The following is a 71,045-nucleotide window of genomic DNA, read 5'->3' on the forward strand; positions in this document are numbered from 1 at the left end:
CCTATGATCGTGGCTTTACATCGAAGCATCATCACAAACTTTCCCAAAACACTCTAATTCAGGCCTTCGATAGATGGTTACCTAGCTTTGTGCGGATCCTGTACAGGTGTGCGCATTGTTCCGATGGGTTCAGAATAAAGGTTAACCCAGAACCAAACCTTTAACCAACTTTATCTGGTTCTCGATCTCCGGAATCAAAATTGAAGCACTTGATGAAGGAAATAAACCCGACCAAGATCAAATTAGTTTGGGTCAATTTTTTCAAAAGCATAACGACTTAATTCTATTCAAACAATCCCACATGGAACATATGATGGATAATGTAAACCCACAAATTATCTATTCAACGATATCATTAGACAAAAAGGTTAAAGAAATGTAAATTTTGGACACCAGCATGTCACACCAATCATTCCACCCCAATTCCTGTACCAACCAGCACGGCAGAACCACAGCACAAAAAAGTAGAATAGGATAGGGGAGCAGAAGGAAATAGACCCAGAAGCAAGTGGAGCACGCCTGAACTTGGGCCCGACCTGTTTCTGTAGGTTTGATGCGTCCTGGAGCATGGGTCATGCACATTTATCGGCCTGGAAGGGCTGCACCAGAAGATCAACAAGCTCATATGTTCCTGGCCATGCATACAACTGAAAAGGGTGTTGTTGCGACTTCCGGGAAAAGAAAAAAAAAAAAATGCTGAAAATGGAATGAGCAATTGAAATCATGCGCAGAGAATAGGCCAGCATGTTGCACACATGCTTAATTAGTTTCCAATGATCCTGACGATTCAGAAATCGAATGAAATAATGATGATAATATGATCAAGCATGTGCCCCTGATTTTTGATTGGTAACAAGAAAAGAAGATCAGGATCAGAGACCAGAAAAGGGGGAAACAATAAGCGAATGCTTTGCATGAGCGATGATCCCAACAACCATACAGCGATTGAGCATGAGGTATGCACGCACAAGCGAGCCAAGAGAGCTGCTATTTATACAACCAAGGCATGAGAATAGCAGTTAGACATGAATGGCAATCTGTCTTTGGACCTAATCATTCCTGCTGATTTCCAGCATGCTTGCATGCTTTGTTGATGATTTGGTCAAGCTAGTGGATCTGGAATCTACAAGACAGAAAGAAGAGGCACGTTGCATGTAACATAAGATTGATGATTTTAGATGATTGTTGGATGGTTGATGTTTAGCGGCGAATAATTTTATATTACATGAACATCTGAACAGACATCTATATACGCCACTCGGAAGGTTTGGCAGTTGAAAACGATTCGAGGCAGAAAAATATTGATGCATTTAAAGAAGTTTATCAGCGTTTTATAGTTTCTATGATGTGAAATCAATGCCATTGGTGTCATATATGAGAACAAAATGGATCAAAACAGTGTCTGTGACGTGTCCCTTCCTAAAAATGAAAATGGTAAAATATAGCACAGGGCAGTACTGCAAGTCTAGCAGCCATGAAAGCCGAAAGAAAATTGTGGACGGCAAAGTTACGTGCAAGAATGACAGTTTGGGATGGTGTTGAGAGGTTCAAATTGTGGTTTTCCAGAAACAAGATTGAAAACTCGATAGACCTACGTACCCGATCAGGAAATAGCCCGACGTTACATGTTATCTGTAATCAATGTTGTTTGATTGCTAAACTTTTTTAACAAATAAAGGAGTTGGAGACGGCCGTTACAACCTTTCAGGGCAATGGAGTGTGGTTTTCAAGTTCAGTGAGAACGCTAGAAAAGAGGAGCGATTAGTTAGAATTTTTTATGGCGAAGGGATGCTGATAGAAGCACGACTAACATATCCAACAATCTGTGTAAGGTGAACTAAAGTAGAAATCTAGAAGCAGATTTACGCCGTTGGGGGGCTTGAAAAAAAAATGGAAACATTAGGCATGAAGCAAGATGCTAAGAACATGTCCAACCAGCATGGATAGGCGAATTACAATAGAGATGTAGTGCTACAGGACTGCATGAATGATGCAGCCATGTTTTCAAGAAAATCTTAGACAATAACTGTAAAATCTGCCATTTCTAAAGTTGCTATAAATAGGCAAAAATGATATTAATCCAGCAAAAAACCAATTGTAACACAAAATATCCAAAATTGTGAAACACGTAGTGTGATACCTCTTTTTACAGTTATCCTGTGCATTTGAAAAATCAAATTATTGAAAATATCCCCTGACAGCTACGAACTCAACAAGGTTCCCATCAGTTTTTACCGATCAGTTTTAGCTGTTGAGGATGATCTACCTAACCGGCTCATTCTTTGAACCTTACTGGCTATGAACCTTCTAAAATCCGCAAAAATTAGACCCATCTGGAATCTCTTAATCACCAAGCCAAGAAACACAAACAACGTCTGACTTCAGAGTAGCCTACATGCTGAAGCACCACAACGGTATGCCCATATGGCGGACAATATGCCTTCAAGGTTTCTTCTTCGACTTTCTAGACCTGAAAGAGAGTGCCAAAAAACAACACGTGAGAAGCATCATACTCCTTGATGCGGTTACAACTTCTAAAAACAATACCATCTCTTGCAATCTGAGAAATCATAGTTAAATGCAGTAAATCTTTCTAATTTTGAGAAACACTTTTACCATCTCGAATTTTAACTAGAAAGCATGTCAGCTACTATTAATCATACATAAATCAGGCACTTGTCTCACCCATTGGTCGACATGTTTCACTTTTAGAATCCAACATATCACATTTTAAAGTGTGACTGCTCATAATATAGTTGTCAGAAATTGCAGTATAACTTAAAACAAGACTTTGCCATGATATTCAAGTCGGGAGCATAGAGTGCATATATGAAGTATCATATGCTATCAATACCTTTGAAAAGAACTGGAGCGTGAGGCCTGAAGAGCTTTGCCCTTCTTATCATCGTCATGAGGTTTTTCATCTTTCTTGTCATCATCATCTTTCTTGGCATCATTGTTATTGTCATCATCGTCATCTTCCTCAGAACTGAGCTCTGCAGATGGCAATCTGCTCTGGCTGCTCATCCGCCTTGGAATAAAGACATTGAAGTAGTACCTCACTAAATCTTGTCTGCTCTTGGAGGTGAAACATTTCTCGGCAAGTTTCCAGAAAGTCTTGCATTCTGACTCAGGATTCAGTCTTTCAAGAGGGTCAATCGTCATCTGCTCCTCATGCGTCCACAACGTGGAAATGTCTTCACCCATTCCATCAAATTCCCAACTGAAGAAAGCTTGACCTAGGTCAGACTGGAGTCGAAGTCTTGCTGCACTTACATGAGACCTAATGCAGGCTAATGATCCCGGAGAGGCACAGGCACATGAGTCTGTCCTGCCTTTCCCAATCATCACCTCACTAGTTCTTCTATCATCACCTTCTAATGGCCAGACTCTGGTACCCAACCACTTTGAATCATCCAAATCTTTGTCCTCGGAATGTTCTTCCACATTGGGTAGGCCTGTCCACTCTAAAACATCAGCCTGAAAGGAGGGACCAACTCCAATTCGTTTCCTAAGGGTAACAAGATGACGTGCATTAACATTCAGCTTTTGAGCTATTCTTGGAGATCTCCGTTGTGGCCGAGTTACAGTTCCTCCCCGTTTCTTCCATGCTTTTACTGAAGACTGCTCATCATTTTTCTGATTCATCTGAAACATGCAATTTTTCATTTCAGTGGCACCAAAACAATAATCATGTCAAGATTGCAAAACGGATAATTTCAATAAAAGCATAAATTCAGAAAGATAACTTCCCACCATCAAGAGAAAATGTATGGGTCAATCAAGTAGCTGAAAGCTCGTGAAAAGACAGCAAAAATGTTGCTGCAGAAGACATCCAAATGAATACAAATTTCAATCCAGTTAAATCCAGTTACAATCAAAAGATCCTAATGAACATATTTGAACAAGTTAGCAGGAACTTCATCCCAACAATAGGAGATCCAAGAGTTCATGAAGGAGATGATTTCTATAACTATGATTCCTCAAATCTATGGGAACATCCTGAGAAAAGCCAACAATAGGCACAATGATTTTACATGCACGCAAGCATGCCTGTACACAAGCTAGGCCTACTGCAAGAAAAGTGTACTGATATATGATAAATTCCTTCCGATGTTTATAAGTTTGACTTGTCTTTTTCAAAACATATTTATGCACAAAAAGTGGATCTCCTTGCTAATGCATGCTCAGAGCAGCACTTTCACACATACAAAAAAATTTAAAAACTGTTCATTTGAGATAACACAGCATGCCACAAGTCCCTGTTCATCATTTCATCCATATTCTGACAGATACCTCTGCAGGTGAAGTGCACATGCACATGGTGTTTGCTTTCTTGTACAAACATCAATTTTCATAAAACAAGTCATTTTCCAGGAGTCACCGGAGCAATCTCAATTATCCCAAGGGCATTTGATCCTAACAGAGGAACAGATGTTTCTTATTACAAAGAATGTTAAAAAGGTTTCAGAACTGGCAGAAATATTGTGCTAAACTAAAAATCGATAGATTTGAACAGATGATGGCATGAATATATAGAATAGTACGTATACACACACATCAAAAAGTATAAAACAAAACCAATATAAGTAAAATATGCTACATGATTTTTTTTTTCAGTGAATTGATGGACACCAGTGCCCTTAAGAAATGTGTAAGTTGTGAACTACTAGACCCCTCCTGTTTTCCCATGATGATGAAAAAGCCAGTTCTTCTATCACAGTACAACCAAATGGATGTTGTTCCGCTTGTTCTTGCGACTAAAAATGCATGAGAAAGAAAATTTTCTCAAATCACCGCTATTGATAATTTATCTTTGTCAAGCTCATACATGCAGTTTGATGCTCAAAGTTATACAGGCAAATAAAACAAAATAAATGTCAGTACAATTTATCAGGTTAAATTTTCAATTAATCATCCAATCAACAAGTCAAAAGAACATCATATAATAACGACAAGATGATGAACTCACAGAGGCACTGTTACAAATCCTAATATAATCAAGGGTTTATAATCTATATTTTAGCATGAAAATGAACTGCTTTATTTGTGAATGAGCTAAATTTAAAGTCAAGAAACATGGCATGAAAATGAACTGCTTTATTTGTGAATGAGCTAAATTTAAAGTCAAGAACCATGGCATGAGCGTTTCAACAAAAACTTGACAGTTTAAGTATAAAAATTTAAAGAATAAATCTGGAGATTTTATAACACCACGCGGACATTCTGATGCATCAACTGAATATCTATTTACCATTACTCTTGCCGGTGCAAATTGCTTTGCTGGCATGCAGTCGAAGCAAGTCTCACATCAGCCAAATGATGTGAAGAAGGAGACTCAAGTATTGTCACAACTATGTTTCTACTAATGCCAGTTATGCAAAGACATCAAAATGTCTATTGATTGTTAGATGCCATAAATGAAAACTTACAAAAAAATTATTTTATGTATCGCTTTGATTATGGTGATATAGCAGTCCTTATTAAATTTTATAATAGGAATAATAGGTAATTGCAGCATCTGAGATTGTAATCTAACCTTATAACCATGCACGGATTTGTTTTCATCTGATATATAAATAAACTTGTTGAGATATTAATATAAAAAAAAAAACTTAAAAAAAAAAAAATCTTCCCTGATAATGGTCATGATGTGGTTATGATGGCCAATGTTTTATTTTGGAATTTAGATGAATGTATAATAATATAACAGAAGCACCTGAATTTTATGATGGTTGTTGTAATGTTATAATGGAATCTTTTTGAAGAACATGGTCACAACTCACAACAGGTCAGCACTAGTACAGTTCTATTGATAGTTCTTTAGGTTCTTCTCCATATCATCATCTTTGTCAAGTTACACCTGGAAAAGCTTCTCTCTCCCTTCTTTTTTTTCCCCCAAAATTTCACTTTCCCTTCCCATCCTATCTTATGTTTGCGCTCATACAGTTTCTATTCAACACAGACAAACTCAAATGACAAGGATAACCTTACATGTCTACATCCCCCATGCACTACTAACTAGTATCACAATGGGATAGGATCTACCATTAGAATCAAGACCTTAGAATTTCCATATACACAATATCTCCTTTGCAAACCTTCATATATCACTTCCAGATCAGCAAAAACTAAAATCCATATGATAAAATCAAAACCCGAGAGATATTGTAATGGCCTAGGCCCACAGTCCAACCGACCATATGGTGCCACCTTTAATGTGATATTGTAATGGCCTAGGCCCACAGCCCAAACCATTTTTTCATTACGGGCATGCACGATATGTGCATTTCTTGCCCTCACCGCCGTCCACTGTCTCTCTCACACTCTCTCTCATCTCTCTCTTTCTCTAATCTCTCTTTATCTTTCTTTCCTTCTCCTATCTCTCACCTTCTCACTCCCTCTCTCTCTCACACACACACAAACACACTCTTTTTCTCTCTCCCTCTCATTTCCTTTTCTCTCGGTCTCTCTGTCCCTCACTAACTTGCTGTCTTTCTCAATGCTGATCTGAAACTAGTATTTTTGAAAAGAAAAACAAGAGGGAAAAACCAAGCAATTTAAGCCATCATCATGGTAAGATCCCAATCTTTTCTCTCAGTCAAATTTTTGGTGTTATAGGATAAATCTCGGTGGGTTTAGGGTAAGATTTAATTTCTAAAACTGCAAAGATAATGGATAGAAATGAACTATGGGAGAGTATGTGTTTTTTGATGGTGATTGCAGAGCAGATAGGTACAAGCCCTATTTCAATCCGAAAATTATAACTTAAACTTCGGTGAGTATCTCAATCTGAAATACTGAGTGACAGTTGTTAATTGATGAACCAATAAACCCGCTAAATTAAGAATTTTTGGAGGATGTTTGCTTGCTCAATTAAATCATTAACATGGCTTGGCATGCAAGGAAGGGCAGAACGGAGCACTAACATTGCATTTTATTAAAACCTTAATTAGACATAGCATTTTAGTATGATTTTTAGTGAGATTGTAATAATATTCTTTTTGTTTTGGACCTGGAAATTTTCAAGCATTGATTCAGAAGGGAAGTATGCCAAATAGCTAGACTATTGCAGTTGTCCATAGAATAGGGCAGATTATGAAGCCCTAATTTTGGGCTAATTATTGCACTACTTAGATGTAGAATTAATTCCTAAAAATGTTTTTTTTTTTTTTTAAAGTGGGATGAGTACACTTAACTGCAAAATTTGCTGATTTCATGATTCTCTCATAGGAAGAAATGAATTTTCATTTGGATCAGCCAGCAGATGTATAGACTTACGAATTGGAAATATTTAGAACCAGTCATATATAAAAGGGATGGATAATTAGAAAGCAAGTATTTTTAACCCTCAATTACCTTGTTTTAGATAAATGTCTAAGGTGTACGAAAAATTTGCAAGGTGTTTGATTAGCACGTCCTTGCATGGACCCTTTTTCTCTATGAAGGCATAGGTACCTTATTATATACAATTCTATCTTATGAGATCTGATTATTATAATGAAAAAGTTTTTATAATTTTGCAGTAGAATTTATTGTTGTACAAAATGAAATGGAACCTTCATTTCTAAAACTAACATTTTAAATGAATTATTAATTCTATCTCTACAACAGTAGCAAATTGATTGTGGTTATGTTGGGTGTATTGATGGCATGCACATAAATGTGTTGTTGTCCTGTCACATGTTGCAAAATTGACATGAGATTGCTGTCCTGTCATAGCCAGAAACGTGACATGTAATTGATGCCTAGTCACCAGGAGTGGGCATGATTGGGGCTAAGTTACCAAAAAGGTTATTCTATATTCTGGATTGTCAGTATGGGTGATTTGGACTTGGTGAAATTGCATGAATTTTTAGTTATCTACAGTTGAATTGGTAATTCAATTATATATTACTATATTTCTTAAGTACTTTGTGAAAATTTTCCTCATATATATTCGGTCTAAATTAAATTATAGTAATGCATGTGGGATACCTACTGGGTTATCATGCTCGCTACATTGTTTTTCTTTCGTTGTATAGATACCATAGGCTAGTTGGGTATCATTTGGGGAGTGACTAGGAGCAAGGCTAGTTGTTTTGTAATGTAAACCTCATCTTTTGGATAGGAGGCTAATAGATTAGTCTAATTTTGTTACTAGTAATAGGTATTTTCATGTAAAATTAGGGTTTGTGGTAACTCAAACGTTATTTGGATACTTGTATGTTTGAACCCTTGCATGATAAAATGTTTGGCATTCTGATTTCTAATAAATTATTTCAAATCCAAGTTAGTCGTTGCTTTGGTGAAAGCCACAGTTTGTTAATTATGAGATGGATATTTGGTTCTATAACTTTTGTTATCCATATGAATTGACCACGGAATTTTAAAACTCCTTGCATATTTCAAGAGGTTAATTCTTAAGGAATATGCAGCCATGTCACATGCCTGGTTTTCATGTGAATGGGGTTTGGGGTGTGACACATATAATTTAGATTTATAGTATTTAACAAGAAAGATTGAAGGATATCGACTAAAACAATAATCTACAACAAGGCTGTAACAGAAATCATCCAGAGCCAGGTGAGACCCGCCAATATGGATCCCACAATACTCGCATAAAGCAGTCACAGTCAGGATGACACCTATGCAAGAAAATTCCAAAAGATGCCCATCATGTTCAGTTTCTTGAATATGCCATGTCTACAGTTCATCATATTTATTTGTGGATAGATCGATTATCAAAAGACAGATGCGAAATCTTGAACAGAGCGACCTAATTTCTTGTTATCATTACCAGTAGTTCTATTACCCTAACCTATCATGTACAGAAAAAAGAACACGCGAGCGCGAGCAAAGATGGAATCAAAACTATAGCAAAACCACTGGAATTTCATAGCAAACAGAGCACAAGAACATCAAAGAAGTACTTATGTTTCTTGAAAGATCACCTGAGGATACTTTAGCGAAAAAGAGGAGGAGTACCTGAGGATACGAAGGAAAATCCTCGATATTAGCGAACTCGGCCGTGCTCAGGTACAGAGTACGCCGCGCATCCAGCACCTGCTTCCCCCATTCCTCTCCTCCTCCCTCTCCTCCACCGCTTCCTCCAGTCGTTCCACTGCGGGGGTCGACGGCGAAGGCTCTCACCTGCCTCAGCATGTCCTCCAAGTACCTCTTCCTCTTCCTCGAACCCGACGAACCCGGCGAAAGACCCAGACGTCCCGCCTCCTTCGACCCGTCCATTCTCTCGCTCAAACGTTCGCGGATAAGCGCTTCGATCCTCCGCCTAAGATCCGGGCACAAAGAAAACCTCCGATCGCACGGACTCCCTTCACCGCCCTCGCCCACGAACCTCTGGACCCAGCGCTCGACGAGATCGGAGCGGAGCGATTCGAACCCTGGGCTCTCCGGCCAGGAATCTCCGGCAAGAGTGGCGGAGATCTGGTCGAAGAGAAGCCGGAGCTCGGCGTCGGTGTCGGCGAAGTCGGGGGAGAGAGAAGGGCCGTTGCAGGGGTTCAAGAGGGGGGCATCCAGAGGGACCCCGTCAAGATAAAAGGATAGGCCGGCCATCGGAGTCCGGTATTCCGCGGGGGTATAAGAGGGAGGAGGAAGGGGGGATTCCTCAGGCGAGAGGGAAGGCAATATTGGCGCTCGTTCGGGTTCCGGTGACCGCCGAGGGAGGAGGGGTTTTGGCGCCTATTTTACTCTTTTTGGAGGACGCTTCGTGCTCCCTGTGCTTACTGAGAGGGGGAAGTTAGTTTTGCCCCAAACACTGCGATCATAAATAACACCCAGAGATGATGACCAGCATTAGTGAATGGAATAAGATCTAAAATCACACTATGTTACCTTTTCGCTTCGGATGACCAATCATAGCCGTTTGATCAAGATCGGAGAACGTCCCATACGTGCGTCGTTTCCATTTTGCTTTCGAGGGGAAGGGGGGCTAGGATTTAGGCCAAGACACGGTTGCAGAATTCGAATTGTAGTACCCAGGAGAGGTCTTCAAAAGATTCACGTCCTTCACAAGGAACAGCCCTGGTATCCGGAGTAACAACTTCTAGACAAGTAGAAATCAGTGCCTGCAAAACATGAGAAATTGGGAGAACAGACTTTTAAGTTTCCTTTTAGGGAGAATATTTCTTAATCTGCACACCTTAGACCATAGTGGTACGAAGGATACCAGATTGTTCATCGAATAGGAAAGGGGCGATAAGTCGGAAATGGTCAGACGATTGATTCCTTACATTCAGCGAGAGACACACGTGGAAATAAGACCCTAAAAACACCTTCCCTTTTTAATGTGGGTGAACCTGAGCTTTTTTTTGTTTAAAAAAATATACCCAATGGTCAATCATTCATCCAGAGTTATAGAAGCAAGATCGTTCACCCATAGAAGCAAGCTAACTTAGATGGAGCCTATGTAGGATCAGGACTGATCCATGATTGGAGCCAGACGATATAAGATAAGGTCTGAGGTTTTTATAAAACGTTGGCTTTTATCTTTATTGTGATTGAAACCAAAACATCTGGAAACATTGTCTAGTTGCGAGCAAGAATGCAGCACATCCAAGAGAAAATGACCCGGTTTAGCTGAGCGTTTTATCAGACTGAAGATTCACTGTTTTATCCATCCAATATCTTACATATAAGCAAACAACAGTTCGAAGCTTTTGACGCATTTTAAATAAAAAGCAGCAAGGGAAAAAACTCCCACTCCAAAAATCTCCAGGTATTAGGATACAATATATCATCTTTAAAACGGACCGACTTATCTTTCACACGGACGGGATCAAAATAGAGACCATCAACTCCAATTGAATATCCGAATTCATAAAACATCCAGCAAAACGTTCCGATTGCATTTCCCATACATTAGAGGAACATTGTATTCGAAGAACCCTCGTCAACTTAAATCCCAGGAAAAAATGAGTACATGATATAATAATAGCTTCCAATCCACTCGATTGTCACAAGCCGGAGAATATAATCAACAATCAAGCGGATCGTCCGCTATAGTCGTATGCAACATGATCCTTTTTTGGTTGGAACAGGAGGCCCCCGTCCACCGGTATGCATTGTAACATTGGCATTTTAACAGAGCATGACATGACGTCACATGAAGGGGGGGGGGGGGAAAAAAAAATCAGATAAAAATAAAAATATTTTATAATTATAACTAATGATTATGTTATTTCGAAAAGAAGACCGTCTTAGAAAGCTGCAGCAAAGAATGATGTCAATTTGGAGGCAGGGATGAGTTACCGTAACCTAGGGCCAGCCTAGAAGGGGTGCAGGGGGTTGGGTTAGACCATGCTTTCTTGTCTGAAGAGAGGACGAGAATGGAGACGAAAAGGGCAAGGGGAAGAAATACTCACAGCGCGACCCAGAGACTTCTCACCAGGCACCACCGCATCTCTTCCCTTCGGATCGGGTGAGCCCAACAAATGGTTGTGAGAGAAGAAAAAGACTCCCACCGCTCCTGAGGTATCAAAACCCGCAGGTTGGTTGTACCCGAGAAACAAAAAACCCACAGGTTGGAAATGTCCCAAATGACCCTGCAATGGCTCTGTGTAGAGCAATAATGACTCGAACTGTGAGATGCACATGAGAAAGAACAAAGTATTTAAAGAAAAAGAAGGGGAGATAAATGAGATTTGAGGGTTTGAATTTGGACGGTTGTGAAAAACCTTTGCTTGTTGATGAGGTGGTAAACAAATAATAAAAAAATAAATAGAAAATGAAACTTTAGGGCAAGGATTTGGTGTTTCGAATGTTAAAAGGACAACCATACCCTAGTGTTGTTATGATTGTTTCTTCCAAATATAATAGACATGTTGGACCCAAAGGCCAGAAAGTATCAGCCTTATCATCAAGCATGCTATTGGTAATTTTACTCAATTGACCTCTCCCGCCATCATAAAATATAGTTATTAGGTATTTTTACTTTGTTCTCGTTAAAAATGGGGTTCTATTATATATGTTTAGAAATTTCTAGCCGGATAATTTAGCTGCTATTTTTGATGACTTATATGAGATAATCCCATGTGCTCTTGAATGTCTTTTTCTTTTTTCCTTTCTTCTGTCCACGGGAGATGGCCAATGGTAAGATGCAGATCTTCACCTCCTATCGGGTTTATTGGATGAAGGTTTGTATCAAACCTAGGTCACTAGTGTTGATAATGAAGATCTTACTAGCTATATCACTAATACCTTCCATTTGCGCTTGAATATTTTTATACTCAGTAGGTGGTTTACCTCAGTGCCACACATATATGTAAGAGGATATAGATGTTAGGAGGACATTGTTAGTGGCTGATCAAGCTCTTACACAGATTTACTACTTCCTTGCTTTCCGGCGCAGACATAGCCAAAAGACTCCATTGCACATGAAAGGTATTGCATAACAATTTTGATTGGAAGATGAAACTCTTTTCTATTGTATAGTTTAGAACCACAGTTGCTACAATAGTGTTAATGCATCTTCATCCTGACACAGACACATGTAATCAATCATGAATAGTGGCAATTATATATGCATTATAAGTATCATAAAAAGCTTTGCATGGCTACAAAACTTGCTCTTTTTTCTAACTACTATTACAGAGTTGCATTTTTGTATATTTATTATTCTTTAAACATGATCAGTCATGGATTTATATAACTTTCAAATGACCTAAATGTTCAATGATGCTAGGCGCATGCAATAAATGTGACGTAAAGAATGGCAGTCTTGAAAATTTTAATTTTTATCTAATTTGTCAAAATATCCTATCAATTTTGACAAGTGTAAATTTCTTTATTTCTTTTTTTAAAAAAAAGCTACTTATATACGATGTAAAATACTTTTCTCTAATGCATAGAGTAGAATCGTATGGTAGCTATGTGGGGCTCCAAATAGAAACATGTATCATAGAAGTAGAGTTCATGGCATGTAAAATGAGATGTTCAAAAACTCTAAAAATTTGTATATGATACCAAATCCTATAGGAGGTACATGTAAAATTATGTTAATTAGTTTTGATTAGCAAAATTAGTTTGACTTAAAATGCTTTATTCCTATGATAATTTATTTAGTGTCTGATAGAGATACAATCTTTTGAAGGACATTATTATAATATTTATGTTGTGCAAAGAGTTATATGTGAATTTGTTCATATTTTTGTTCCGATTCTAATGAGGGTTAGTTCATTAGATCAAGCTCAATTCAAGCTTACTTTGATACATAGTTTGAACTTGACCTAATAATAGAATATCATATAACTGAAGCAGCTATTTGAAATAGATTCAATAATGAATTATATGCCAGCTAAAATATATTGTCATTAACTTTGTTGGTTGCATACTTTACCAAGCTCATTATCAAGCCAGGTTGTTTTGGCCATGATTTGATTTTTTCTCCTCCCTTTTGAGAAAATGAACCAGGTTCACTTAGGTTGAACTTGTTTCATATTGGGCTCCTAGGTTTTGGAATCAAAAATACTAGGAACTAATTTTGCAGATAAATCACTATCCAATTTTAAAATTCTATCTCATATGTTTTTGTTATATATTATTACTAGTTTTGAGCCTATGCATTGCACACGGATTCTAGGTCTGATCATATTGAAAAAAATTATATATAAATAATAAAATAATATTCATTCAAATTTTTAGTATCATTTTATATTCTCAATTATCTATATAAATAGATTTTAATTGTAAGAATGTAATAATACTATACATTAATAATATAATTTAATTTATATAAATAAGATTTAATATAGTTTTTTATTAATCCAAGGTTTGAATTTAATGCTTGAAAGATTGTTAAGTAGGAGGACATATGACATACAAAAAATTGCTTAAGTGGACAATCTCAAATGCTAAGAAGTTTTCTTTCAATTTTTGCTTTATAATATATATATATTAGATTAGATGTATGCTAATGGCATGCAGCTGGCACGTAGCTGATTGTGGGCTTTATTTTCTTCTTCTTCTGCATCAAATTGTGGCAGAATGGACATTGTTCCTTGGTTATGGAGCTCTGCTATTCAATTCTGTCACTATCCTTCTATGCATTATATCTCTAGCAGTGGGACTTTTCAGAGGCATTTTATCATGCTGATGCGATTACAATATCAGCTCTTATTGCATTCGGTATTCAGCTTTGCTGGAATTTTCTTATACTTGCTGACCTATCTTGCTTCTACCTTGCTTTTTTTTCATTGGTCTACTTTCTATTATGCAAGCTGCTGTCTCATGTGCTGCACTGTCATGGCATTTTACAACTCTACTTCAATGTTCGGGTACTTTCAAGTACATCATCTCAGTGTTATGCGGCTCCGCATCATACAATCCAACTTCTCCTGTGGCATGTTGGCTTGTGTGCCGATTCTGTTAGTCTTTATGGTCCACCGATCAATGCCTTCGTATCATATTCTTGATTGCTACTTATCTACCTTACAATACCGGAATGCCCTCAACTTGCGTTGTATTCAAGTTTCTACCTTGTAATGCTGTTGTTCTATTGTATCTTCCTTTCTTAATGTCTCTTTGGTTTCAGTGGGATATTTGCAATAAATCCTTCTGTCTATGGGCCATATATATTTGTTTTGGGCCTGCTCTGGTTTCGGCTTCACTGTTTACTCTGTAACGTTATGATTATCTTCTCATTAACATAGCATTTGCCCTCGTGTTGTCACGAGAAAAAAAAAGAGTATGCAAATTCTTATGCTTAAAAGTTAGGACGTCACCCCCTTCGGCTTACGAGGCACAACGAACGTCGCAGCACCATGCAAAGTCTTCCGCCTTCCTCATTTAAACAAACGTTAAAGATGTCGGCAGAAGAAAGGCATCCCTGCTCCACATTCTGCTCAACCTCATCCAAGACGAGAAGGATCCCATCACCGCCTCTCCCAGCTCGACTCCCTTGCCGCCCGCCTTCTGCGCCTCCCCTTCGCTCCTCTTCCTCCTCCTCCGCCGCCTCTCCTCGTCCGCCCCCCGCCCCTCCTCCCCCGGCTTCTCCGCTTCCACACCCGCCACCGCTTCTCCGAGACCGACCTCTCGTCTTCCTCAAGGCCTTCTCCGCGTCCTCATGCCCGACCACGCCCTCGTCCCTTTCTGGTCACCTTCCTTCATCTTCCGCTGCAAGCCTGGCGTTCGCTCCCACAACGCCCTCCTCGACGCCTTCGTCCACGGACGCCACTGGGATCAGGCCGGGTCCTTCTTCGCCTTCTTCCATAGCTACGCGCGCGTCTCTCCAACCTCCAAAGCTACAACATTCTCATCCGAGGCCTCTGCTAACGGAGGCAGCTCGATCCAGTGGTCGGATTCTTGGAAGCCATCCAAAGTCGCGGCCTTGAGCCTGATTGCATCACCTGCGGTACTGCTTAGAAACAGCGACCTGGACAATGCCCTCAAATTGTTCGACGAAATGTGCGATAAAAATGTGACGCCTGGTGTGTTGAGCTATAATGTTCTGATTGTTGAGGGTTTTGAAGAAAAGCGAGTTCTTGAAGGGAATGGAGATCCTGGAGAGGCTGGTGAGGGACAGCACAGTCAGTTCAAATGTCGCCACAAATGCTATCATGCTGAATGGTTTGTGCAAGATTGGCATGTTTCTAGAGGTGATGGAGATGTGGAGTTGGATGGTGAGGAATGGCCATTGGAAGGGCTCGTTCACTTATTCATGGCCTGTGTAAGTTAGCGAATGTGGAGGGGCCTCACCCTTCTATGCAGAGATGATCAAGCTAGGATTTGTCATTAAGGCTGTCACATGTTACTCTCTGCTAAATGGGTTCCACAAAGCAGGGAGGCTGCAGGAGTTGTTGAAGCTCTGGGAATTGATGGGAAAGCATAGAATTGCAACATTGTCAGTTACAACACACTGATCAGGGGACTGCATGAGAATGACAAAGCAGATGGAGAAGTTTCTCTTTGGGAAAGCTTGCAAGGGGATCATGCATGCCGTCCAGGCCCGGGGACTTACAGTGTTTTGATTCCTGAATTGTGCAAAAAGGGTTATACCAAAAAAGCATTGTGGATTTTGGAGGCATGATAACATGGAGAGAAGAACTTAGATATCTTTGCATATTCCACCATGATTAACAGATTGTGCAAAGATGGGGGATTGGATGAAGCAATTTGCATTTGTCATCAAATGGCTAAGCATGGCTGCCAACCAAATTCACATACATAAAATGCACCGATCAGTGGTTTCCATCAAGCATCTAAGATTTCTGACACCATCCAGGTTTTCAAGAGATGGTCAACAGTTGTTGCAGTCCTACTATTATAACATACTTTGCACATATAGATGGATAGTGTAAAGTGGTGAGGTTCCAGGAGGCTTCTAGCTTTGCAAAAGAAATGATAGAAAAAGTTTTCAAACCTGACATGGTGACATACGGCTCTTTAATGGACAGCCTTGCTCAAGATAACAAGATTGATGTTGCTCTTGACATTTGGAGCCAAGTTCTTGACAGTGGCTTCCAACTTCCAAGCTGGTGTCATCATGCACAACATTCTCATCAATGCCCTTTGCTTTGTGGGGAAGTGGAAGAAGCCCTGCATGTTTGCTTGGAGATGAAACAGAAAAAGGTGCACTCAAAATCTAGTGAGATGCAACATGCTTATGGATGGACTTATTGGAACCAAATATCATTTCTTATGACATAATGTTTGAAGCTCTTTGCTCTTATAATAAGATATCCGAAACAGTCAAGTTATTGGATGATGCCTTGCGTTGTGGCATTATTCCAACTGCCACTACCTTTGTATACTAGTTAAGGCATTCATCAGCAGCTGCCCTGTTCCAACATGATCGCTACGAATATCTATTGCAAGGTTATATTTCTCTCTTTCTATCCATTAACTTGGTATTACCCTTATTTGATTGGTCACCTTCCTTTACATGTATTATCATGCAGAAACATTTTATTGTGGCATTATGTTCTTTGCATGCATGTTGTGCTAGAATACTCTGGGATTCATGATAGAAAATTGCTGATAATGTGATCCAGGAAGATAACTTATTATTTGAAGGGCATTATATCCTTTTAAGCACCTATGGTATGTTTACTTTGCAATCTTATATGTCATTTTGTGGAGTTATTTTGCAAAATCGCCCATCAAAATGGGCTCATATTGAAGGCTTTGCTTGTTAACTTGCTGTCCATTTTTTGTGGAACATAGCAATTTCTCATGTTATGAGTTTGCTGCACAAATTGATGTTCGTCCTTAAGTTTGTTGATGCTACTTGGTCATATTGTTCTTGGGCTTATTTTCATCTGTTTTGTTCCTTAGGATGTATTATCTAGCTTTTACTAGTGATATGAGTACTATTTTGCTGCGTGTGTGGGAAGGAGCGTAGAGGTGCTGGTATGTGTTGTATGCTTGTGTGCATGTGTATATGCCTGTGTGCTTGCTGGCTGGATGATACAATAAGTCTTGAAAAAGCTAGATTAAAATGAAAGGACAAAATAAGTAACATTACGCTTCTCTCTCTCTAGTACAAGGTATTCCTATCATTTCATTTGCTGTGGAGATCTTTGTTGTCATCAGTAGGCCTGTAGGGAATTTGACCTGCTCAGAATCTCAGAGTTGGTATCGTCGTAAAAGAACCAAGTAGTTGAATGATAGGCTGACCACAGGTAAATGGCATGGGGACTCTGGATGATTCACTGGTTTCAGTTAAGAGCTTAGGACTATTCTTTTGGTAGGGTTCTTATACATCTCCTTCATGTCAACAAATAACACAGTAGACATGCTAGTTAAAATTGAGGTGTGAAGCACTTCTTTGTGGAGCTCATTGTCAGATCTTTAATGCCCATGTGTGTTTTTTTTTTTTGGTAAACTTTATCATCCCTTTAATTTGTCAGAAGCAATCAAACTCAGCCATCATAAACTAAAGGACATAAGCTTAAGCAGCAGAAATAATCTATAATTTGCATCTTAACCTCTGTTTGAAACATAGCATGCAACATCTAAAAGCAGAATCTTAAAAAGGCCTAATCATGTTTGATGCAGCATGTAACTCTTAAGAAGTGCCTGTTCTTTGTGCATTTGCTGGCTTGAACTGTTATGTTGCACATTCAGTCTCCGTTGAACACTGTGTTCGACGGTCTACAGGGCTGCAAGAATTTGCTAAAGGGCTGATTATCTCTGGTTGTCTGGGGTCTTGAAGTAGCTCGATACGCAATTCTATCCTTGCACCATATCCTCCACTACTATAAGTAAATTTTGCACATATTTTACTTGACACTCTTTGTTAGCTATTTCATATTTGACTTTTATGAGGTGAAGATGAGAATAAAGAATACAAAATGTACAGCATCAGGTATCTTAGTTACTCAATTCCGGCAATGGAGAATATTGCCAAAATTGTATCTTGAAGCAAAAGCAAGGCTAGCTTGCGTGCATCAAACCCCAGTTGCAAGAATTGGCAGTGGTTATTTGTCTTTTTCCTTCTTAGGACTGTTTGATTATAGAATTTAGGGGATTTTGCAAAAACAGGCTGCGTTATTTTTTCTATTTGCAGTTCGGGACCGGTACAGTTTTTATTTATTTATTTTTTTCTTTCGTTCTATTCATTTCTTTTCCTTCCTTTTTTCCCTAATTTTCAGGAAGGACCCAATTCTAAAAACGTTGGATGCTTTTGCCCCTGGACCAGTGGATACAGTTGAGTTGCATGTTTAAGCAGATCTGGATGCACGTAGGTTTTATAGCCAGTGCATATATTTTGACGAAGGCACACATTTTTAATATTGAATGGAAATATCCGTTGGGCTCGAAGTACACATCTATAAGCTGTATTATATACCTGGCGGGTTAGGAGCAAATCCAACTGAAATTTTTAAGCTAGTGCACCATTTGTGGGAGAAAAAATAAAAGTGGAGAGGATTTCTAAAACTTTTATTTACAAAGACAGAAAAAAAAAAATTCCTGAGAATATACAGAACGGATGGCACTCAGTAAGACTTTTATTTGCCAAAAAGGGGAGGGGAATTCTACTATTATATGCCTTACTCATTTTTCTTATCTGTTTTCTCCGTTGTTGACGACAGGCTCTGCTCGTAAATAAACTGAGCGAGCAGGCCAAAAAATATCAAGCCCAATGCTGCAATTTTCCTCCATTCCACCTCAGGAGTAGTGAGAATAGCATTTCCTATGGTGACAAGCAGCAATGACATGAGCACAAGGTAAACATTCCTCCGAATCTTTGATCCTGCACTCTCCTTTGTGACTTCTCTGATCTTTTGTCGTTCCGACATAGCTTCTGCTTTCCCTCGAGGTGCCTTTTCCCTCAGGTTCTTGAAGAATAGGCCTTCATTTCGGTCCCGCTCGATCTTGTCCTCAAATTCCTCCAAGATCCTCTCATTCTTTTCAATCTCCTGCCTGCTATTTTCTGCAGTTTCTTCAAAAGCCTGCATCCGATTCTCCAGGTTCTCCATGATCTGCTACATCAGAAAAACCATTGTTGTTTGGAGTCATGTGCTTTGGAAGGAAAAAGCTTCAGATTAAGTTATGAGCATACCCTGGCACTGGCTTCGTCGAGTTCTTTCAGTGCATTCTCGCCGATTTTGTCCAACTCGGCATTGGCATCCTCTGCGAACTGAGTCAGAAATGCAGAACGCTCATCGAGGAAGTCGGTGAGGCGAACCTTTTGGGCTTGGAGCATGGCAATTCGTGCAAGCAATTCCTGCTTTCGCTTGTCTCCTTCAGATGGGGAAGAGGAGCCAGATCCAGCTTCTTTGGAGCTGCAGAGACAGAGGATCAATCTCTGCCTGCTGGCTGTTTTTTTCCCATGAGCAAAAGATTGGTTTGGTAGAGGGAAGGATGTTTGGATGGCCTTAAGAGTGTTCATATCTTCTATGTGCTGCAGAGGAGGAAATTCTTTTGCTCTCTGTATAATTCTGTGGACACGACTGTGCTGCGGAGGAGGGAGAAGAGGTGGCGAGAGGAAGATATTTCACTCCATAACAGTGGGGATCTCGACCTCTCATGTCTGGATGTCAAACGTTATCCGTTGCCTTTTAGTTTTATTTAAAAAGAGTGGAGTGTAACTTCACGTTACCATTTTGCCCCGTTGTTTAAATAAATCTTGGGCATCGAAAATGGGAAAATAATGTTTGCATGTCAAATCCTTGACTTTTTTTGGCCATTGTTTTGTTTTGTCTACTGGATGATGTTCCCATAGTATTGTCCTCATCCATGGGCTCCTCAAAAACCACTTGATGCGCTGGGAGGTCTTACTATAGCGGAATCTGCTCGCTAAATGAAATGAATATTCACTCATTTTTGGACGCCCAACATCCAAATTTCGGTGTAAGCTTTGCACGGAGTTCTCCGCATTTGCAAGTTTTTTTTTTTTTTTTTGTTGTAAAATTGAGTGAACCAGAATGTTTGTAATTTCCTGCACATTAAGACCATTCTGTTTCCTCGTCTATTAAAGTTTTCTAGTCAATATCACAGTATCTGTCATTCTGGGCTGGAATCATCCAACTGATGCTGAGTCATTGATGTAGCCACAGCCGAGTAGTTGTTTATCAAGTAATCCAGCACCGTGTCTATCAAGAACATCACATTAGGCCACTCTCGAAAAATACATTTCACCAGGCAACAAATAAGGAATCTAGTAATGGGCCCTTTGAATTAGAAGATAAATAACCATGGAGTTATTTCAATCATATCATTGATTGCTTCAAAGCACACAGGCCTTTTTTTCCGATCAATTCTGACATGTACATATTATTATGACAAACCAATGAGGATAATCCATATCAAGAGAGTTGCACATAAAGATATAACTAACTGCAAGCAGCTTTCTTGACCAATTTACAAGCACATGGAACATCGAATCCAAAGAACTAAATGCAACTAGAAATGAAGCAGAGACCTCTTTACCACACATTAGCCCAAATTTGCATGTCTCCTAAGGCCAATTAATGTGCATAAATCTTCAATAATTACTGTGATTCAAAGTCAGTATCTGCTGTCTTCTTATAAGTGTACCACTTGGCGATCCAAAGGTAGACCACAAAGTTCAGAAGGCTGAGCCCCGCCAGCAGCCAGAAGAAGTAATCAAGGTGGCCCCGGTTAAGATTATCAGGAATCCATCCAAGCTTCCCATTCTTGGTGGTAACGTGTGTGACGATCGTAACAAGCAGGGTGCTCAAGTAGTTACCAAGAGCCACAGTGGTAAGCGAGAGTGCAGATAACAAGCTCCTCATGGCATCAGGTGCCTGATCATAGAAGAACTCCAACTGTCCGATAAAGGTGAACACCTCCGCTGCCCCAATGATGAAGTACTGAGGGACCTGCCAGAATATAGACATGGGCAAAGAACCATCATAGTCATATAAATTATTCCTTGCTATAATGCGGAGTCTGACCACCTCTAGAATCCCAGCAGCCAACATGGAAAATATGGAGATGACCAGGCCAATGCCCATCCGTGTCAGCTGAGTAAAGCCCCGATCATGACCGGTGAGCTTGCGAGCCACTGGGACTATAATGCGATCATAGATTGGAACCCATACGATAACACTAATGGTGTCAAAGATGGAGAGTGAAGCAGGTGGGATCTTGAAATGGGGACCCATGTGGGGATCTAGAGTATCGCCTTGGAGAACAAACATGGTGCTCATCTGGCTATAGACCGTAGAAAAAATGATGCCACTGGCCCATATAGGAAGAATTCGCACTACGCTCTTGAGCTCCTCCACCTGAGTGACCGTGCAGAGCCTCCATGGGTCCACTGGATCCTTCATCTTGTCATCTTGAGTCGCCACAGCTGCCTTGTCAAGGAATCTGAGCAGAACATATGAGCAAGAATTCATTACAAGGTGCATGTTGAGCATGTGTAAAGTATTTTCTTAAATCAGCTCAAACATGGGCCAAGTTTCAACAGGTTTCGCACACAAGGCATTGTTTCCAATCAATAAGCAGATATATTTCCATTCTAAACTGGTTTCTCAGTCAGAAAATTACATTCTAAAACTTCCAGGCAAAACAATGCTGGCATGATGAAAAGCACTTGCATCAGTTGTATTCTCATATATACTCCTTGCTCTCTGAATTATAACTTGGTAAGAAGTCAACAATTCAGAAATATTGTTTCTTTCAATTTAAAAATGCAAAGTATATCTTACTAAGTTTCTTTTTCAATTTTCTTTTTCAAATTGTCAAACTAAAGTGTCCAGACAACAAAACAATAAAACATCCATGCGTGGCTTTGATATGATGATCGATGCAGAAAATGATTTTTAACCTAGTCTCACATAAAATACATGGGTCATCAAAGTCAAAAGACCAAATGTGATACTACCCCAAATAAGCACAATCTATGCATCGTTAAATAGAAATGCAATTATGACCCAACTCATAACCAAGAAATTAGGCAAGTAATAACTGTGCTTTCATCATTCAATCAGTCATCAAAAATGCATTTTGAAGGGTCTAATGTCAACCAGCTGTCCAACTACCTCAGAAAAGAAAGAAAGATTTATGTGCAATAAGTAAATGAATTTACTTACAACAAACGATTTGAAAAGTCAAAGCCTACAGGGAAAAAAATGGATTTTACTTATAAGAAACAATTGAAGATTGCCTTGATAAAGGAAGCAACCCTTAATTGGAAGGAGTGCCAAGAAGAATTCACAAAGCCAAACCCAAAAAGATACGAGGGATCCTAAGTCAAAAGGATGGCTACAGCAATTGTTTTTTTTTTTTTTCTTGATATAAATGGCTACAGCAATTGTAAATGTCGCTAGCTGCATAAGATGTAAGAAATGCATATTAGGTAAGAGTTTCAGTAAACTTACTTAAACTTTTCTGTGTGCTCGAGCTTACGGCTCCCTTGTATCACAGATTCCTTCTCTGAAATCTCATACAGTAAAGATTTGTCAGCAGGCACCTTCACTCCAGATTTCCTAAATGATGCCACAACAACCTGGGCAATGCGTGTAAGGGGGCTTCCTCCAGGTTTCTGGTGTCTGTATAATGCTGTGCCCACGAAGAAGCTCGCAACCGCAATAGCCATTACCACCGCTGGGATTCCAAAGCCCCAGCCCCATCCTACATTGTCTTGTATCCAGACCAGCACAGAGGAAGCAACCAGGGCCCCAATGTTGATTGAAAAGTAGAACCAATTGAAAAAGGAGCTCTTTCTTTTCTTCTCAGATTCATCTGATTCATCAAATTGGTCAGCCCCAAAAGAAGAGACACAGGGCTTGATTCCTCCAGTACCTAATGCAATGAGATAAAGCGCTACAAAGACCACTGCAGTCTGAGAATTTGTTGGGTCGCAGACATCATGATCACAAGAAGGTTTCAGCCCTTTGACAGATGCTGTCATAGTCAATAATGTCAAACCCTGTAATCAAGGTAGAAGATCAGTGTTTATGCTTCGGGGTTGGAGTTAAGAATAGAATAGAGGAGTGTTCTTCTGCTTTCTTACACTGATATAAACCATCATGAAACTGGCAATCGTCCAATATCGTCCAAGGTAGGCATCAGCTAAAAAGGCCCCGAGCAAAGGCATAATATAGCACGTGCCTGACCAGTTAGTGACATTATTTGATGCTGTAGTATTCCCTTGGTTGAGACGCTCCTTCATGTAGTTTACCAGATTGGTGCTCATCCCATAATATGCCAATCTTTCACAGCATTCATTTGCTGCAGAGCAGTTAAAAAAACCTTGGTATTTAGATGATGATGTGAAAGAGAAAAGGAACTAAAAATAAGTTATCTTTATGGTACATGGCACAAGAACTTAAGATATACCAAGAATGTAGGGGCACGCCCTCCAATTCCCAGTATCCTTCTTCACAGCAGGGTTTCCACGAAGATCTGTCGTCCCATCTTTTGTGTACTTGTCTTCAGCTGCTTCCCTCATGGTTTTGGCAGTTCAGATATTACCTAGAGTGGTTTTTCTCACTATTTCAGCATTGATGATGTCAGTGGTAAAGAACCAAGTAAGCTTGCATGGAAATTGCATTAAAATCTTCACGGTTGCATAACAAAAACAAAGAAGATTAACATAGTGTGATATATCAAGGAACTACCAAAAGTGCCATAAACACTTGAGCAAATATAACAGAAACAACAACTCTGTTGTCAGAGAAAATTAGAGTTTTTCTGCAGCTTGCACAAAGGAATAATCTCCACACAGGCAAAATTTCAGCAAAGAAGGGTGGGACTGCTAATATTGGATGTTTTTATGCGGTAATAGCACAGAGTCAGTTAATCACTTATTCGTAAGGTGTCCATTCTCTAAAAGCATTTGGTCCACCAGCAAAACCCAGTTGAACTTAAGGGGCTGGCAGGCGAACCTTCATGAATTATGGACACAATGGAGAGCCAAAATTCCACAAAGATTGGGTGGAAGAGCAGGTGATCGGCTTCTTGCAGGTGCTTGTAGGAGATATGGAGATAAAGGAATGAGAGAATTTTTCTTTGAAGAAACCGATCCATTTATTCATTTTAAGGCTATTCAGACATCCATGGCTGGGACTGTTTATGTACCGGAAAAACAGGGAAGAAACACCAGCAACATTGGAGGAATTTAGTTTCTTTGACTCCGGCCTTGTAACTCTTTTCTTTCTTTTCCTTCTTCCCCCGTACATTCTTCTGTTCTTCTCTCTATTTTTAAATATCTGATTCCCCCAAATAAAATTGGGGGTAGCAGCTGGCTGTCTCCTTTTCCAGTCAAAAAAAAAAAAAAAAAAAAAAATCTATTTGGTGTCTCAACCGTTTTGTCACTGAGGATTCCAAAATTCTAGGAATTGTAATGAGTCATGTGGCTAACAGTTGAGGGTTTCCAAATGCGAAAAGCATATTTGCTACATTCTCAATTATGAAGCATCAGTTCGCATCATCTTCTAGTAGACTGGTACATGCATATGATGATGCAAAGAAAACTTCAGATATACAGAAAATCAATACTAAAGTGATTGTTAACAAAGGCATTATTTCAGTAATTTCTGAATTGTTGATATTTAGAATTGTGCAATCATATAACTGTAACAAGGCTTACCCACCTTACTTGACTAATTTCATGAGGAACCTATGTTGCTTATGCGTGTATTAAAAATCACAAGCAAAAGTTCTGAAACAATGAAGACAGATCCATACATACCGAGCAGAAGGATGTAACTCCAGGAACAAAAAATTTTTAGTCGCCGGCAAGACTGAATTACTCCAAGAGATTTTCCAAGAAACTCTATTTTTTTTGCTTGCCGCTGAATACATAAAATGAAAGCAACTAATTTTCTCTACATGACAAGGCGCCTATCTACATCCTTTGAACCGAGAACAGCACGTATACTGCTTTGATGGAAGACCACACGACAAATTATTATTTAAATTGCCGGCCTAAATCAGAGGGGTTGAACCGCCGAACGCTTTTTTTAAAAAGAAAAAACCTATTGCAGCAGCTGGTAATCAAAATAATGGAAACTTCATAAGATTATAGTAAGAGTTAGGTCTATAGATGTGTTCAAAGTTTGCGAATCATGTAGAGACGCAGGCTAGACTCCATATTTTTATCAGTAATGTTCAAACAATCACAGATCATACACAGCCCAAGCTTTTTAATTTTACTAAAAACCAAAACGAACAAAGAAGGAATTATCATATGAGAAAACGTTGACCACCTTCTTCAAAAAAAAGAATCAAGATATCCAAGCAAGCAATAATCGACGCAAGACGAAGATAAATAACACTAAACAAAATATACCAAGCGACATTCAACGAAGATAGAATTAAGTTTTTGTCGTACCTCCCCTGAAGAAATTAAGAAAGAAGTTTAGATCAGATTCAATCTCTGCAGATACACGCTAATATATTACGATGGATCTCATGGATATATAAGAATCCGGAGTGAAGAAGGGAAGATTTTCTTGTTCTTTCACAAGTAGAATGCGGGGAAGGGCTGGGACCACTTTGTTCCCACTAACGACTCCGTTTTTAAAGGCGTGCATAGTGATGCGAAAAGGCAGGCACAGAAATCCGCTACTCGAGGAGAGGACTCGTGGATTCCGCGAATCCTAGAAAAAGGGTAGTTGTAACTATATATTCTAATTTGTCAAGGAATACAACTCAATTCCCTGCAGGATTATGACTCCGGAGGGAATCGTCAACCTGCCGAACATCGAGATGTCAATATGCCTAGGCGACCTAGCGAAGATGGATTGGCCAACCATCGTAAGAAGGAAGCCCTAGTATCTCGTTGGCCCGGGGGGCCCTGGCTTTCGGAGCGCCCAAAGCCCGTCTCTGTAACAAAAAAAGGCCGTCCAAAATAAACTGACGGGGGCTAAAACACTCGAACGTGCCGTATGCTGTGACCAAATTGGCGTAGTGGCCACGATGATGCCACGACATCTGGGGGATTTGGTCCCTCTCCCGAGTGGGAAGTGTGGATGTGAACTAGACCCGTCCATCCTGTAATGGACGTCATCCACGGACGCACTACATCCTGCGGTTATTTGATGGCCGTCTATCCTGCGATGGACGCCATCCACGGGAGTGCCGCACCGCAGCGGAGGGGGTCAGTCACGACGGTAGCAAAGTCCAAGGGAGACCGAGGGGTGGACGGAGAAGTCAGGCAGAGGAGCAATGGGCTGTGCTTAAAACTATTATTATTAAACCAAAAAAATCTCATCTCCGTAATCATATAATATTCAATGAGCCATCCGGAACATAATAAAATAAAATAATGGGAAAAAGGAGCATCATGATCGCAGCAAAAGATGAACAAGGAAGCAAGAAGAGGGGACAAGAAGCGACATCCAAATATTTTAGTCCCTCGAATAATTATTAGAGAACAAAACGCTCTGATGAATAATTATCTTGAGGAACCATGACAAAGGGGTTCTATTCCCAAATCAAGAGAGAGGACTGTAAAATTCTTAAACAGAAAACCAGAACGAAAGTTTCTAATGTAAATGCAACCACACACACACAAATAAAATAACATTAAAAAAAAAAATTTAAGCTAGAGCGCAAGAGTTGCATGCCATAAAGTAAGAGGGAGGAGGTTTTTTTCGGCTCACCCTTCAAAGGATCACCAACGGCGAAGCAGAATCGGAGAGTACACAACTTTTCCCTGCTGCTCTCCCTACATGAACATATGAATGCAAAGGGGAGCGATCAGGACATATCAAGGACGACAAGGGAAGGTGATGAGTGTGAAACGGAATGGGAAGTATTAGCTGTACGGTTGCTAAATTTAGTCAAAATTTTCGATCCTTTAAGGCAAGTTACCATTCCAAAGGGACCGGCCACAGCCTCCACTCTTGATTTGAGTTGAAAAAAAAAAAAAAGGCAAAAACGACGCTAGAAAAGAAAGGAAATGGAAGCCATGGGAAAGTAAAGCTGGAAAGTGAGCATGAATACTATTCAAATCCTGACCAGATTCAGAATTCCCTTATCCTCCTCTGCGAGCTAATTCCTTCGCATCCCCTCGAGCCCCATCTCTTCCTTCCCACAGCGGCCCATTCCCCTCGGAATATGCATGAACAACAGATATAGTAACACGTAATCAAGTCGAAAGTTTTTTTTTTCTCTGATGAAGAAGTCAAAAGTCCAAAACGCCACTACGTCTATCCTACAATTACATACACAATGTCAAACCAAACCGGTGACTTGTTACCTCATTCTCGTAATCTCAAATTCTTATTTCCATGGCCTGCCGTCCTTTGGGGCCCGATTGACGGTGGAAGATTCTCTGGGTTTAGTCGGCAAATCAAGGGCTTGGCAATGGGATGGCGGAAGAGATATCGTAGAACACGCGGCTCAATGTCACGTCGTGACATCAGCTACGGTAGGGGTTGTGATTGGCCTACACGCGGAGGCAAATTCCAAAAGAGACTGCTGGAACCAGTTTTGAGCTTTCCTTGAGTGTGAAAGAGGACCACGAAGTGCAGATAATTTCTTCTTTCGTGTTTCCAAAAAAAAAAAAAAACCATCCTATATTTTATATCAAATTACCGGCATCTCTCTATATTTGAAATTACGACAGTACCAATCCTCCATTTTATATATTGATACTATTGGGTATAAAATATCCTCAGTCAAAGTTTTCAGTAGGAAGACTCCACCCGGACTCCTACGGGAGCTGGGCTCCGTACCCGACTTCAACTGCAAGAAGACTCCACCCAGACTCCTACGGGAGCCGGACTCCGTCCCCAGCTTCAACCACAAGGAAGACTCCGCCCGGACTCCTACGGGAGCCGGGCACCGTCCCCGACTTCAACTGCAGAAAGACTCCGCCCGGACTCCTACGGGAGCCGGGCTCCGTCACCAACTTCAACTGCTGGTAAGCTCCGTCCGGACTCCTACGGGAGCCGGATTTCGCACCTGACTTTAATTGCAGGAAGGCTCCGTCCGGACTCCTACGGGAGCCGGGCTTCGTCCCCAGCTTCAACCGCAAGGAAGACTCCGCCCGAACTCCTACGGGAGCCGGGCTCCGTCCCCGACTTCAACTGCAGGAAGGCTCCGCCCAGACTCCTACGGGAGCCGGGCTCCGTCCCCAGCTTCAACCGCAAGGAAGACTCCGCCCGGACTCCTACGGGAGTCGGGCTCCGTCCCCAGCTTCAATCGCAAGGAAGACTCCGCCCGGACTCTTACGGGAGCCGGGCTCCATCCCCGACTTCAACTGCAGGAAGACTCTGTCCGAACTCCTACGGGAGCCGGGCTCAGTCCCCAGCTTCAACTGCAAGGAAGACTTCGCCCGGACTCCTACGGGAGCCAGGCTCCGTCCCCGACCTCAACTGTAGGAAGACTCCGCCCGAACTCCTACGGGAGCCGGGCTCCGTCCCCGACTTCAACTGCAGAAAGACTCCGCCCGAACTCCTATGGGAGCCAGGCTCCGTCATCAATTTCAACTGCTGGTAAGCTCCGTCCGGACTCCTACGGGAGCCGGACTTCGCACCTGACTTTAATTGTAGGAAGGCTCCGCCCGGACTCCTACGGGAGCCGGGCTCAGTCCCCAGCTTCAACCGCAAGGAAGACTTCGCCCGGACTCCTACGGGAGCCGGGCTCCGTCCCCGACCTCAACTGCAGGAAGACTCCGCCCGGACTCCTACGGGAGTCGGGCTCCGTCCCCGACTTCAACTGCAGAAAGACTCCGCCCGGACTCCTACGGGAGCCGGGCTCTGTCACCAACTTCAACTGCTGGTAAGCTCCGTCCGGACTCCTATGGGAGCCGGACTTCGCACCTGACTTTAATTGCAGGAAGGCTCCGCTCGGACTCCTATGGGAGCCGGGCTCAGTCCCCAGCTTCAACCGCAAGGAAGACTTCGCCCGGACTCCTATGGGAGTCGGGCTCCGTCTCCGGCCACAACTGCAGGAAGACTCCGCCCGGACTCCTACGGGAGCCGGGCTCCGTCCCCGACTTCAACTGCAGAAAGACTCCGCCCGGACTCCTACGGGAGCCGGGCTCCATCACCAACTTCAACTGCTGGTAAGCTCCGTCCGGACTCCTACGGGAGCCGGACTTCGCACCTGACTTTAATTGTAGGAAGGCTCCGCCCAGACTCCTACGGGAGCCGGACTCCGTCCCCAGCTTCAACCATAAGGAAGACTCCGCCCGAACTCCTACGGGAGCCGGACTCCGTCCCCAGCTTCAACCGCAAGGAAGACTCCATCCGGACTCCTACGGGAGCCAGGCTTTGTCCCCAGCTTCAACCGCAAGGAAGACTCCGCCCGGACTCCTACGGGAGCTGGGCTCCGCCCCCGACTTCAACTGCAGAAAGACTCTGCCCGGACTCCTACGGGAGCCGGGCTCCGTCACCAACTTCAACTGCTAGTAAGCTCCATCCGGACTCCTACGGGAGCCAGACTTCGCACCTGACTTTAATTGCGGAAGGCTCCGCTCGGACTCCTACGGGAGCCGGGCTCCGTCCCCAGCTTCAACCGCAAGAAAGACTCCGTCCGGACTCCTACGGGAGCCGGGCTCCGTCCCCAGCTTCAACCGCAAGGAAGACTCCGCCCGGACTCCTACGGGAGCCGGGCTCCATCCCCAGCTTCAACCGCAAGAAAGACTCCACCCGGACTCCTACGGGAGCCGGGCTCCCTCCCCAGCTTCAACCGCAAGGAAGACTTCGCCCGGACTCCTACGGGAGCCGGGCTCCGTCCCCGACTTCAACTGCAGGAAGACTCCGTCCGGACTCCTACGGGAGCCGGGCTCCGTCCACAACTCCAACCGCAGGAAGACTCCGCCCGGACTCCTACGGGAGCCGGGCTCCATCACCAACTTCAACTGCTGGTAAGCTCCGTCCGGACTCCTACGGGAGTCGGGCTTCACACCTGACTTTAATCGCAGGAAGACTTCGCCCGGACTCCTACGGGAGCCGGGCTCAGTCCCCAGCTTCAACTGCAAGGAAGACTTCGCCCGGACTCCCACGGGAGCCGGGCTCCGTCCCCAACTCCAACTGCTGACACTCCAGCCGAACTTCAGCCGACAGGTCTGCACTCCCTGGCATGATGCAGCAGCGGCCGCGATCCTGCTCCACTTCCTGCGATGGATTCCGTGCGGCTCCATTACTCTCTGGCAGACCGCTATGATTCCCACGATCCTGCTCCACTTCCTGCGACGGATACCGCGCGATTCTCCCATCCTCTGGCAAGTCGCGACAACGGACGCCGCCCCACTCCCTGCGGCAGACTCCACATGGCGCGCTTCGGTGATAGCCACGGGTCTACTCCACTACTCTTCGCAACAAATTCTCCCTGACTACGGGCGGCCCACTACCAGATGGTTACGAACGTCGCTATCAGCCTGTTGCACCCTCTGCCTATAAAAAGGGGGACCCCAGATACGTTATTTTCTAAGCTCTCATTTTTACTTAGAAACTCTGCTAAAATTTTCGCTCGAGCACTCCATTCTTGTTAAGGCAGAGAACTGACTTGAGCATCGGAGGGTCTTGCCGGAGCAACCCCACCTTCGGTTTAGACTTCTTTTGCAAGTCCCGACGGCGACCGCGACTCCCTCGACTCCAGCTTCTCCGACGCAAGCGGATTTTTGCATCAACAGGATTGGCGCTAGAGGAAGGGGCTGTGTCTTCGCAGTATCCTTGTTCTTAAAGGAGCGCTCGACGGGACCGCCTCCGGGCATCTTTTCCGACGTCCTCTCCTCCTTTCTCCACTTGGTCCTTGTTCCTTTCTCCACTTGGTCCTTGCTCGATGCCTCCCCGCAAGGCGTCCACGCGACGATCCACGGCCTCCGCGGCCAGATTTCAGGCTCCGGCCTCACCTCCTGTTTTCCAACCTTCTCCTCCTCCTCTGACGACGACGGTCGGCGCGGAGCAGTTTGATCTGTTGGCGTAGCAGGTCAGAGGCCTCACTGAAGCTGTGCAGGCTATGCAGCAGCAGCAGCAGCCGCAGGCATCAGTGCGTCTGGAAAGGGTGTCGCCGGAACACCAGAATCCGGCGTCGGGACGGGCCACTTGGGCCAGTCGTCCCGTCTTTCCTGGGAAAATGAACCCGAGGGTGGAGAGCCCTCAATTGGATCACTACTCCACCCCAAGAAGATCTCTACCCCCATTCTGCCAGAGGACCCTCGAGACTCGAAGTCGAGAGGATTTTCTAGACCGGAGACTCCAAGAGATGAACCGACGAATCGAAGAACTCCGCCATGCTCCCCCCGCTTATGGTGAGGATATTTGCACTGACCCTCCCTTTTCTCAAATGATCATGCAGGAACCGATCCCGCCAAACTTCAAGCTCCCCCAGTTCGAAAGCTACGACGGGACTTCGGATCCGGTTGATCATCTGGAAACCTTTCGGACGATGATGCTACTTCATGGCGCTCCCGACGCCATTCTATGCCGAGCCTTCCCATCCACCTTGAAGGGAGTGGCGAGAAACTGGTACTCAGCTCTGAAGTCGGGTACCATCTTTTTTTTCGATCAGATGAGCCACCAATTCGTGGCCCATTTTGTCAGCAGCCGGCGCCCCCGGAAGGGTTCGGAGTCCCTCATCAATATCAAGCAGAGGGAAGGGGAGTCCATTCAGGCCTACATCAACCGTTTCAACGTCGCGGCGCTGGAGGTCCGGAACTTGGATCAATCAGTCGCAATGGTCGCTCTGAAGGGCGGCCTTCAGAAGAATGACCTTTTGTTCTCCCTGGAGAAGAAGTACCCCAGGGATTTTGCTGATTTATTGGCTCGGACTGAAGGGTACGCTCGAGCGGAAGAAGCCTTCAAAATGAAGGATGAGGAGACTGTGAGAGAGTGGCAGGCGAGAGACTCGAGTAAGCCCACAGTCGAAAAAAGGTCGAGAGAAGCTCGGCCGCATTCTCGATCCCCTCCTGGGCACAAGCGTGCCCATACTCCGCCCAGGGTACGCAGGCAGAGGAGTCCGGATCGTGGGGTTCGGTGGGGTTCCCCATCGGGAAGGTTCCGCAACTACGCCCCCCTCAATGCCTCGAAGATCCAGGTACTGATGGAGGTCAGGGAGCAGCTCCCTAGGCCAGAGAGGATGCGCACACACCCCGGGAAGCGCAACCCCAATAAGTTCTGTCTCTACCACTGCGACCACGGCCACGACACGGAGGAATGCATCCAGCTTCGAGACGAGATCGAGGAGCTCATCCGGCGAGGTCGACTCGACAGGTTCATCCGACGCCGGCCTGAGGGTAGAGAAGATCGACCAAGGGTCCTGCCGCAACCTGAACCGCCAAGGAGGGAGGAGCAGCCCGGAGATCGGCCTCCAATCGAGACCATTGACTCCATCACCGGAGGGCCTCAGGGAGGAGCAGACCTTCCACAAATATGGAACTTGAGAAACCTGTAAATGTATCGCTTATGATTTCGCCTTGAATCTAAATTCCTTTCGACTTGGCATGCTCCTCCCATTTGGCATGGATTTGTAATGACTGGGTATAACCCCTTCAAACAATTAAAACAAAGTTATGTTAGGAGCGGGAGGAGAACCTCGTCCTAACATAACTAAAATGAAAGTCTGATTATCTTGAGATCGGATTGGGGGAGAGGCCTTACAACGTCCTAATGTGCTCCCACAGCCATGTGAGGAACAGGAGGAGAACCTCGTCCTGACATGAGCAAAGTCGAAGGCCCGGTTCTTTTAGACCGGATGGGGGGAGAGGCCTTACAACGCCCTAATGCACCCCCACAGCCGTGTCAGGAACAGGAGGAGAACCTCGTCCTGACATGAGCAAAGTCAAAGGTCCGGTTCTTTTAGACCGGATGGGGGGAGAGGCCTTACAACGCCCTAATATGCCCCCACAGCCATGTCAGGAATAGGAGGAGGACCTCATCCTGACATGAGCAAAGTCAAAGACTCGGTTCTTTTAGACCGGATGGGGGGAGAGGCCTTACAACGCCCAAATGTGCCCCCACAGCCATGTCAGGAATAGGAGGAGAACCTCGTCCTGACATGAGCAAAGTCGAAGGTCCGATTCTTTTAGATCGGATGGGGGGAGAGACCCTTGCAATGGCCCTTATGTGCCCCCGCGGCTCCGTTGGGAACAGAAGGAGAACCTCGTCCTGACGGTGACGAAACCCGACCGCCCGACAAGATCGGATAAAGGGGAAAGGCCCCTCAGCGGCACCTTCACACTCCTGTGCAACCTCGCAAAAAGCGAGGGGAGGGCCCTCACTCTGAAAAGAGGAGAGAGATTAAAGAGGAAGAGCGACGAGCAACGTCGAAAATAGATGAAGGACAAACCACACCAAAGACCTAAGGAACCTCATCTCAACAAAGACGGAAAGTTCCTACCGAACACCCCCGGCCTCTAAGAAGGCTCTCGACACAGGTCAAGAAGACAGCGACATCTCCGAAGTAATGCGGAGTTCGGACCACCAAGCTCGAGCCTGCGGCCGTGAACGATGAGGAAAGCAAACCAGCGCATCGACGACTGGGCACCTCCCAACGACGTCAACGTCGGACAAGTCGAACGATAAGAGAAGTTCGACGGACGACAATGTAATACAATATGTGGACGAGGTAACACAAAATCTCCTTTTCATTCCATTTGCGAAATATACACCACAAAGCCCAAAAGGCCAAAGGAAGAAAAGCAAAACGACAAAAGCGGGACAAAACCACAAAAGGAAAAATGTATACATGAACAGACAGAAGGACAAAAAGAGCCCTAGGGAAGCTCTGCTCCTTCCGATCTAGAATTATTTGCTCCACCCCTCATCCAGGACTGCCTTAGATTCTCAATTTCTTTTTCTAGCTCTTTCCTTTTCAGCAGCGCATCCTGGAGCGCCCGACAAAGTCGCTGGCTCTCGATCTCCGCCTCTTTCTCAGGACCTCAGATTCCGCCTCCACGTCTGTGACGGCCTGCTGCTCGTATGCCAGCTGGATCTTCAATTGCTGCAGCTCAGCCATCCTTTCCCCAAGGGCGACAGAAAGCCCTTCGACGGTTCCTCTCAGGGACTGGAGTTCATTAGAATTTCGGACAGAAGTCAGCTGAGCCCTGTCAGCCAGCTGCCTCTAAAGACGGGCGACTTCGTCGGTCGCCACCCTGAGTCTCCCTTTATATTCCTCTACCTGCCTGCGCCAACCGGCCCGATGCACGTCGTAGCTCACCTCGGCATCCTGAAGCTGCTGCTGAAGGTCGGAGACCTTCTTCGACCACTCCCGATCGCCGTCGGCCCGAGCCAAGAGTCGGGACGAACTTCCTCCCAGCTGGTCGATCTTCTCCATTGCAGCCGACAGTTCCACCCTGAGAGCGCTAATCTTGGCGGCTTGAGCCCAAATTCGATCGCTAGTGCTCTTCTTGTATTCCTCAAGCTCCTTCGCGAAGTTCGTCTTCCTCCGACTATACTCCATGATCCCCTTCACGTGGAGATTTTGAAAGCGGGTGGCCTCTGCGGTGGCTTCAGAATGACCCTCTCTCGACCTGCGAAGCTCGCCTTCCATCTTCTTTAACTTTTTTGTCAAGTGAAGGACTTCCTTCTTCAGTCGCTGGATCGTCGACTTCAGCGGAATCTCCAGGGGCAGGGGAAGCGCTTCAGCAGGGCACTGCCATCGGAAGGCAAAAGCGTCAAGACACGCCTCATCACAGAAAGAAAAGCAGAAAGAAAAATAGAAGGGGGAGAAGAGAAGCCATCCATGGTGAGAAATTCAACTTTATTGATTGAATGATTCTTGAAGACAAAAAGGAAAAGAAAAATTGCGGTAACAGAAAGATACAAGGTCGGAGGTCTCAGACCTCAGAAGCAGGAGTTGGAGAGCTCGGTGTTCCTGGAGGGGGGGCTGCGGCAGCAATAGCGGCAGGAGAGGGACTGACCTCGTCTTCAGACTCCTCACCCAGGAAGCTGAGGTCGAGCTCCAGAAATTTTTTGGCCACCTTCTCCTGGCAGAGCTCGAACCCCTTGATGAACGCCTCCTGGCCGAATTAGACATTCAGGTCCCTCATCTCCGTGGAGGTCTTGAATTCCTCCACCGCAAGAACCCTGACCTTCGAAACCAGGATTGGAATCTGCTCAGTCAAATTGGTGACCTCGGCCTCCGCCTTTCTCACCGTCTCCTCCAAGGTCTGCTTCTCCTCCATCCGGGCCTGTTTCTCTCTCTCCAGGGCCTCTTGGAGGGCGGTCACCTCGGCTGCCTTCTCTTCGAGACGGGCGAGTTCGGCCCGGCAGTGCTCCTCCGCTTGGATAGCGTTCCTCCTCGATCAATTCGTCGCCTCGATATTGGCGAAGAGCTGGTGCCCAATCTGCAAGGGCGACGAGGGGATCAGAGCAGGGGTTGAAGAGTCAATTAAATGAAGAGTTGTTTACCTCAAGAAAGGACCCTAGAGAGTCTCAAATCCGCTGCTCAGGATCAGCACGGTCGATCCTCTCGACAACTTCAGGCAGAATGCAGCCATTGATCAGCCGCTTGATCAAGTCCCTGTCATTGAAGGGGTTCTCTAGCCCTTCTTCGGAACAGAGGGACTCTTCCACGGTGGCTCGACGGCTACTCCCCCTTCGGGCTACCGACTTCCTTCTCATCCCCCTCTCGACTACGGGCACCTCCGTGGAGCGGACCCCCGAAATGGGAGCCCCAGTCGGCGGACTTCTCGAAGAGGCCCGGGGGGCCGTTGGTTCGACGTCCAAGGGAACGTCGATCGCTGGAGCCACCTGGACAGGCGCGGTCAAGCTCGTCTCCTCCGCCTTGGCCCTCTTTGCTGATCCGGAGGCCACGGCGCCCTTTCTTTTGTGGGCCTTGAGGCCCCTGGCAAGCATCCGTGCTGCCTCGGCGTCCATTCCTTAAAAAAAAAAATCAATCAATCAAAAATCAGAAGTCAATAATGGGGTGAAAAAGGAAGGAGTAGCCCAAAAAAAAAAAGAGAGAGAAGAAAAAAGAAAGAGAAGAAAAAGAAAGAAAAAGAAGAAGGACGGAAGAAGAGAAGACAAAGGAAAAGATGTAGTACTCGCAGGATCCTGAGGGCTTAGGTCGATGTTGAACAAAAATTGCTCCCTCAGAAGGTTGGGAAGGGAAGGAGCGGAGTAGTCGAGAAGCTTCCGGGCAGCCTGGAGGTCGTCCTCCCCCAGGCTAGGGGCCCGACGGACAGAATCCCTCAGAGAGCCCCAAGGGGGCAGGCCCAGCCTCAGGGTCGGGCAGTGGACGAAGAGGTATTTTTCCTTCCAGTTGTGGATTAAAGAGGGGGCACCTTTCAGCAACCCCTTCTTGCCGAACTGAGGAGAGAAATACCACCAGTTCTTCACCTAAGGATGACGCTTGAAGGTATAGAAGTGCCTAAACAGAGAGAGAGACGGTCGGACCTCGACTACGTGGCAAAGGGAGAGAAACCCTATAAAAAACCTAAAAGAATTCGGAGCAACAGAAGCCAAAGAGATGTCTAAGAAGCGGAAGAGGGCGACAACAAAGGACGGAAGCGGAAGCCGGAGTCCGGCACGGAACGCCTCCTGATACAGGCAAAAACGATCGGGTGGGGGAGTGCTAGCCCGGTCGGAGGGGCCAGGCAGCTCCAGGTCGTACTCCGGAGGAACTCCATACTGAACTCTTATCAGAAGGAGTTCATCCGGAGTCAGGGAGCATGGAATGGCGCCCGACGCAAAAATCGGGCGAAGCCCAGCCCCAGATGCGGGTTCATCTACAGAACGAGGAACTTGGAGGGTTGAGGCGGAAGAACTCCCAGAATCGCTGGAAGCGGAAGAGCCGGAAGACATTTCGAATAACTTCGAATGAAGACTCTAAAGATCCCGAAGAAAATAGACAGGACAAAGGACGAGAGGTTACAGGAGACCAACTCAGAGGAAGGCGGCAGAAGAAAATGGCGAAGAAGAGGCCCTTAAGCGGCAGAGAGAAGAGAGAAGACTCTGAGACTAACCTATATCGCTCTGAAGGACGCGGAGGGGCGAGGGCAGGGACGACTCGAAGGGCGTCTATGGCCCGAGAAGACGCCAAGAGAAACAGGGCTCTCGAAGAAAGGGCAGATACTGATAGAACTCTGAAGCGGAATAGGGCCCCTAAAGGTGGAAGGACGGGTTTAAATAGATCCTGGGATCCGGTGCCATAATGATCGCGAATCCCCTCCAAGGTCGGCCCGCGCTCGACACGTGTCCCACTCGCCGCGGCAGGCGGCTAAAAGCGGCTGACGGTTGGCAGGACCATTATTGCACCGTACCTGGGCCAGTGTACCAGCGGAAATTTCGAAGGGTCCCTTCGTATCGCCCCGATTCGAAAAGACTCCAGCACGTGCACATTTAATGCCAAAATATCTGGGGGCGATCGTGCGCAGGATTCGAGGGGATAACTTCGGCTATGCCAATCTCTCTGTACTTCCTTCATTCGAAATTCAAACTCGAAAGTAGGGGGACTGGTGTTGGGTATAAAATATCCTCAGCCGAAGTTCTCAGCAGGAAGACTCCGCCCGGACTCCTACGGGAGTCGGGCTCCATCCCTGACTTCAACTGCAGGAAGACTCCGCCCAGACTCCTACGGGAGCCGGGCTCCGTCCCCAGCTTCAACCGCAAGGAAGACTCCGCCCGGACTCCTACGGGAGCCGGGCTCCATCCCCGACTTCAACTGCAGAAAGACTCCGCCCGGACTCCTACGGAAGCCGGGCTCCGTCACCAACTTCAACTGCTGGTAAGCTCCGTCCGGACTCCTACGGGAGCCGGACTTCGCACCTAACTTTAATTGCAGGAAGGCTCCGCCCAGACTCCTACGGGAGCCGGGCTCCGTCCCCAGCTTCAACCGCAAGGAAGACTCCGCCCGGACTCCTACGGGAGCCGGGCTCCGTCCCCGACTTCAACTGCAGGAAGGCTCCGTCCAGACTCCTACGGGAGCCGGGCTCTGTCCCCAGCTTCAATCGTAAGGAAGACTCCGCCCGGACTCCTACGGGAGCCGGACTCCGTCCCCAGCTTCAACCGCAAGGAAGACTCCGCCCGGACTCCTACGGGAGCTAGGCTCCGTCCCCGACTTCAACTGCAGGAAGACTCCACCCAGACTCCTACGGGAGCCGGGCTCAGTCCCCAGCTTCAACTGCAAGGAAGACTTCGTCCGGACTCCTACGGGAGTCGGGCTCCGTCCCCGACCTCAACTGCAGGAAGACTCCGCCCGGACTCCTACGGGAGCCGGGCTCCGTCCCCGACTTCAACTGCAGAAAGACTCCGCCCGAACTCCTACGGGAGCTGGGCTTTGTCACCAACTTCAACTGCTGGTAAGCTCCGTCCAGACTCCTACAGGAGCCGGACTTCGCACCTGACTTTAATTGCAGGAAGGCTCCGCCCGGACTCCTACGGGAGCCGGGCTCAGTCCCCAGCTTCAACCGCAAGGAAGACTTCGCCCGGACTCCTACGGGAGCCGGGCTCCGTCCCCGACCTCAACTGCAGGAAGACTCCGCCCGGACTCCTACGGGAGCCGGGCTCCGTCCCCGACTTCAACTGCAGAAAGACTCCGCCCGGACTCCTACGGGAGCCGGGCTCCGTCACCAACTTCAACTGCTGGTAAGCTCCGTCCGGACTCCTACGGGAGCTGAACTTCGCACCTGACTTTAATTGCAGGAATGCTCCGCCCGGACTCCTACGGGAGCCGGGCTCAGTCCCCAGCTTCAATTGCAAGGAAGACTTCGTCTGGACTCCTACGGGAGCCGGGCTCCGTCCCCAGCCTCAACTGCAGGAAGACTCCGCCCGGACTCCTATGGGAGCCGAGCTCCGTCACCAACTTCAACTGCTGGTAAGCTCCGTCCGGACTCCTACGGGAGCCGGACTTCGCACCTGACTTTAATTGTAGGAAGGCTCCGCCCAGACTCCTACGGGAGCCAGGCTCCGTCCCCAGCTTCAACTACAAGGAAGACTCCGCTCGGACTCCTATGGGAGCCGGGCTCCGTCCCCAACTTCAACCACAAGGAAGACTCCGCCCGGACTCCTATGGGAGCCGGGCTCCGTCCCCAGCTTCAACCGCAAGGAAGACTCCGCCCGGACTCCTACGGGAGCCGGGCTCCATCCCCGACTTCAACTGCAGAAAGACTCCGCCCGGACTCCTACGGGAGCCGGGCTCCGTCACCAACTTCAACTGCTGGTAAGCTCCGTCCGGACTCCTACGGGAGCCGGACTTCGCACCTGACTTTAATTGCAGGAAGGCTCCGCCCGGACTCCTACGGGAGCCGGGCTCCGTCCCCAACTTCAACCGCAAGGAAGACTCCGCCCGGACTCCTACGGGAGCCGGGCTCCGTCCCCAGCTTCAACCGCAAGGAAGACTCCGCCCGGACTCCTACGGGAGTCGGGCTCCGTCCCCAGCTTCAACCGCAAGGAAGACTCCCCCCGGACTCCTACGGGAGCCGGGCTCCGTCCCCAGCTTCAACCGCAAGAAAGACTTCGCCCGGACTCCTACGGGAGCCAGGCTCCATCCCCGACTTCAACTGCAGGAAGACTCCGCCCGGACTCCTACGGGAGCCGGGCTCCATCCACAACTCCAACCGCAGGAAGACTCCGCCCGGACTCCTACGGGAGCTGGGCTCCGTCACCAACTTCAACTGCTGGTAAGCTCCGTCCGGACTCCTACGGGAGCCGGGCTTCACACCTGACTTTAATTGCAGGAAGACTTCGTCCGGACTCCTACGGGAGCTGGGCTCAGTCCCCAGCTTCAACTGCAAGGAAGACTCCGCCCGGACTCCCACGGGAGCCGGGCTCCGTCCCCAACTCCAACTGCTGACACTCCAGCCGAACTTCAGCCGACAGGTCTGCACTCCCTGGCGTGACGCAGCAGCGGCCGCGATCCTGCTCCACTTCCCGCGACGGATTTCATGCGGCTCCATTACTCCCTGGCAGACCGCTATGATTCCCACGATCTTGCTCCACTTCCTGCGACGGATACCGCGCGATTCTCCCATCCTCTGACAAGTGGCAACAACGGACGCCGCCCCACTCCCTGCGGCAGACTCCACGTGGCGCGCTTCGGTGATAGCCACGGGTCTACTCCACTACTCTTCGCAACAAATTTCTCCTGACTACGGGCGGCCCACTACCAGACGATTACGAACGTCGCTATCAGCCTGTTGCACCCTCCGCCTATAAAAAGGGAGACCCCAGATACGTTATTTTCTAAGCTCTCATTTTTACTTAGAAACTCTGCTAAAATTTTCGCTCGAGCACTCCATTCTTGTTGAGGCAGAGAACTGACTTGAGCATCGGAGGATCTTGCCGGAGCAACCCCACCTCCGGTTTAGACTTCTTTTGCAGGTCCCGTCAGCGACCGCGACTCCTTCGACTCCAGCTTCTCCGACGCAAGCGGATTTTTGCATCAACAGATACAATATGATTCATTCTCCTTCCAATTTCAGATGAAGGTGCCTACTTATTAGCTGATGGAGAGTAATTGTTTGAAACAATTTCTCTCAAGGCAAATGAAATTTGACATAGCTTACTTTGAGGGGACTTGATGACAAAATCCTTCCTCTCCTTCCCACTGCCACTCCCATGCCTCTCGAAAGATCTCTTCCTCAAAAATCTCGACTTTGGGGATGGTAGTGAGGAGGAGGAGACAGAGAAGATGAGATCTTTAATGGGACAAAAGAGACTTGATGGAGGATCCATAAATTTCTCACAGAGGCAAAATATGAAGATAGGTTTCTGGATAGAGGCCGTCGAACTCTAAATAGCCAAAGGTAAATTTTTTGTGCACCACAGATGGTGTAGAAAATCTAACGTGGAGTATCTCATTTTGTCCGATTAGTTTATGTAGTCATCACTTTCTAATATGTGTTTAATACCTGTAGATCAATTTTTTTTTAAATTTTGTATGACGAAATTATCTGTATTTTTTGATAAAATTATGATATTCTATATCCATATTATGATATCATACATCCAGAAAGTTATAATTTTTGTCCACAAGATGTCATAATATAATGCAGGATGTCATAATATGCAAAGGATGTTATAATTTTTTTCAAAGAATAGAGGTATTTTCATCATTCAAAATTTTCAAACAAAAAAATCGATCTGCAGGCATTAAATGCAAATTGGAATATAGTTGGACAAAAATATTCTTTCTATATTATGATATCCTGGACTATAATACGTCTCAGAATGTCATAATTTTTTTCAAAAGATAAGAATATTTTCATTAGATAAAATTTTTAAACAAAAAAATCAACCTATAAATATTAAATAAGCATTAGAAAGCGGTGACATGTATATCAATTGGATAAAACAATGCACTCTACATCGAATTTTTTACACCACTCACTCACGGTGCACAAAAAATTTCTCAATAGCCAAATCCCCAAAAATCCTTTAGGGGAGAATGGATAGGCTCTACCCATTCTCGTCGGAGGTTCAAAAATCATGGTAAAGATTATGAGAAAGATTTTGGAATCTCAAGATCAAAATTGACTTCTCTATTTTTTGATGGACAAAAAAATAAAGAATTAATTGACATTAGTGATCAATTAAAAGATTATACTAAGATAAAAAAAGATGGTGATAAGATCAAAGATATCCTCTTCAAAAAATTAAATTAAAGATCACGTTAAGATAGAAAAAAGTGAAAATAAAATCAGGGATACTCTCTTAAAAAAATTAAATCTTGGTGATATCACTTATTACTGTCAAAGTCCGATCTGACTTGATCGAATATTTTGAGATTGGTGTTGGGCATCTTGATTTCTGCTTAGAGTCACTTGGTTGGTTTATGTTTAGGGTATGAGATCGAATCTTAAAAAAGGGGGGGAAAACGGATAACGATTGGTGTTAGACCTTTTCTAAGGGGGGATCATTCAACGCTTACTTAAGACCTTTCTTTAAGGAATAGTGGAGATCCAAACAATATCAACTGGAGGAGAGTAACTATGTGGGATGCCTTTTTTATAGGGCTGCAGCCGCCTATTATTAGTGGGCTTTAGTTGCCTAAATTGTGCACAAAGTAGAGGCTAAATGGTATGCTCCTGTTGGTTAGATAATTTGGTTGGCAGCAGTTAGATCTAAGCCATATCACCAGCCATGGTGGTAAGATGGAGCTAGGAAACTCCCCGGGAGTAATCGAAATAATCATTTGGACCTAACTCTAAGATGCTGATGAAATTTTCAAGAAGATAACGGGACAAGGCTCATCCCCAATGAAGTTGCCATGCTTGATGGGCTAAGATGGATGGGTTCAAAAAGCAAGAAAGCCATATGGGTTCATACATGAGAAGGGGACAATGCTTGAGGTTGTGATTTATACGGTGTTTGTGGAAAGGTTTTGCAAGGCAGCAAATTTTGATGATCATATTGTGCAAAAGCGGCAAATTAAAGGATTCTGTTGAGATCTTTATGGAGATATTAGATATGGTTCATTTACCAAATGTAGCAATCTTCACAAGAGTTGGAGGAGGTTGGGAGCCTGGAGGTTTTGCCATGGGTAAAAAATTGTTAGATAGCAATTGGACTAGAAAGGCCCATTCTTTCTAATGATTTAGGAGGCCATTTTTGAAAATGAGAACTCAAACCGTAGAGGGGTGAGGGGGAGGAGGGGAAGGGCTCTAATAGGATTCCGTCGGAAAAGCTATGTTCCATTCATCTCAAAGAAAAAAAGAGAAACAATTCACAATAGACAACCACTCAATGTCCGCTGACAAGTAGATACCTCCCATGTATCTTGATCTGAATTAGAACACGATGGACCATATTCCAGTAGTATGTAAAATAAGCTTGATATTGTAGTAAATTGAAATATAGTAAAATATTTATAAATTTATATAAAATATAAGAGATGTTTTATTTTAAGTTTTTTATTTTTAAAGGATTTTTTTTTATCATGAAAGAAATTCGTTCATTAATAGCCTTCGTCCGTCGGAGGAGTAGAGGGGGGATAATGCGGTGAAGAATAGCCTAGTTTGTTGTGCCGATAGTTGCAGGGAGCTGGTGAGGAAGAGTAACGAGGAAGGTGAGATGGGGGATTAAAAATGGTGATGGTACTGACTGATAGCTAATTGATTTTTATTCAAAAAAAAAATAATCAATAGAATATCTTATATTTATTTTCAGATTTTGGTCTATATGTTTATTTTAAAAAAATTTTCCAACGATACCAACCATGGTGACTTATTTGATTCATAAGAAAAAGCTTAATTTATTGAACTTTTTTTTAAAATAATATCTAAAAAAATAATTTTTGTATGTTTGATTGCCAGTAGAAAGCGGCAAAGAAAGCATATTTTTCAAAATATCTTATGTTTAGCCGAGAATTTATTTTTTTAAAAAATATATAAAATATATATTATATCTCTAATAGCTGTTTTAAATATTTTAAATTTAAAAATATTTAAAACATATTTAAATATTAAAAATAGCTATTAAAAAAAATTTTGATTAAGTTTTTAGAGTTCTAACAATTTTTAATAGTTAGAAAACTTCTTCGCATTGTGGTGATATTAATGTATTGATATAAAATATATTAATAATTACAAAAAATGATCATTTCTTCTTATATTATTGTAATTATCATTATTAATTTTAATTATTAAATATTAATTATTAAAATATCTATTTAAAAGATCATAATGACTTAAAGATATTTTTGAAAAAATTATCATAATTTTTAGTATGTGAAAAATATTTATTTTCTATATAAATTTTTCTTTCTCATGAAATATAAGAAAGTTATTTCTACGAAAAAACTATTTTTTCATCCTTCTTTTTTAAAACATCCAACTGAATATAAGATATTTTTTTATTTTTTATTTATTATATTATTTTTATTTTTTTTTGTAATTGAAATGAGTCTATAGCAAATAAAGAGCTACATATAAATTGAGCTTTCATAGGAAAGCTCTGATTATTAAAACTGGTGCCACTAATACTAACCACGTGAGATGTGCAAGATAAAATATTTTTTATTATTTTTAAAATTATATATAATAATATAATAAATTATGATAAAATATTTAAATAATCAAATTTTTATTACATATTAAATAATAAACTATAACCATGGCTAGGTAAAACTTTACATCAAATATTTATAGTAATGACAGCTTTGATAAGCATAATACTTAAATATTTTTTATCAAATAATATAATAAAATATAAATTATATCAATTCTAAATTAATATTGATACTTAATATCGAAAATACCCAAACACTTCTTTATCTATCATCTAGATATATTTATGTTAGAAGGAGCAAAGAATATAATACTTATAAAAGTTATAGAAAAGTATCTATGAAATATTTTTTTAGTAATATTTTTTTATTATCTAAAACAAAGAATTATATTAATGATTTTATTTATTGGATTTAAAATTAAAAATTATATTAAATAAAATCCCTATCAATAATATTATTGATAGGATACGTACATTGTGAATAGAGAACCGGCCACTGAATGAGCTTTTATTTTATTTATATATGCTAAATACAATCGATTCACGGAACCGTTATTGTGATCCAAACATGAGGCTGTAGTACACATCACATCACTAATGCTGAAGATTTCTCTTGACTAATTTTTTAAGAAAATAAATAAATAAATAGTTGACTGCGGCCCATGGGGATTCATGATTCTCAATTAGACTGCTATTATTTTAATAATCTTGTTTGCCACTATTAAACGATTGAGGTGGAGTGTTGGAATGGCGAAGCTGACCCACAGAAAAATTTTGACCAGATTGGTTTTCTATTTTTATTTTAAAAATAGAATCAAAAAAATGATGCCAAAAATATATTTCATACTTTTTTTTATTTATTTTTAAAATTTTTTATTATTTTTTCAAAACAAAAAAAGTAATTCTTATTTTCAATATTTTTATTAATAAAAAAATATATTTTACCATCACCACTAATATAGTCTTCACCATTACCATCTTATCTCACCATCGTGATAATCATTATCTCCATCATATTATGAAAATTTCAAAGTTTATTGATGAATTTTTAGTGATGAAATATAAATTTAGTTACCAAAGCCTCGTATTTAGTAACGAAAATAAGAAATGATCATTTAATGACGAAATAAGACTTCATCACCATATATATATCTTTTGTGACAATTTTTCATTATCTCCGACTAGGAATCCCCCTCATGTGGACCAATCTTCCCTTCCCACAGATATTGAGTCTCGTTTTGCTAGATCTAAGTCAGCGCCTTTTAGTCAGCTAGATCTCCACAAGCGTCTTTCTATTATCGAAATTTTGTCATAAAAAATTGATCACTAAATAAAGCTTTTTTATGATAAAAATAAAATAATTTTAGTATCAAAATTAATTTTTATCAATTTATTAATGATAATTTTATAATTCGTTACTAAAACTTATATCTTTAATGATGATATTTTAAAATTATTATTATAGATATTTATTTAATGATAAAATTTATAGAGGAGTCATTAAAAGTTTATACTTTTAGTGGCAATATATTATATTGTCATAATTTTGATGTCAATATTGATATTGATCGAATCACTGGTGATAATTTTATAATTTATTAGCAAAACTTATATTTTTAATAATGATATTTTAAAATAGTTACTATATGTATATATTTTTTAATAACAAGCTAATGGAATGATCATTAAAATAAATATCGATCAATATAGAAATGATAATTTTATGATTCATCACTAGAACATATATTTTTTGTGATGATATTTTAAAATGATCATCATAGCTATATACTATTAATGACGAGATTATAGAGTGATCATTAAATATCTGTATCTTTAATATCAATCGTTATATTTTCATTAAAATCTTACGTATTAATGATGAAATAATGATATCATTAATAAAAATATTAATTATAATGATATATAAATAATGTATATGTCAATCACTAAAATAATATATGAATCCTAATTTTATATTAGGTATACTATTAAAATCATGCCAATCATCGAGGGAGTTGGAGTAAGATTAGAGAATGATAAGATATACCTAATATGATATGATTTTGTTTGGACACTTAATAAATTTTTTAAATATATTAAACTACTGATATTCATATACCTTATCGAGATTTAATTTTAATAAAGTTGATTATAGATTTTATTTTTAACTAAAATTTTTTGATGGATGTATATTTATTTTTAACTTGATTTGATCCGATCTATTTAATAAATAAGTTATATGGGTCAATATAGTTTATCAATTGAAAAAAAAATAATTTTTACTACGAAAAATGATATCAATATTGAAAGCAACGCACAAAAATTAGATAATAATTTAAGATGTAATTATTAAAAACTTGCATGAAGACAGATTTAACAAAAAATTTGAATCATTAATCCAATTTTAATAAAATATATAATAAAAATATTAAAAATATTATATATTAAATATCATTACTAATTAATATAGCATAAATAAAAGGAGTCATGAATTATTTATTTTATTTTAAAGAAGTTTAGGAAAAGAAGATGATTAAATTATTATAAAAAATTAATTAGTTAAAATAAAATATCTCATAATATATTTAAAATGAAAATATTTTATAATATAAAAAGTTTTAAATAAGTATAATAAATCATGATCTTAAATTAGAAGTTGATATTGTCATAGTGGTTAAGTAGAAGACAAATACCCAATAAATTTTAGGTTAAAAAAATAAAAACTAGATTCATAAGATTTCCATTCGAATTTAGTAAGAATGAATATAAATAAAGGTACTACAATCTTAATTTACAATAGAAGTATTTTATTTTAATAAAATATTTATAAAATTTTTTAAATCTTTTGTCATTAAAAAAATGATCACAAATACTTATCTTTGATGATCATTTTCATTCTATCACTAATTATATCATCTTATTGTAGCCAATAAAAATCCATCATAAAATAGATTTTAGCAATGATATTAAATCTACATTAAAACTTATTTTTGATCATTAATTCCTAATCAAATCATCATTTTTTAGCTCTTTAATGATTATTCTTTTTTTATCATAAACATAATTGTCACTAATATTTACCTTTAATGACCATTGATATTTTGTTACTAAATATAGTAGATTTTTTCTGATGATTTTATATTTTGGTCACTAAAATTTTTAGCTACGGCATCTTTAGTGACTATCTAATAACGAAATATTTTTTATCATTAAAAATTTTTAATGATAAAAATAAAAAAATTTGTGACTAAATTTTTTATCGCTCAAAATATAAATTTTTATAGTATAGTATAGTATTGCTATCGCTACCACATCATTATATTCATTATCGCTGCCATCAATGCTTCTATCATACCATTGACACCTCCATCTCACCATGTTGTATTATTGTCGATTCTATCATGTCATCGATGCCCTAGCCATTGCTATTGCTTCATTGCATCAATTGTTGCCACTTCTATGATACTATTGCAGTCCACACCATCAATACCATTGTTATTTCTCTAATCTCCACCACTATTTCGTCTCTTCCACCCTCATCATCATCATAATTCTATTTTTAAAAAATAATTGATTATATCTACATGTTTATATTTAAAATTTTGAAATAGTGGAGATATAATTTTTTTTCTGATTTTAAAAACATAAAAAACATAAGTGTCACAAACGGCATCTTAGAATATTATCGAGTCATAATCATCAAACCACAGTAATCAAAGGGGATCTTGGAGATGGAAACTTTTTTTATTCTAGGTCACTGTATCAAGCCACTGCTGAGCTGGAGATCCGATCATGACACCCATGTCTTAGTAGGAGCTGAACCTATGTGCTCGGATTCGTTTCTAGTTTCTACATCAGTCTTTATTAAAAAAGGTTACATTTGATAGCACTTGCTACTTGGACAATCATTAAGCATTGGATTGCAATTGCTATTTTAGCAACATCTTTTCTTCAAAGAATCACTATTGTTTCTTTTTTTTGATGGAAGCGGGAGGCAAGAATCACTGTTAGTTTGTCATGTATGATTATCTCATATCATAATCGATGAACTAAAGAAAGATATGCCGTCACGTTTCATATATGTCAATAAAATAGTTCTCTGGCCGCTATATGGAGACTTTGTTTTTTTCTTGATGGAAATGGGAGGGAGGTCCACCCAAACTGGCTGCTATACGAAGACATTAAATTGAGATTCTTTACGGTCAATGATCGACAGAAGGGCATCTCAAATATCATTGGCCTTGCTTCATAGAATGACCATTGAATGATTATGCAGTCAAAGATAAAATTTGAAATCTATTATAATCAATTGACTACATTGAATTGCTATTTTTGTATACCATTCAAAAGAAAGAACGGGATACTCAAAAGATACTACTTATATTAGGACGTCCATAAAAAAAAAACAGTTATATGATGTTTATCTAAACTATTCAAATATTTTTAAAATTTATCCATTCTTCTCTTCTTAGTATTTTAATGTGTATGCGATTACTCATTTTTTGATGGATATCTCCAAAGTATGCACTTAATCTTGCGATACTTTTTGAATACCGTAGAGGATTGGTTTTGTAGAACCACTTATGCTTTGTTTCAAATAGTAACATCAGCTGGCCGATCTGGGGCCTCATGTTAGGTTATATCAGTCAAGCCGATCTAGGCCCGTCGGCATCCCAAGCTAGTTTTCAGGGTAGCAGTGCGAGAATTCTCGCAATCTCAATCGAGAATCACGGGGTTGCATAACGTGAGATCCAACAACCAGCTAGTTTTTAGTCAGTGGAGTCGATGGTTGTGGAGCTCTCAACACCCAGCTTTCACCAGCTTGATAGCTTAGCTTTCAAACCAGCGCGAAATCTCCCCAAAATTACTTCAGATAGGCACATTTCAACCATATTTTATCAAGCCATACCATGATGACACACGCCACTAGAAACGGCCATATAAAAAACTCCCTCCACGGAAAACCGTGTCACAACTCGGCAGGTGGGACCCCGGGCATGTGATGCTTGGCCTCTAAAATGAAAGTAGTGAGGAATATTTGTCATCAGATTTGCCATCGCATCATTGTATTCTCGTAGATTAGAGAGCTTGCTTGTAGTTGTTTGATCGATAACTTGACTGGAAACATAGAGCAGGATTGATCCTTTCCATCCACGCTTTAGCCACCGAGAGGGTGATACCGACCGGAAGGCAGCGACAGAAAGGAACAAACTTTTATGTCATTCTACTGATACGGAAGGGGTTGGTCAGTTCTTTCCATCCAAGTGCATAAACCAAGAATAGAATTAACCACGCCTCGTGAGTTCCAACTTGTTTACATGAATGTTTCTGCAAGAAGAATCCGATGTTTTAACCAATAGAAAGGGACATCAGACGCCAAGGAACACATATATGAACTTTATGTGGGATTCAAGTAATCCAGAGGTAGTGTGCGGTTATTCTACCAAAACCTTGTCGATCAAGGTTTCCGGCCACCTAAAGCTAAAAAGGACCTGGCAGCTAGAATCCACATCCTCTTATAAGGATGCGTTGGCCGGTCCTTCCCATGCATAGGGATTGTATAATACACCAGACACAGAGAGAGAGAGAGAGAGAGAGAGAGAGAGAGAGAGAGAGAGAGAGAAGATGTTGTCCTTTATCAGAGCCTTGGTGCTAGTGGCATGCTTGCTTCCGGTGGTCGTTGATGGGAGGACTCGACACTACAAGTTCAATGTAAGTAGTTGCTTTCCAAATCCAATGTCCATCCGCGGCTTTCTGACGATGCGGCCATGAAATTTGCTAACAAGCTGTCATGCTTCATTGTGTGATTTGTGTTGAAGGATGTTGCATTAATAACTTCTCAATAGATCCCGACTGCGTCACTGGTGGTGGAGATGTACTACATTGCATGCTTTGTTAGCCAATTAATGTGCATAACATATCCAAGTAGACCATGATAATTAAGTAAAACATAAAACGTTATATGTAGCATTGCCCTTTTTTTGGTCCCAAGTGAAAGAGGATATCAAGTCTGAGAGGATCTCTACATCTCATACAATATTTTACGAATAAATTTTGCAAATTTGTTACCAAAAAAAAAAAAAAACACTGGTTTTAACTTTAATTTTTTCCCTTTTGCGACAAAGGTCTTCCCAGTATCCTTCTTATTCGTGGGGCACGCGCGCGTCTTTTCCATAAAACTTTTAATCTTTCTGTGGGCTAATTCACCAAAAGAACATTGTTGTCTAGGCTGAACCGTTAGTTGGGCCGGTAGGTCAGCCCAAGATCTGGCAATTATACAAGACAAGTAACAACCATCGACATCCAACCATATACAAATTAAAGCCAACCATGGATCAAGTTTAAAGACCGATATATTTGAACTACCATCACCATGGCGTGCTTTCTGCAGGTGGTGATGAAAAATGCGACCCGGCTCTGCTCCACCAAACCCATCGTGACCGTGAATGGCCGATTCCCTGGTCCAACCCTGTACGCTAGAGAAGGCGATAATGTGCTCGTCAAGGTTGTCAACCATGTCAAGTACAATGTGACCATCCATTGGTGAGTAGTCTTCATCCATGCGGGGATTGAATCACAAAGTATCATCACAAACCGTCCGATTTCAGACAGAGATATAAGCAAAGATTGTCCAAACCTGTGCAATTGAGAATGGAACTAACGACGCGTTATAAATTGGGCCTGCAGGCATGGAGTGAGGCAGCTTCGGACGGGTTGGGCCGACGGGCCGGCCTACATCACCCAGTGCCCGATCCAGCCAGGCAACAACTATGTATACAACTTCACCATCACCGGTCAGAGGGGCACCCTTTTCTGGCATGCTCACATCCTATGGCTCAGGGTCACCGTTCACGGTGCCATCGTCATCTTGCCCAAACTCCATGTTCCCTATCCCTTCCCCACTCCACATAAGGAGGAGGTCATCATCTTGGGTAAGTTGACGGCTTATATATATATATATATATATATATATATACGTCATTTACCAATCCGATCCTCCCTGATCAAATTAAAATCGGCAGAAAGAGGTCACTTTCCCATTAACAAAGATTTGCTTATCATGAACTCCAGGAGAATGGTGGAAATCGGACACGGAGGCCGTCATCAACGAGGCTCTGAAATCTGGTCTCGCACCCAATGTTTCTGATGCTCACGTAATCAACGGCCATCCAGGCCCTATGTCCACTTGTCCTGCTTCCAAAGGTAACAATTAAGCAAAGTTTTCGAACTCACGAAACTGCCAAATAATATTTATGCATGTGCGTGTGGCAAATGCACCTTAAGCGATGTACGTAATCTAATGTGGACCTCGTTACAGGGTTCCAACTAAAAGTGGACAGCGGCAAGACATACATGCTACGAATCATCAATGCTGCTCTCAATGAGGAACTCTTCTTCAAGGTGGCCGGCCACCAGCTGACCGTCGTCGAGGTCGATGCCACCTACACCAAGCCCTTCAAGACCGACACCATACTCATCACCCCGGGCCAGACCACCAACGTCCTTCTCACCGCCGATCGAGGGGCCGGCAGGTACCTGGTCACCGCCTCCCCTTTCATGGACTCCCCCATCGCGGTGGACAACCAGACCGCCATGGCCACCGTGCACTACACCAACACCGTGTCCACCACCGTCCTCACCACCACCAAACCACCACCTCAGAATGCGACCCCTGTGGCCTCCAACTTCATCGATTCCCTCCGTAGCCTAAACTCCAAGAAGTATCCCGCCAGGGTGCCATTGACGGTGGACCACTCCCTCCTATTCACCGTGGGTCTCGGCGTCAACCCGTGCCCGACGTGCGTCAATGGGAGCCGAGTCGTGGCAGACGTGAACAACGTGACCTTCTCCATGCCGACCACCGCCATCCTCCAAGCTCATTACTTCAACATAAGTGGAGTGTTCACTGCCGACTTCCCGGGAAAGCCACCGATAGCTTTCAACTACAGCGGCAGCGGCCCCAGTAACCTGGGTACCATGACCGGGACTCGGGTCTATCGCCTTCCTTTCAATTCTACGGTGCAACTGGTTCTCCAGGACACAGGAATTATAGCACCGGAGAACCACCCCATCCATCTGCACGGCTTCAATTTCTTCGCCGTCGGAAGGGGTCTCGGGAATTATAATCCAAAGACGTCTCCCTCCAAGTTCAATCTCGTCGATCCCGTTGAAAGGAACACTATCGGAGTTCCCTCTGGGGGATGGACTGCCATAAGATTTAGGGCGGATAACCCAGGTTTGTAAAATTAATGTTCGCAAATCGTCGTGTTTAATTGGTTTCAGTTGGTTTTCGGATGCACGAATATTGGTGAATGAGTTTTTAGCCAGGATATATGGCAGCATAATTCTTATTGTTTGCGTGGATGCAGGTGTTTGGTTCATGCATTGTCATTTGGAGGTGCACACGACGTGGGGGCTAAAGATGGCGTTTGTGGTGGACAACGGGAAAGGGCCGAATGAGTCCCTGCTACCACCCCCAAAAGATCTTCCACCTTGTTAGGGAGGGCCCAAGCCCGCATAATAAAAATGTGCTCTCTAATTTTCTTCGGGAGAAGAGCCAATGTCCGGAAGGGGAAGTTGTTAGCATCGGAGAGAGAGAAGAAGGATGCCCAAGGTGAACAAACCTAAGGCACCTTTTCTATCTTGGAGTGTTTTTCCTTTTTCTTTTCCTTTTTTTTGTGGATTGATTGGATTATGTATGAATATAATTTGACCGTCATTTGAATGTAATCATCAATGATTTAAAGGATAATGTAAGACACTATTGACACTCATCAATGTATAATCTTATACCTTTTATTTGAAATCCGCTTCAAACAAGGATTATCATGAAAGAAAGCATGTTTTCATGGATATATCCTTAGGTTTAGAAAAATATATTAGATGGATCAGATTGAGCGGACCAATTCAAATCCAAAAGCACATATATGGTGGATAATAAGATGATTCCTCATCTCTATTTTGATCTTGAATGGTTTAGATACAAAGAGGGTAATATGGTGATTGATTATTAGACTAGTTCGCTAAAGCTTGGATCATATTGTTGTGGTAGGATTTCATCTCGAGATCAGATTGATTGGAGTTAGGTAGCGACGATAGATCGACGATGATAGGACCTGTAAAATAGTCTCCAGCGGAGACCGTCCGACGCTCAAGTCATAATTTTGGACAACAGAGAAAAAAAATAAGTGTGTCGGGAGAGAAAAAATTTTATATCTTCGAGATTCCCTATGGATCTTTATTTATAGGCAGAGACTGAAAAATCATGAGAGGAAAGGAGAATCAGCCAGTTAGCCTTAACTTATCTGGAAAGATATGGTTGTTATCTTTTTTCTTATCTGTCTGTTGTTGGCTATTATGTCATAGTCGTTTGAATTTTAAAAGAGATCTAGAATTTTCATATCAGGTTTGGTTCGGCAAGGAGGATTTAGGATCGATCGAGGATCGGATAGGTAGTCAAGAAAGGATCAAAATTGTCGAAATAAGTAAATCAAAAGTGGCTGATCAAGCTTGGGATACTTTTGTATCCTCGTATACCTTACGTCTTCAACCGGTACAAAATTACCCCCAATACATATATTTAGAGCCTAGTGCCAAGATATATCCTTATGTAATGCTTCCTAGAAAATGCCAATCAGCAGAAAATCAAAATCATTTTGCAGCATGTTATAATTATAGATAAGTAAATGCAATAAAATCTATATGATAAAAATGGTAGGCATGCAGTCGTGTGCTGAGAAGATGGTGGCAGTCATCGGATTTACGATCTTATCGAACTTCTTGATGAATCTGATGACGGAATATGAGTTGGTTTTCTAATTTATGGAGATGAGATTAGAACTGTCAAAATAGGTCGACCCAGTCCGACCCTAATCTATGTGGGCTGTAATTATGTGGGCGGACCGAGCTCGGCCCACTTATTAAAATGGATCGTAAAAATCTAGCCCGACCCTAGCCCACGTGGACTATGGGTTAGGGGCGGGCCGGCTCACTTCTTTTTTTTTTTTTTCTAGAGCTGGATCAGTAGATTTTGGAGTCACTTTCATATCTTTCTCTTCTTATTCTGAAATCACTAAGGAGAAAATTAAAATTCAGCATTCAACGAGTAATAAGAAGTCAAATAGCAATAGAGTTTTCAGGATCAAATAAAAATTAAACTTACAGTCAAGTGATCGCTTACTCATCTTATCAGGCATGAGCTGGCCCACGGACTGATCCGATCCTAATCTGATTCAATTTATGGGCTACAAAAATTGGGCTAAAAAATTTATTTTATAAATGGATCAAAATATTTCAGTTCAACCGATTCATTTTTAGGGCCAAATGGGCCAATTTTGACGGATTCAGACGGGATATATAGGTAATCAAGCTGATGGGCCAAAGCTTCGTTGACACGTTTTATTAAGCCGTCATGTTACATCAGCTTGGACAATGGAGCATGTACTTGCCCAGCTGTCATGATGTGGCAAGCATGATTGACTTGGCTTGTGGATCTGGGTGATTGCAAATGGGCTACTGTCAACTCCCAGGGCTATAAACGGCATATGAAAGCAGTATTTGGATGGGGAATGAACGAGGGTTGGTCCCCCTTTTCGCGATGAATTATTGCATGCATCAGGTGTAAGTGAATCAGGATAAATGCCGGAACATATGTACGGTGGATAGTGCGCAATCCAAAATCGATGAAATATAAAAGGTAGCGTGGCGTGTTATTCACCATGGGATTTGATGCGGTCCAATTGCATCTGGTGAATGCAATATAGAGGCCCTATTCGCTCCCTCATTCTGTCAAATTAACCATCCGTTGGACCTCGCTGAATAACCTTTTCTCTTGTTTCGATGCAATGAGAAGATATTCCTCCCACTTGAAGAATAAGTCTATTCCATAGAAAAGGATGGAATAGATTTATTTCCTCCAACATGACAGATTAATTACTATATAATCTCTCTATTTTTTTCTATCCACTCTTAAGTATACAAAAGAAGGGGAAGGTAGGTTTGCCTTTGTGACAAAAATCAAAATTATCATGAATTTCAAAGCATATTAAATATAATTCATTCCCTCGCTTTATTCCATGCCTCTTATTCCTCCAGAAAAACGCCAAAAGGCACTTATCCTGCAGAATAAATTCACCCCTTTTACGGTGTCCCAATAACTTTTTTTGTTCTCTCAATCAGAATTTTTTTTTTAAAAAAAAAATTGTTCTCTCAAAATTTATTCCATGACTAGACAGCCTGATAAATCAAACTATCCTGCATATCCACTATGGGCTTCAAGTGCTCAATCGCTGTCACAAAGTATACCATTATAATCCAAACTATTTAACAGTGTGCTAGTAGTGGACTAGTTTGAACCCAAATTGCATCAGATCTCCGATTCACTTCGTGCAGTAGGGTGACAAAGTGGTCCTTCTAGCGTTCTGCATCGTTTTGGTGTCCAGGTCCCCATGAGGCCGGTGGACTTCGTTGGAATGTAACTTTTCCCATTGTGGTCCAAAACAGGCCGTCTGGGCCCCCTTGTCGGCACGATTATAACATCCATCTCTAATTAAGCTGATAATAATGAAAAGAAAGAAAAACATCATCTCAAATCTCGGTGTGAAGTGAAATAAATCGAGGAAAGCTAGCTGTTTGTGTTGTTTCCCAAACAATAAGGGTCTTTTGGTGAGTGCACCAAAAGTCCAACAAACTTTTCGTGAAGAGGAGGGTGTCTGCGTTTGAGTTTGCCTTCACCTTTGTCTGCCTTTTGAGAGTGGGGAGATGATGAGCTGGGCTTGATGGTTTTCTGATGATGGGGCAACAACCCCACACCCACCTTCCCCAGTGGATCCCAGCCCAATAACGAGAATAGACTGGACCACCTCCAGTCCCCCCCACCTCTCTCCAGTTGAACAGCTGGAGCGGTGGCGGTCTCCTCCACTAATGCACACCCCACGGGGGGAAGGGGAATCTTCTCTCCTTTCCCCATATCATTGGATTACATGGGATGGTACTTAACTCCCAGCTTAATGGATGGAATTATGATTGTGTCCGAGTCAATTAGTTTGAAACTCTGCAAAAATGGTCAGAGGTGGCAAACATCATCATCCAAAACAAGGTCAGACGTGGCAGCAAATTAAGAACGTCGATTTAACTACTAAAAAAAAAAATGATCTTAAGTGCGCGCAAACACGGCGCCAACGGCACAGCGCGAACCCATTCGGTGCGCGGTTTGCGTCGCTGTCAAACAAAGTGGTCGTTCGTGCCCGTGGGTTGATGACCGTCCATCCTTTTGATGGCGACCGAGGCACTTAAATCCCGCTCCGCGGAGGATCCGTGCTCGATCGTGGCTCCTTTGCCGGCCCCTGCGTGCGGATTCTTTTCCATTTAGGGAAAGAAGGTAGGGCCCACTCCTGCCATTTGTGGCATCACACGTACATTTTTTCTAAAAAAAATCTTATTACCATAGAAGTGTTGCTGCCGGGAGGGTCATGGAAACATAAAGAACAAGGAATTCGGATACCATGGGCTTTAATCCTTTATTCACCCGGAACTTCGCATTTACCGGTGGGCGCGTTCTCGTATTATTCCCTTTGGATGTCTACATAACGGCTATAATTAAGTCAATCTGAGCAACCGGAGGCTCAATATCTATCATGTTGAAACTGCTGAGCTAGATCCCCGTCGCATGATTGATTAGTATTTATTTTTAATTTTTAATTAATTAAACATATGACATTATGAATTGAACTGACTTAGATCGGCAGAATAAGTCAAAATCAACATCTGACTGATTAAATTCGACATATGTTCGGTGCCTGGCCGATAACTTTCAATGTTTTATCGACTATCTTAATCCCATAAATTTGGAGATCAAATGATGATTATTCGGTACGAATATTAACTATTCAAGATCATGGAGCATTATAGTTGCCCACGAATGTTTCATTACTCGATCTTAATGATAGTTAACGATGCCTAGTAAATGTCATAATCTCTACGTCCTATATTTTAAAGAGGGGTTATACGATAATATCATTTTTCACCCTATATATAACGGTAAGCAGAGGGATTGGACAAATTTTTTTTTCCGATTACAAACTTTTGACTCTCACTTTTTGACTTACAACTATTCTTTTTCTTCAGCTAACTTAAGTATCGAAGGATTTTCCATCGAATAACTTCTAACAAGTGAAATTCATCTTGTCAATTTTTTGTCACTTAGCATTCAGATGCTACAACTTGGCTCACATCGACCAACTCATCGGAGATAGACAGCAACAATTTGATGTGCCAGACAGGAAAACGATGATATACTCTTCAACAAAAATCATCATGGTCAAGATGAGAGCATAAAATAATTCTATCAATTTCGCTCGATATTTATCTCGATATGACATATTTTCGATGATCTTTGTGGAGTCCAATGTTTCACATCCGATGATGACAGTGGATCAATAATTATTTGCTATTTTGGTACAGCAAGTAAAGATAGTGATGGAGACTATTTAATGTCTAGAGTAGACTACGAAACAGCAATAGAAACCATTAAGTGCGATCATCTATACTGGATTTTCGATCATCAAGTTAACATTGCTATGATTAATTAGAGTTGATGCCTAAAGATGAAAAAAAATCTGAATTCACGATGGTTAAACCCTCCCATCCTAAATATTGATTGGATTCACACGGTGAGCCCTGTTAAGATCATCATACCCAGTTTTCATAATAAATAAATAAATTTGATAAAAAAAATAAATAAATCGACGAGCCGTATAAAGATAATTATGATCAGGATTGAATAAATAAATAAACACGTTTTGTTTGTCATGTTGTTTCGAATGGTTTTGACCCAGTTCGATGTACGGGCACAAGTTTCCACAACCTTTTCTTAATTTATTATATTTAAATAAAGACGACGGCAGAAAGGCACCTATCCATCCGATGGTGCCTGCAAAGGACACAAACTCATTAATGTTCGTTTTGACGCTTGTTTTAATAATCATGTTTTTTTTTTTGATGAAAATAATAATCATGCACTTCGCCAGCGCGTGACGAACAAAAATCATGTGGAGCGGACGCGAGGAAAAAAAAAAAAACGTAATGGATTTTCAATGTTATCATATTTTTTAAATATTAATTAAAAAAAATCGAAATCAAAGGCTTCTCCGGCAAAGTTGTTAGCTCAGTGATTCAAAATAAAAAAAATAGTATTTATCCCTTCCTCATTTTTATAATATATTTTTATCAATATAAACTACATAATTAAATGATATATATTAAATAAATTGATCATGAAATAAATCAATGCACACATCTAGATAAAATAATACATAATTTTTAAAATATAAAATTTATTTATATATAATATATAATTAAATAATTTATATTTAGTAAATTAATTATTTAATAATTTAATATATATTTTTAAGTAAATTGATGTATAGTTTCTAAAACATTATATTTACTAATACATATTATATAATATGATGATACATACTATCGACTTTTTGATACATATTATAAATTTCTTTGACATACATACCTAACAATGATCTAATATATATATCTAAATAAATCAATATATAGTTTTCAGAATATAAAGTTTATCAATATATAGTATACAACCAAATAATATACACTTAGTAAATTAGTCATTTAGCAAACTAATACATATCTCCAAGCAAACAGATACGTAATTTTCATAATATTATATTTTCTAGTATATACTACATAATATAATGATACGCACTGATCGACATTCTGATATATGTATTGAAAATTTTTTTGATGCACATCTTAAAATTATGTATCAATTTATCTGCATGTATATATTAGATCACTGTTGAATGTGTATCAAATAAATTTGCAGTCTGTATCAGAAAGTCGATGATTGTGTATCACCAAGTCATGTAGTATGCATTGATAAATATAATACTCTAGTAACTATATATCAATTCACTTAAAAATGTGTATTGACTTATTTGATAATTATTTTATTTAGTATGTATCATGTAATCATACAATATATATTGATAAAAAATATATACCGAAAATATGGAAGAAAAGAATGTCATATTTTCTCTAGTGCCCACCCCATATGATTTTTGTTCGTGCATGATTGTATTATTAATGGTTTAATTATTTTGCTATATAGTATTTATTTTGATCATATGTTCTGGTTTATCTTCAATTGATTGTATAGAGCTTAGACTTTAGTGCATCTACATATATACCCGCTATTATGCCTCTGTAAGTTGTGATAAAAAAGATTTTTACTTTCTCGTAGTCAATTTTTTCATTGTTCAACTGACCCATGTTCTTATATTTTTTTGGATAATAAGTTATTTTCTCATCAACTAAAAAATATATTTTTTATTTTTTCCTAAAAGCTTCTAATCCTATAATAATAATATAATAATATATAATATAATACAATACTATGTAATATAATATAAAATTTATATAATAAAAAAATATTATAGAAAATATGGATAGATCTTAATTACTTATCTGAAAAGCAGTAATACAAAATAATATAGACAACATATTTCAAAATCATTTTTACAAAAGAATACAACAAATTATTTTTGTATCTAAATATTGTTGGAAAATATTTTTTAAAAAAATATAAATTTTTGAATAAATTTTTTATCCTTTAAAAAATAGGCCCTATAGTTCATGATGGCTTGGTAAAAGAACCTAATTAATTATACACTAGCAACTCTCTAAAGTTATGGTTCGATGGGTCAGCAAATTGGATGAAAGAACTTAACCATGGGAAGAAGGCATGGGGGATGAAGAGGACGACACAAAAAGGGAACAAGTGGAGGGTGGGTAGTCGTTGGTCACATAAATTAAGGGACCACAATATAGGCTCGATAGCGACTGGCAAGCTATCTAAATCGAACCTTGGCGAGAAGAGTTGGATAAGAATCCATGGTTAAATAAATAAAGAGGGTGTATATTGCTTATCATATTTGGTCGGACCAAAATGATTGTATTTTTTGAACCAAAGCGCTCTTTAAGCGTCATCTTGAGCAGGGTCCTGATGCAACCTTTAAAAATCTTATTTGCAAGCTATTGGAGAATCTATGGTATATAGAGAAATCTAAGGTTCCTCACGAGCAAGTTCTGCGTGCTCTTAGAAGATTTTCTTCACTTGTCCCTAGATATATATATACCTTAAGATTAATTTTAATGAAAGTGTTTCAGACTGAGGCAGAGTCGGTGGACTGGGATTTTTGATTAGAGGTTTGAGGTCATCATTTTTGACAGCTATTAGGCATGCAACCAGTGTTCCCATGGTTGAATTGAGAGGGGGCATGAGAAGCTATTAGGTATGCAACCAGGGTTATCTGGGCTAACTATCGTTATCCTTATTGTGGTTCTAATAATATGGAGGATACTAATAGTCCTACATCGATTCTAAGTCAAGGAAGACTCACGCTTATAAGGAAAATTTTTTTTTTTTCACGTGAGACGTCTTTTAAAGGATAAAATCGTGAGGTCTATGGACCAGAGCAGACAATACCTCACGTGATGGACCGAATTCTTGTCTGCAACAATGGCGCATCAGGTAGGGATCGAGATCCGTCTCGATTCTCTAGAGTCGAAGTCCGCTTCGACTGACTGTGAAGCTCCTCGAGCTGTACCCATCGGAGTCCTCCTTGACTGGAAGGCTCTGTTGTGGTTCTAATAATGTGGAGGGTATCAATAGTCCCACATCGATTGGGCTCTGTTGTGGTTCTAATAATGTAGAGGGCATCAATAGTCCCACATTGGTTGTGAGTCAAGGAGGACTCGTGTTTATAAGGAGGAAAAAATCTTTCCCACGGAGGCGTCTTTTAAAGGACAAAACTGTAAGGTCCATGAATCAGAACGGATAATACCTCATACCTCATGTGATGGATTGAGCTCTTATCCGCAATAATTCTAAAAAGAAATTCCAACATGGTAATGAGGTGGTTGAGGATGCAAAATTGCTCTCTTAACGCTCACCATTTATTGATGGACATTTGAAAATCCACAAGCCGGTTGTGAAGCAACCCATGTATACCAGGAGGTGAATATAGCTGTAGATTGAGTCGGTTCTTATGTTGCTAGCTTCACTCGGTGGATATCATTTCGGACAAGTTGTCTTTGGCCTCTTCACGTTTTTGAGATATTTTGTACTCAGGTTTCTCAGGAGTTATCTATTATAGGGTGATTTAGTCCACCCGTTTCATCAACAAAAAAAAAAGTGGTGGGGGTGTGAAAGAGAGATTCAACTATCTGGATTGCATTTGCTGTCTAACTTAATTTGCTGGTAGTGGATATCATTTGCAATTCCACTATCTCCTCCACGGGTAATCATAAGGCACGGATAACGTGCTATCCAAGGAGCATGGTTTGATGATAGTATTTCATGGGAATGCTACTAACCAAAGATGGCATTGCCTCTATTGTAAACATGTGTACTAAAATTTAGATTACCGTGTTAATACTAGTTAGCTTATAATTTAAGGGACATGTATGACTGCTGGGACGCATCTCAATTCAAAATGAGCATCATACATGCATGATGCTCCGCATCATGATGGTACTATCTAGATGGTACCTAAACTTCACCCATACATACATACATACATACATACATACAAATCTCGCCGCAAATACTATTGTTGGCTCTTTTATTGCAAAGTGAAGGTGTTTGAGAATACCATTGCTCTCTTCTTTTTTTTTAAAAAAAAAGGGGTAGAATGCTTTCCTTTACTTTTGCCGGTACCAATATCAGGGATTGAAATATAGATATTAGGAGAGTAGAAAGGAGTGGCAAATAGAATGGGTAGTGCGTTAGCTATAGCTTCATGACCAAGGAAACGAATAGCGCGTAAGGAGCGCACTTGACTTCTGATATTGATATAAAAATGATGGGACCAGGAAGCCTCGCATATATATTATTTCCTTTTTCGAAAAAAAAAATCTAGACGACCTCCAATTACAATTATTTAAACCTGCAATCTAAGACAACTGCAGCGGCTAAATAAAAGCCTTTCAGACCTGAAACCTACGACTTCCCCATTGGCTAAATGCTACGGATCGTTTGAGAAATCTGAGAGCCAGAGTTTCCTCCCAACCAGGAAGCCGTCCTATGTGCGAAAAGCTCCGCTGAAGGATTCTCTTATTCCTTTCAACTTCATCTCCCACGTCGGTTCAAGCCCGCGGGAGTCGATTAAATAAAGAGATTAATTTCTTCGATGTCCAGACGTTTGGATGGTGGGATGGTATGCAGATCTTGTGGGCACGAATGATGCTGGAGGTGATGTACTCACTTGATCCATTTGAATATAGTGAGGAGGAATTGAGCCATTTTTATTGTCGTCCCGCATCGGCCCATCCCCTCCCACCTCCTCCTCTCAACACATTTTTTCTATAAAAAAAAAAAAAAACTCTTATTTTAAAATATGGGAACTCTGAAGGGGGGCAACACGGTTCTGTAGCATGGTGCATCCTGGTATCATATACGGGGATGAAAAGACTTGCCTGCAGCCTTGAAACGTGCAATTTGACCCTTTCAACATAAATCCTCATGGGCTCTGTAGAGTGTTCGCTGCTGCTAGCACTTCTCAAGCTGCAGTTAGCTTGCAAGCTATGGTTGATTAGGGATGACAGCGGGTCAGGCACGCTGTTACTTGTATTCATTCTGTACTTATCTGGAGGCCGGATTGAGAGGTTTTACACCTATCCTAGATGTGCTGCCTATCCTATATCAAACGGACCGTCTCTCTTCCACGAGACCGGCGGATTGTTTGCGGAAGTTGATAGGTTTTCCCAAAAAAAACTTATCAAAGTTAAAATCTGCATATCTCCTATCTCGATTTATCATGATTAAGTATTAGGAATAAAACTTCTATGATCAGATCGATCATGAAAAAAATTATGGTCGGATATATTTTGAAAACATCCATCAAAAGATGAATGACCATACACACATATTAAAATATTAAAAAATAGATGAATAGATAAACTCTAAGAATATTTGAATAATTTAAATAAACATTTCGTAACCGTTTCTTTTTTTATGGATGTCCCAATATATGTACGTGACAGACGATGACAGTCCAACCACTATTCTTTTCATGATCGATCTGACTATAAAATTTTTTTTGAGTATTGAGATGGGCTCCAACCGAATTAGGACCCTAAAAAATGGGGATTAATATTAAAATCATCATGTGCAGTCCACGTTTTGATCAAAAAAAACAAAAGGTGTTATCTTTCAAATGAAAGGAGTTGATCGTAAAACTAACCAGTTAAGCATCTGCTCTTATTCCTGAGAAACAAAGCATATCTTTTTATTGATTCTAGATTGCATATCTGATGTCTAAACTTCAGACACAAAAATTATTATATTTTGATCTCAAACTTGCATATTTTCTTAGGTAAAAATGTGTGATGGCATGGCTTATTGCTCATTTTCATCTGAACCATTCGAATTCATGTAGCTTTTTATCGGTTGTTGTATTTTCCAGGTGTTGAATTATATTCTAGCTAGGCCTCATAGGTATATAAATATTCAGCACAACGAATCCAAATGCCACACTACGAGTAAGGGATCAAATTATTTGGGTGCATCGATACCGCTTAATCCATATTTGCATTCATATTTTATAATTTATATATAATTGCCATGAATCCTTATGCTTGTATCTGATACAGATTACATTTGAAGATTTTAAATTTAACAATCATGAATTTTATTTATTCATCCATATACTTTAGATTTTGAAAGTTGAAACTTTCGAAAGGTATTTGATCGTTCAAATGAAAAGAATTTAACATAAAAACTGACAGGAGAAAAATTTGAATTGCTAAAAAATACTAAAAGAAATAAAAAATATTAAATTTTATAACTAAAGAAATATTTAAATATATATAAATGATTAATATATTTCAATAATAATTGAAATTTTAAAATTATAAAATATCATGATTGTAATATATTTCATTCTTGTTCATTCTTAATTCAAAATTGAATTCCAGCACTTGAAGCATCTTTTAACTTAAAGGAGGTTCAGCATTTAAATTTTGAAATACTTTGTTCATAATGGGTGATGTAGGCAATACCACGAGAATCTGAACCAAAACGTCCAATCTTCTGAGTGGTTGCAAGGAATAAAGTTTCGTAATCCATCTTCTATTATTTATGAAATTTTGTCAAAAGAAAAAAGGATAAAAATAAAAGCTTTTATTAGTGACATATCATATTGGTGGAGAGGCTAAAAATGGGCAGAAAGAAGGGACAATAGTGGTTAGTTAAGCCAATATAAAATAAAATTTCAAAAATAAATAAATCTTTGATATAATGCCGTATAATATAGGGTGATTGTGGATGTGCTTAATTAAATAATTATAATTAGTTATAATTAATGTAGTTATCAGTAAAAAGGAAATCATTTTTATCTTTTCAAAGTAATATGAGGATCGGGGATTTATTTAACCAAAATAATATATACTTAATCTTCAAAACAAAAGAAATCATTTCAATCTTTCTCAAATAATATGAGGATTTGAGATTTGTTTAACGAAAATAATATATACTTAATTTTGAGAGCAAGCAGTTTGACGATTGTTTTCCGGTCTGCATGAAAACAAGCAACGGGAAGAATCTGTGGATGAGTGGCCGCAAACTCCTGCACGGCCCAATCACAGCCTTTCACCCCTCCTTTCTGCTTTCCTTGGTTTTAGATCTCCAGACAAGATAAAAACAATAAAATAAAGAGCCAGTGGGGGAGGAATAGATCGGGTTTGGATCCCTTCCTTCTTCCATCTCCCACCACCGTTTTCCATCTTTCCTTCTTTTTGCTCCCTTTAACCATCTAAAGATTGCTCTCGTACCTCTTTTTCTACTTCTCCTCCTCGGATTCACATACAAAGTTCGGTCTTTTCCCTCTCTCTCTTCTACTCGATTGCTGCTACTCTCTGATCGAATTTTCTCTGCTGCCTGGTGGTCCGGGGGTTTACAGGAAGTTTGGCATCGCGTTCGACTGGAATAGGTAGTCCGGATCTGTTGAGCCTGGGGAGCTTTAGGTTCATGTTTTGGACTTGAAAGTTTAGATTTTTTTTTTTTTAATGTTCCCTCCCTCGTAATCCATCGATGGTTCCGACTCTCTGCTTGTTTTCAGTAAACGAAATGTTCTTGAATTGAGTATTCTATTGATTTCTCATCCAGGTCTCTCCTTTTCAGAATTTGTTTATAGATTTTGTTTAGTTACCTGTTCCGATTCCTTTGGAAAAACGATAGATAGAGTGGATCTGCCCTCCGTGTTCTCTGCTGTCTGAGAAACAGTCTGAGGTTTGATTTTGAGTTGATAAAAGGATCGAACGACCTGGAAATGGTGACGAACTCTTGGATGCAAGTCCTCACCCCGAGGGCGCCGTACTTCCCCAACTCAAGTTGGCTTCCTGGCCCAAAGAGGAGCGGGAATTGGACCCAAGAGGAGAACAAGCGCTTCGAAGATGCCCTGGCGCAGTTCGACAGGGACACCCCCGACCGATGGGAGAGGGTGGCGGCCGTGATCCCGGGGAAGTCGGTGCGGGATATCATCACCCATTACAGGGACTTGGAGGACGACGTGAACGACATAGAAGCTGGCCGGATCCCGTGTCCTGGCTACACCTCTTCGTCTTTTACCTTGGATTGGGAGAACAGCCATGGGTACGAAGGGTTCAAGCCATCCTACTGCATCGCCGGGAAGAGGTCAGGAGGGAGGCCGGATCAGGAGAGGAAGAAAGGAGTCCCCTGGACTGAAGAGGAGCACAAGTAAATTCCCATTTACACCCCGTTTGGCATTTTAACATATTATATGCGTTTGAGAAGATTATACCATGTTTCATTCAAACATCATCATCTTTCATTAGATTTTTTTTTTTTTTTTTAAAATTTAGAAACTAAAATGATGCGATCTTGCAGACGCTGCACTTGTTTTGATAATTTACTCATCTATGTAGGAAGTACTCTTTAATGGGGGGGTGGGGGGCAATGGGATTTTTATGTTTAATGTTAGTTCTGATGCTAGCTTAGTTTGTTTCTGGGATCGTTCGATGTGGATATTTGCTGATGGTGAAAAATTTTATGTGACAGGCTATTTCTACTGGGTCTCCAAAAATATGGGAAAGGGGATTGGAGAAACATATCGCGCAATTTTGTCATCACCAGGACGCCTACCCAAGTGGCCAGCCATGCACAGAAGTATTTCATCAGGCTCAATTCAGGTGGAAAAGATAAGAGGAGATCCAGCATCCATGATATCACGACCGTCAACTTGCCGAACAATGGGCCGCCTTCACCACCTCAGGCATCCGTGCTCGCAAAGCGATCGAGTTCTGCTGCCGCCACTGGAATCTCTGACCAGTTCTCGGTCATAGTTGATCCAAATCAGCCTAATGAAGCAGCTGGTGTCTTTAGCCCATCGGCACATGGTAATCCATTCATGCACCCACCTTATGAAATTACTACATATGGGATGAAATTACCAGCTCCAAATTCTCAAAGAGGCAGCCTTCAAGATTCCATGGTTGGAGACCATCATATGATGTTTCAAATGCAGCCTCATGGATAAGAAAATGTAGAATGTGCACTCCTTTAGACAGTAATTGTCTATGGACATCTTCTGGGTGGGGAGTGGGAGGGGATGGGGTTACTTAGATCATTAAATCCAGTACTTTTGAGGCTGAAATTGAAAGATAGAGTATGTATGTCCAATGCTGTCAATATGTCGATACTGAGATATTTTCTTAGATGGGCCTTATGATTCTTCTTCTTCTTCTTTGTATAATTTGCCATTCTGAGGTACAGAACTCAAGAATATAATGGCATCAAGATATTCACTTGAAGTCACATTGTCATCTGATAATAGTCTTAGCTTAGAATGCTCCATGCTCGTGCCGGTATCATACCCTGTATGAAGACTCCTCTTGGTTAACTGCTTAGTTTCCAAGAGATCTGCATGGGAGTGTTATGGTAACTTTTCCTATTCAGGTGCTGGCGTGGAGAAGCTAGCTTCAAATTCGTGGAGAATGTGCATACTTCATGGTACCATTGTTGAGGTTTGAGTTGAAGGCCCATGTCATGTCGCTTGCTTCTTGTCTCTCGGATGTTTTAGGCTGATCCGTATGTAAGCTTTTGTGATATAAAGATGGTGTTTCTTATTTCATCTATCATGTGTATATGTGCAATAGCCATGGTTTATTGACCTTCGTCTCATGGCTATGTGGTTTGAGATCTATGCAACATCTTCCTTTCACTGGTTATTTTATAAACAATATACAAAAAAGAATGGATGAATACCTTTTCTGGTAAAAGACAAGTGTTCTAGTTTCCTCAAGATCTTTACTGCTGTGTCCATTTAATGTTGCAGAGTAGCTACTAATTTGCAGAGTACTTGCAATTCTCCATTCATTGTTTGCAGTAACCCACAACTGAAGTTCCACAGCAATGATATCCTGATCAATTTACACTTTATATGAGGTTTTGTGGAAATGTGGAGTCTCTGACCCCAAACGTCGAACTTGTTCGGACATGTCATGTGCATCGCTCAACTCGTCTTAAGTTACACTCAAAGAGTATTCCCTTGCATATCCACTTATTGCTTCTGGTTGCTCTCTCTGGATGGAATTTGACCCATCTACAGAGATTCTGTCTCCACAGTCTTTAGCTTTACTGTTTTAATCCTCTGATATGACATTGTTGACTGAGCTCGAGCATTAAAAATAGTTAGTGCTGAGTCTGCATTCCACTTGTTAAGCATCTCATGCTTCGTCCATCCTCCTTTCCCTGGTTCTGCTCTTTATCTTCTTCGGGAAGGCACCCTAGGATATAGGTTGATCTGTTGCAGAGAAGTGGATGAACACATACTAGATATATAGCTTCTAGCCCAGCACATGCGGTGCTACTCTGTTGGATAACTTGTAGGGGAAAGTGGGGGGGGGATCTTTCGAGTCTCTGGAGATGCATATATTCCATAAACTATTCTAGAAAAGGGAGCAAACCATCCGCATGAATTAGAAATTCCCTTTGCATGCTGTCATCGATATCATGAGTATTACAGAAAATTGGCTTTTAGGTAAAATATTTCAATTCTCAATGCTGCCTATCTAAATTTCTAATGATCATCCGAGTATGTAATCTAGTACAGAAGAATGTTTGTTATGGGTTTATCTGTGGCTTGTGGGCCTCGAACGTTCTTTCAACCGTTTCTGAACTGGAATCTTAATCTAATTACATGCCTTCCTTGAGCCGATGGCAAGAGTATCTTGTATAATATATGCTGTGCCTAATGATGGAAAGCTACATGGGACAATTAATTAGTGAACCTCAGGCTGCACTTTATGATTTGAAATCTTCCTTTTACCACCTTTCCTTGTTATGCGATTGTGAAGTTAGTCTTAAGAATCCAAAGCCTAACTTCCGTATTATTGGGGGTCAAGTGGAGCAGGTAAACTCGAGCGGAGTGAATTCCTACTCGATACAGCATGCAACATTCTGTCAATTTGTCATCGTCCAATTTACTAATCGCTCGATGTTTTCCTGTGGATTTGCTTGGCTGGGGATGGTCATACATGTCATCTCTGCTTGCCGACCTATGTCTTCCCATTGGCTCCGCTGGGCTTTTGATGAGTGAATGTTGATTCCATCATGTTAACTTATAGAATAGTTGCCTCCTCCTGGTGGCAATTGTTAATTGACTTGGCTGTTTTAATGGTGACAGCAAGAATAAAGTAGAGCCCCTTGCTACTGTGGCTGTGGTGATGGTGGTGGTTGGTGTTTCTTTTCTTCCATTATTTTTTTTGTCTTTGGATCTTTTTTCTTTCTTTTTTTTTTTTTTTTTGTTATTTTAACATCTGCCATTGCTTTCACTGTCGAAACTGCCATTGCTGCTGTGGCTGCAACTATCAGGAAGAATGGTGCCTGTGGGCAGGGGAGTCACTTGCCAATTATTTAGGCCCCACACTTTGGGCAATAAAAAGAAGATTCAATGTAACATAGCAAAGTGGTCTTCCCTGTTCACCTTGCAACGTAAATGACGCAACTGCCCACTCTTTTGGAAAGATGCTGCATCCTTTTCTGCAACTTGCATTAGAAAAAGCACTTGGATCCACTTTATTCTAGCTTTGATCGGCCATTACCACGCATGTGCTCTAACACCTTTATACTTTTGAACATCGTTTCCTAACTTTTCGTTTTGTTCTGATTCCCAGCCATTCCAATGGGTTACGCCAATTGTACATGATGGAGGATTTGAAGCTGGTGCGCAGGGACACAAGGTTCGCTACTTTCTTCATTGGCCCTTTTAAGAGAAATCTGGAGACTCCTGCATAGGTTTACCACTCAATACCACAAAACAAGGTTTCAGATGCTTGAAATTTTTAACCATTCAGTACATGGCATCTAAACTTGTACAAATGTCACATATAAATTACAAATATAACTTCCGGTTTGCTCTCAAATCATTAAGAAGCATGAATCCACATGGAAAAACAGTTTGTGAAACTGATGAAGTAACTGATCCAATCGACAGGCATGAACTTGTGTATTATTAATTAGAATACAAACATAATCAGCTCAGATGCGATTCGGGATCTTACACAACAGAAGGCCAGCATTTGTATAAATTAAAATTGCAAACTATGGCATGAATTTGTTACCAACGACTATTTTGACAACCCAAATCCAAGTGAAAACAGGTGGCCTTACGACAGAGCGCAGCATCCGTTTGCAACATATTTAAACTGTCTTTTATTTTTTATTTTTTATTTTTTGATGGCAACATATTTATTAAACTATGTCACTGCAGTACACCCTCCCTCAAACTCATGATCTGGAAACAGAACCTAAGTTGTTCCCTGTATGGCGCTCCCTGCTAGCCAAGCGGCATTCAGAGCATCCATCTCCAAGAGTATTGGCTCAAAAATGAAAGGTCTTCCAGATATCACAATCATCAAAATGGTAACTTTGCTAGCTACTGTTTCATACAAAAAAAAGAAAGAAAATCTTCGTTAGCTACTGGCGATGTCATGTCAGAACCATTAAAAGGGATGCCGAGCTCTGACTTGTCTCCAAAAGATTCTGCACAGGGAACCACCTCAATGGCAGCACTGCAAATGAGAATGGTTGATGCACAAAGGTGGCTATTGATGATAATTCCTCATATATTACTCCTGTTATCTCTCCTATTGCTTCTCTTTAGCTTATATAATAGTTGTGCCTGAAAACAAAAAATTTAGATTATCCTTTTGGGCACTGCTTGCTACTATTGTCAGCAGAAAAATAAGAAAAAAAAATTCAGTGAGCAAAAAATGACCAAAGGAGATCCTGAGATTGAAATTTCGGCATTAGATTCTAGGTTTACAATAAATCATGGACAATATTCCGAAAATTAACCGAGCATGACAAGAATTTACTTATGATGTCCGTCAATTCATTGCCAGAACATACATGTCACTTCTTATGCGCACCCATCATACAGCATCATTCACCTTATTGAATATGAAAAGCAAATTCATCTATAGCTAGTTTGAAAAGATATAACCTCAATTTATCTTGGCCTTTGTGTAGCCAACCATGACTGCAAACTTCTCTTGCCACCACTTCTAGAACTTGCCACTGCCCCAATGTACGTCATCACTGTTTCGATCCATCCTACCACATTTGCAGAGACAGACTTACATATGCACAAACTTATGTACATACATATGTAAATATACTTATAGGGTAAGGTTAAAATGCTTCTAAGAGCATCTGGCCTCAAATGCTTGCTTGCTTGG

General features: G+C 41.4%; 5 protein-coding genes and 1 pseudogene across 13 annotated transcripts; 3 read left to right on the forward strand and 3 right to left on the reverse strand.

Annotated features, from left to right (window-relative positions):
* Window positions 1-2,041: 2,041 nt before the first annotated feature.
* On the reverse strand, window positions 2,042-11,482 carry LOC105046278 (uncharacterized). Its single transcript, XM_010924830.4, has 5 exons — window positions 11,364-11,482; window positions 9,835-10,067; window positions 8,968-9,757; window positions 2,855-3,648; window positions 2,042-2,470 (listed from the first exon to the last, which is right to left on the reverse strand). The coding sequence occupies exons 3-5, from the start codon at window positions 9,553-9,555 to the stop codon at window positions 2,443-2,445; spliced, it is 1,410 nt and encodes a 469-aa protein (XP_010923132.1). The 5' UTR covers window positions 9,556-9,757; window positions 9,835-10,067; window positions 11,364-11,482; the 3' UTR covers window positions 2,042-2,442.
* Window positions 11,483-14,788: 3,306 nt separating this feature from the next.
* On the forward strand, window positions 14,789-18,788 carry LOC109505884 (uncharacterized; annotated as a pseudogene).
* Window positions 18,789-18,858: 70 nt separating this feature from the next.
* LOC105046277 (uncharacterized) lies at window positions 18,859-20,328 on the reverse strand. Its single transcript, XM_010924829.4, has 2 exons — window positions 19,502-20,328; window positions 18,859-19,421 (listed from the first exon to the last, which is right to left on the reverse strand). The coding sequence occupies exons 1-2, from the start codon at window positions 19,829-19,831 to the stop codon at window positions 18,990-18,992; spliced, it is 762 nt and encodes a 253-aa protein (XP_010923131.1). The 5' UTR covers window positions 19,832-20,328; the 3' UTR covers window positions 18,859-18,989.
* Window positions 20,329-20,619: 291 nt separating this feature from the next.
* On the reverse strand, window positions 20,620-27,498 carry LOC105046276 (protein NRT1/ PTR FAMILY 8.1). Of its 8 annotated transcripts, none has more exons than XM_010924824.4 (6): window positions 27,379-27,498; window positions 27,021-27,085; window positions 23,752-23,886; window positions 23,426-23,643; window positions 22,791-23,341; window positions 20,620-21,777 (listed from the first exon to the last, which is right to left on the reverse strand). In XM_010924824.4, the coding sequence occupies exons 3-6, from the start codon at window positions 23,861-23,863 to the stop codon at window positions 20,934-20,936; spliced, it is 1,725 nt and encodes a 574-aa protein (XP_010923126.1). In that variant the 5' UTR covers window positions 23,864-23,886; window positions 27,021-27,085; window positions 27,379-27,498; the 3' UTR covers window positions 20,620-20,933. The 8 variants fall into 8 exon arrangements, with proteins under 8 accessions (XP_010923126.1, XP_010923125.1, XP_073114798.1 ...); XM_010924823.4 differs by having other exon boundaries at window positions 23,752-23,904; XM_073258697.1 differs by lacking the exon at window positions 27,379-27,498 and adding an exon at window positions 27,232-27,250.
* A 22,334-nt stretch (window positions 27,499-49,832) lies between these two features.
* On the forward strand, window positions 49,833-53,064 carry LOC105046275 (laccase-22). The gene is made up of 6 exons (XM_010924822.2): window positions 49,833-49,970; window positions 50,650-50,801; window positions 50,946-51,190; window positions 51,330-51,461; window positions 51,577-52,494; window positions 52,628-53,064. The coding sequence occupies exons 1-6, from the start codon at window positions 49,884-49,886 to the stop codon at window positions 52,756-52,758; spliced, it is 1,665 nt and encodes a 554-aa protein (XP_010923124.1). The 5' UTR covers window positions 49,833-49,883; the 3' UTR covers window positions 52,759-53,064.
* An 11,841-nt stretch (window positions 53,065-64,905) lies between these two features.
* Window positions 64,906-67,435, forward strand: LOC105046273 (transcription factor DIVARICATA). 2 transcript variants are annotated; one of them, XM_073258700.1, is made up of 3 exons: window positions 64,906-65,275; window positions 65,452-66,042; window positions 66,364-67,435. In XM_073258700.1, exons 2-3 carry the CDS (start codon window positions 65,615-65,617, stop codon window positions 66,839-66,841), a joined length of 906 nt encoding a protein of 301 aa, XP_073114801.1. In that variant the 5' UTR covers window positions 64,906-65,275; window positions 65,452-65,614; the 3' UTR covers window positions 66,842-67,435. The 2 variants fall into 2 exon arrangements, with proteins under 2 accessions (XP_073114801.1, XP_010923123.1); XM_010924821.4 differs by having other exon boundaries at window positions 64,906-66,042.
* The last annotated feature ends 3,610 nt before the right edge of the window (window positions 67,436-71,045 follow it).

This window comes from Elaeis guineensis, chromosome 5, assembly GCF_000442705.2.
Source record: "Elaeis guineensis isolate ETL-2024a chromosome 5, EG11, whole genome shotgun sequence".
Classification (NCBI taxonomy): domain Eukaryota; kingdom Viridiplantae; phylum Streptophyta; class Magnoliopsida; order Arecales; family Arecaceae; genus Elaeis; species Elaeis guineensis.

Excerpts from the sequence above, each read along its gene's own strand:
- LOC105046278 (XM_010924830.4), bottom strand. The coding sequence starts at position 9,555 with ATGGCCGGCCTATCCTTTTATCTTGACGGGGTCCCTCTGGATGCCCCC. Across the intron at positions 3,649-8,967 it reads ATTTTCCTTCGTATCCTCAG|ATGAATCAGAAAAATGATGA; the intron begins GTACTCCTCCTC and ends TGCATGTTTCAG. Across the intron at positions 2,471-2,854 it reads CGCTCCAGTTCTTTTCAAAG|GTCTAGAAAGTCGAAGAAGA; the intron begins GTATTGATAGCA and ends ACTCTCTTTCAG.
- LOC105046277 (XM_010924829.4), bottom strand. The coding sequence starts at position 19,831 with ATGAACACTCTTAAGGCCATCCAAACATCCTTCCCTCTACCAAACCAA. Across the intron at positions 19,422-19,501 it reads TCGACGAAGCCAGTGCCAGG|ATCATGGAGAACCTGGAGAA; the intron begins GTATGCTCATAA and ends CTGATGTAGCAG.
- LOC105046276 (XM_010924824.4), bottom strand. The coding sequence starts at position 23,863 with ATGAGGGAAGCAGCTGAAGACAAGTACACAAAAGATGGGACGACAGAT. Across the intron at positions 23,644-23,751 it reads GGCGTGCCCCTACATTCTTG|CAAATGAATGCTGTGAAAGA; the intron begins GTATATCTTAAG and ends ACTGCTCTGCAG. Across the intron at positions 21,778-22,790 it reads GAGCACACAGAAAAGTTTAA|ATTCCTTGACAAGGCAGCTG; the intron begins GTAAGTTTACTG and ends TGTTCTGCTCAG.
- LOC105046275 (XM_010924822.2), top strand. The coding sequence starts at position 49,884 with ATGTTGTCCTTTATCAGAGCCTTGGTGCTAGTGGCATGCTTGCTTCCG. Across the intron at positions 51,462-51,576 it reads CACTTGTCCTGCTTCCAAAG|GGTTCCAACTAAAAGTGGAC; the intron begins GTAACAATTAAG and ends ACCTCGTTACAG. Across the intron at positions 52,495-52,627 it reads ATTTAGGGCGGATAACCCAG|GTGTTTGGTTCATGCATTGT; the intron begins GTTTGTAAAATT and ends GCGTGGATGCAG.
- LOC105046273 (XM_010924821.4), top strand. The coding sequence starts at position 65,615 with ATGGTGACGAACTCTTGGATGCAAGTCCTCACCCCGAGGGCGCCGTAC. Across the intron at positions 66,043-66,363 it reads TGGACTGAAGAGGAGCACAA|GCTATTTCTACTGGGTCTCC; the intron begins GTAAATTCCCAT and ends TTTATGTGACAG.